Genomic DNA, 62,035 nt, shown 5'->3' with positions numbered 1-62,035 from the left:
AAAAACAGGGATTTTCAAAACATCCAAGGAGTTTCTAGCCCAAAGGAAGGGATTTTCTTGCTCCCCACTGTTAATCTCATAGTTATATTTTTATACAAAATGTAGAAATGCACCGTTTTCACATTATGTTGATATTCCCGTGGAGGCTTCTCAGAGGAGGAAGGGGAGGACCATCCTCTGTGAATTTCATAAAAATAAAAATTGTGATAAAACTATGCTAAATATATTCACGTCACCAAATAATTGATTAAAACACACTGTTTTGAATGTCTACAGTAGCCTCAGCAGCACTCTGTAGGGTAGCGTCACCCTTACAAAAATGTACCATGGTAGTAAAATGAAAAAAATACCATGTTTTTGGGGTCAACTACCATGGCAGGAAAATACCATGGTACTGGTGCAAATACCATGGTATTTTCCTGCCATTGTAGTGACCAAAAAACCATGATAGTACCGTGGTAGTTTTTTCATTGTACTAACATGGCATTTTCCTGCCATGGTAGTGAACAAAAAAACATTTGTTTCATTGTACTAGCTACCATAGTACACAAATCAACTATAAATTGGTGGAAAAAGTACCCAATTGTCATACTTGAGTAAAAGTAAAGATACCTTAATAGAAAATGACTCAAGTAAAAGTGAAAGTCACCCAGTAAAATACTACTTGAGTAAAAGTCTAAAAGTTTTTAGTTTTAAATATACTTAAGTATCAAAACTAAATGTAATTGCTAAAATATACTTAGATATCAAAAGTAAAAGTATAAATGATTTCAAATTCCTTATATAAAGCCAACCAGATGGCATAATTTTCTTGTATTTAAAAAAATGTACGGATAGCCAGGGGCATGTTCCAACAATCAGACATAATTTACGAACAAAGTATCTGTTTAGTGAGTCTGCCAGATAGAGATAACCAGGGATGTTCTCTTGATAAATGTGTGAATTAGGCAATTTTCCTGTCCTGCTAAGCACTCAAAATTCAACGAGTACTTTTAAGTGTAAGGGAAAATGTATGGAGTAAAAAGTACATGATTTTCTTTAGGAATGTAGTGAAGTAAAAGTAAAAGTTCAAAAATATAAATAGTAAATTACAGATACCCAAAAAACACTACTTAAGTAGTACTTTCAAGTATTTTTACTTAAGTACTTTACACCACTGGAACCATGGATTTGCCAAGGGTAGATTTGCCAAGGGATTTGCCAACAATGGTAGTACAATAAAAACAATACCATGGTTTTGTACTAGCAGCATGTAGTGAAACATGAAAGCATGGTAGTTGTTTACCATGCTTTTTGGGGTAGTGACCAAAAACATCTAATTTATGGTACTCACATAATGCAACATTGACTTCTCGCTCTGCAATGGCAAAGCATAGGCTAGTACCCTCTTATACCCCTTTAGCTTATAGTGAAAAACCACAACACACATGGTCTAGTAGTGTAGTGTACCCTCTTAAACCTTGGGACCTGGATAGCGTATGGTGAGAAGAATGAAGGGAGTCTGAAACCTTGAAGATTTAAAATAGCTAGATATTTTATCTGGTGCATCTCTTCAAAACTGTTTTCAGTTGGCTCTCACGCATTCAACAGACTTGGCTACTCTTACAGTACAATTCTAAATAGCCAACACACTAAACCACATATGTCAGAGTCAAGGCCCGCGGGCCACATCCGGCCCGCGAGAAGGTTTTTTACGGCCCCTGGGATGATCTTGATTTATTATTAGAACCGGCCCGCAGACCGCAGCAAGCCGGCAGCCCGCAGATCTTTTACACGCACCAATACTACATTTCCCACAATGCAACGGTGACGCACCGAGCAGTAGGCTGCTTCATTTCAATATTTATTGGCACAGCAGTCGTCAGCATCACAGTAAAATTAACTTTCAGATACCCATCAAAAATGGCAAAACGGAAGGTGGACACTGAGAACCGGGGGTTTCAAACAAGGTGGGAGTCGGAGTATATGTTCACGGAGTAGCTGGAAAACCTGTGTGTCTTCTGTGTGGAGAAAGTGTGGCGGTACTGAAAGAGTATAATCTGAGACGACATTATGAACGAGAACACGCGGACAAAAAACAAGAATATGGACATGGAACAAAGGCTCAAAAGGCGAGAGGAATTAAAACGAGGCCTCAAATCTCGACAGGCTCGTTCAAAAAAAGCCAAATCACAAGGCCAGGCTGCTGTCAAGGCCAGTTTATTTGGCAGAAGAAAGATCGCTAAATCAGCCCGGCCATTTACGGAGGGGGATTCTCAAAAAACTGCATGATAAAGTTGTGACGAAGTTGCCAGAAAAAGCAACTCTTTTTAAATGTGAGTCTGAGCAGAAACACCATTGCCGAGAGAGTAGACCAGTTGTCCATCAATCTAAAAGAGCAGCTTGTGAAAAAGGAAAAGATTTCATTGCATATTCCTGGCTGTGGATGAGAGCACCGACATTTCTGACTTGCCCAGTTGTCAATTTCATCCCGCGAGTGGACTCCAGCCTAAGCGTGACAGAGGAGTTTTTGGCTTTACGTCTATAGCATGGCACAACTACGGGGCATGATTTTGTATGAAGAGGTGTCAAGATGTTGTAAATGAGATGGAGCTGCCTTGGGAAAAACTCGTGGTTTGACAACGACGGAGCACCTTGGCGATGTGTGGACACAGGAGCGGACTGGTGGCGAAGATACGGGAAAAGATGCAAGAGGAAAACGCGACAGGTGAGCTGACAGCTTATCATTGTATCATACACCAGGAAGCGTTGTTCGGTAAAGCCTTGAAATGGAGCATGTAATGAGCATCATCACGCGCACAGTTAACTTATCAGAGCCAAAGGTTTGAATCACCGCCAGTTCAAGGCATTTCTGACGGAGTTAGAAACGGAGCATGGTGATTTGCCTATCACACAGAGGTGCGATGGCTAAGCCAGGAAAGGTGCTTTCAAAGATGTTTCGAGCTTCGTGAGGAGATTTGTCTGTTCTTGGACAGCAAAGGAAAGACACAAACACCAACTCCGAGACGAAATGTTTCTGTGTGAAAAATGGCTTTTCTGTGTGACATTACGAGTCATCTGAATGCAATGAACTTGCAGCTGCAGGTCGGGATCATGTCATCTCTGATAATTACAGTTACAGTGAAGCATTAAAACCAAACTGACTCTGTGGGAGACGCAGATGCGGAAAGAAAATTTGAGCCACTTTCCCAGCTGCCAGACCATGAAAGAGAAGCTCTCTACCAGTGCGTTCCCGAGCGCACAGTTGGCTGATAAAATATGTATGCTTGCCGCTGACTTTCGACGCCGATTTGCTGACTTGAAGCACAAAAAAGCAGGTGGACTGCTCGGTAACCCATTTGCTGTGACGTGGAAAGCTCACCACCAAACCTCCAAATGGAGTGATTAGACCTCCAATGCAATGATGCGCACTGAGGGCAAAATATGCGGCAGTGGGTGCTGCGGAGTTCGCCCGTTTCCTCCCCGACACAATGCCCCAGCTTGCGCATCCAGGTCTGCTCAAACGTTGTCTATGTTTGGCAGCACATACCTTGTGAAAACTGTTTTCTTTTATGAACCTGAACAAAACATCACACAGAAGTCGACTTACTGCTGAACACCTCCACTCAATTCTGGATTTCCTCAGCTCAGAGCCTTTACCCCGAAACATTGATGACTTGTGAAAAGATGGGAACACCACCAAGTATCACCTCAACCTCAAACAAGTGAACATTACTGTGCAATCACATATTTAGAGATTTACTCAGTTCAAGTTTTAAAGTTAAAGTTTAATATTTGTTTTCACTGCATGTTACTTCTCCTTAAACAAAGTGTTGTTTTGATTAATAGATTTTGCACTTTATTTATTGTATTTCAATCCAATTTACTATTTTAAAAATATTTCAGTTGAGTGGATGATAGGAGAATGCTATTATTGTTTTTTTCTTTTGAAGTAAATTTAGCCCACTTTTGCTAAATAGAAAAATATAGGCTACTGATGGTGCCTTGAATACCGGTTTCTTTCATTTAATGTTCATGTTATGGGGATTTTTATATAAAGGAAATTTGTCTTTGTGTCTGTTGAAAATTAAAGATTACTGACAGAGCCATAAGAAAATATTGCTTTATTTATCTGATCATATTGGAATATATTTGTTAGGTTTTCAGTAGGTTCAATTAGGTTCACTAGACTATATGCGTCATTTAAAAAATTTTCAATGAACATTCGAACAGTCCGGCCCTCGGCTTGTAGCTAAATTTTTTATTTGGCCCTCCGTCCATTTGACTTTGACACCCCTGCACTAAACAAACAATTTATAAAATGGTATTAATTAGCATCTTATCTCATAGATACATTTTCATCATGTAATTCTAAACATATCCTTAAAAACAGCAAGTTACCTTTTTTTAAGAATGTGTGAACGTTCATTGGTCCTGTCGCCATGACTACGACAGGCTAGCTTGACTGGAGCTAACTTTAGTCTTCTATGCTAACAGACTTTTAATAATTAAACTATCAAAACATTATCATTATGACAACAATTATATCATTACACTCCACTTAACTTGGTGTTTCATATTCTATGCTTTATAACTCGCCCACCGTGATGAAAACGTTTCAAATATTTTGTTTATCTGGTGCTTCTCTCTTATGGTCCACTTAGGAGCCGACAACAAGTCACAGTAAAACATGAACATTTTTAACCATAACATTTTTTTAAATTTTTTGTATACAATTTACATTAACAATCTAAATGGACCAAAAAGAGACAATGGAAAAAACTGTCAATGTCAATGTGAGAAAATTATGGTAACTAGTCTGGCCCTAATTCATAAAAAAATAAATAAAATAAAATAAATGTAAGCCAGAGCGGGATCAGCCAGCCATGCGCGATTCATTTGCAGTCTGGACGCGGAGGGGTGAACATCTCCTGCTCTGATTGCAGCTGGGAGGGACTGCTGCGTGAGGACTGGGCCGCCTGTGAGTGCTTTGGGACAGGGTGGGGCCCATGGCAGCACCCGCTGCTCGTTGAGAAGAGTAAGAACGATACGTGCTTTCACGTCAGTCTCCAAAAGTATCCAATAACGCCAGAAAAAGTTGCTAGATTTGTCACTAGTCGCTTTTTTGAAAATGTGTCGCTAGAAGGGTCTGAATACTCGCTAAATATAGCGACAAAGTCACTAAGTTGGCAACACTGCCGACAAGGCAGGCTAGCGCGAGAGACACTAGAGTGAGAGCGTGTGAAGCAACCACTAGAGGCTCCGTCTGCGGGCCGAAATAAGCACAACACCCTTTAACTATAAATACTGTAAATGATTACAACATGCCAAAGATTAGGCTACAATACATTATATATACACAAGTATGTGGACACCCTTCAAATTAGTGAATTTAGCTATTTCAGTCACACCCGTTGCTGACAGGTGTATACAATTGAGCACACAGCCATGCAATCTCCATAGACAAACAGTGGCAGTGGAATGGCCTTACTGAAGAGATCAGTGACTTTCAAGGTTGCACCGTCATAGCATGCCACCTTTCCAACAAGTCAGTTTTTCACATTTCTGCCCTGCAAGAGTTGCCCCAGTCAACTGTAAGTGCTGTTATTGTGAAGTGGAAATGTCTAGGCCACACAAGCTCACAGAATGGGACCGCTGAGTGCTGAAGCTCGTAGCGCGTAAAAATCGTCTGTCCTCAGTTGCAATACTCACCACCGAGTTCCAAACTGCCTCTGGAAGCAACATCAGCACAAGAACTGTTAGTTGGGAGCTTCATGAAATGGGTTTCCATGGCCAAGCAGCCGCACACAAGCCTAAGATCACCATGCGCAATGCCAAGCGTCGGCTAGAGTGGTGTAAAGCTTGCCGCCATTGGACCATCTCTGGCAGTCTGACGGACGAATCTGGGTTTGGTGGATGCCAGGAGAACGCTTCCTGCCCGAATGCATAGTGCCAACTGTAAAGTTTGGTGGAGGAGGAATATTGGTTTGGGCTAGGTCCCTTAGTTCCAATATTCTAGATGATTCTGTGCTTCCAACTTTGTATAAACAGTTTGGGGAAGGCCCTTTCATGCCTCTGTGCATAATGCGAGGTCCATACATACAGAAATGCTTTGTCAAGATCGGTGTGGAAGAACTTGACTGGCCTGCACAGAGCCCTGATCTCAACTCCATCTAACTCCTTTGGGATGAATTGGAACACCGACTGCGAGCTAGGCCTAATCGCCTAACATCGGTGCCCGACCTCACTAATGCTCTTGTGGCTGAATGGAATCAAGTCCTTGAAGCAATGTTCCTGCCTATAGTGGAACGCCTTCCCAGAAGAGTGGAAGTTGTTACAGCAGCAAAGGGGGGACAAACGCTACATTAATGCCCATGATTTTAGAATGAGATGTTTGACAAACAAGTGTCTACATACTTTTGGTCATGAAGTGTATATCTCACATTCTCCCACATTTCAAGTTGGCAACACAGGGAACCCAAGTATGAGCAAAAAGCAATACTATTAATACAGAAAGTATTACCAATTTTTCATAGCAACTATTTCAATTTTTTTGATGTTACGGACAAACTAGGACCAACAATTGTAGCCTGCCTCTGACTTTATCAGAAACTTGCCCATACTGGTATATAATTTCATCAATATAATACCAACCAACCTCTTTTGAGGTTATTTATTATGCATTGTACTGTCATTGTACTATGGTAACTCACAATTAATAAATTATTTTTTGGTACCATTTATCATAATTGTGCGTTACGATGGTAGAATGTATAATGCAGGTTAAAACTGTGGTATTTCCATGATCCACATCTATACCATGGTAAAAATTAGACAATAGCATGGTATTATTTAAGTGCATGGCACTACCATCATACTTCAAAGCTAAAACCATGGTACATTTCCATGATTCAGATCTATACCATGGTATAAATGATGCCATACCATGGTAATATTTAGGTACAATGGCAGTACCATGGTATTACCATCATACTTCAAGGCTAAAACCATGGTACATTTCCATGATTCAGACTATACCATGTGTAACGGATGTGAAATGGCTAGCTAGTTAGCGGTGGTGCGCGCTAATAGCCTTTCAGTCGGTGACGTCACTTGCTCTGAGACCTTGAAGTAGTGGTTCCCCTTGCTCTGCAAGGGCCGCGGCCTTTGTGGAGCGATGGGTAATGATGCTTCGTGGGTGTCTATTGTTGAAGTGTGCAGAGGGTCCCTGGTTCGCGCCCGGGGCGAGGGGACGGACTAAAGTTGTACTGTTACATTAAGGGACGGACGTAAAGTTAAACTGTTACATTGGTGCCGTGACCCGGATCACTGGTTGCTGCAGAAAAGGAGGAGGAAATGGCTAGCTAGTTAGCGGTGGTGCGCGCTAATAGCCTTTCAGTTGGTGACATCACTTGCTCTGAGACCTTGAAGTAGTGGTTCCCCTTGCTCTGCAAGAGCCGCAGCTTTTGTGGAGCGATGGGTAACGATGCTTCGTGGGTGACTGTTGTTGATGTGTGCAGAGGACGCCCGGGTCGGGGCGAGGGGACGGACGTAAAGTTAAACTGTTACACGTGGTATAAGTGAAACTACCATAGTAGTACCATGGTATGAATGAAAGTACCATGGTACATTTTTGTAAGGGCATGGTGTAGCCGGAGAATATCTAGCTTCTGTCCTCCTCTGGGAACATTGACTTCAATACAAAACCTAGGAGGCTCATGGTTCTCACTCCCTTCCACAGACTTCCACAGTAATTATTACAACTACCAGAGGACATCCTCCAACCTATCAGAGCTCTTGCAGCATGAACTGACATTTGTCCACCCAATCAAAGGATCAGATAATGAGTCTAGTATTGACAGCATATGCTAAAGCTAGCTAGCACTGCATTGCATAACATGTGGTGAGTAGTTCACTCAAAGAGAAAGACAATAGTTGAACAGTTTTGAACAAATTAATTTCTTCCAAAATTAAGGAGAAGCAAGAGAGAGAGACAGAGAGAGCTAGCTATATTTTGTACTATGTATATATATATATATATATATTAGACTTTCACTTACTTAGCAAGCGAATGCAGCTAACTAGTTTAGCCTACTCAAACACCTGGTTCAAACAGATAAGGATGCTATGTTATGGCTATGGCTATCCAACACTGGAACTCTTCCAAGTCAAGGTAAGCGTTTGGTTTTATTAATTTATTGCCACCGGGGCCCGCCGGTGTAACTGCTAAACTGCTTGCTGTACACTGTACTGCATGATTGTAGCGGGTTTACTAACGCGTTAGTTCTAGTAGCTATGTTGACTATGACGTTAATATGGTGAAAACGATGTAAGCTGTGTATAGAGGTTAGCGGTTATGGTACGAAAGTTTGCTTGGAATGTTTTTTTTGCCTGGTCACAGACAGCTGTTGTATTCTAAACTGAAGTCCACAAGCGAAGGGAAAAGGTGAGAGGAAAAGAGAGCGTAGACGCAAGAAGGAATTATATATGCAACAAGCAAAGTGATCATGCGGTTTATATGTGGCGGCTAGTTCTGTGTTTGCGTGTGATCAGGGGTGTATTCATTTCGCCGATTCTGTTGAAAAACGTTTCTTAAATGGAAGCAAACAGAACGCAACAGGGATAAATATACCTGAATTTGTCCAATAGAAACTCTCGTTTGCAACTGGATCAGATTACAACCTAGATCAGCTAGATGCAGGCAAGAGTGTGCAAGGCGGTATTGAATATGTCACTGTCTGTCACCTTGATTACTCTAATTTCTCTCGACCTGTGCACCTTTGTTGTAAACTTTCATTCTTGGCTAGGTTGTAGCAACCTCATGATGGGTGTAGGGAAAATATGAGTATCATGTAGTAGCCTAAACCTATTGATGGTACATTGAGCTGGGTAAATGGAATATGAATGACATTCATCCAATATGCTGTAATAGAAATAAGACCATGCTCATAAAACACAAAAAAATGTAAAGGGCAGTGGCCATGCTGACAGTGTTCCCCAACTCACCCCCTCCCGTTTTTCAACTGGTCGTTCAGTACAGCACCGTTTCTGTTCAATTGAACGTTCCAGAACGTAAAAACTTACTGAACGCAGCCATGATGCCCAAAATGGATAACGTACAGTATGTAGTGCAGCAAGAGTTGAGTGGGGATGAATGGATTTAGTTTAATGAGCCTTCCCCAACTAGTTAGTTTATGCTTGTGGCTAGAAACTTCAGCAAGAATTTGATACTTGTCTGCTGAAGTTGGGACTTGTGAGTGTTCAGAATCATTCCTTTTTTATCGGAATACAAAGGCAATACATTTGCTTTAGCTGTCACCCTGGCCTGATATAGCTACACTATCTCGCTACTTCCCTCTAAGCGAAGGACACACCCAGTTCGGGAACCTAGGATGTCACCCTACACCCTAACCCTACTACTCCGTTCCGCCATCTCTGGTCTCTTGGCCCTCCGACCCCTACGCTCAGCCCAGTCAAAGCTCTTCTCTGTCCTGGCACCCCAATGGTGGAACCAGCTTCCCCCTGAAGCTAGGACAGCAGAGTCCCTGCCCATCTTCCGAAAACATCTGAAACCCTACCTCTTCAAAGAGTGCTTTAAATAATCCCTGTATAAATCTGTATTTGACGTAGGCTGCACAACTCAGGATGTAGTCATCTAGCTAGCTACCAAAGGTGAGTGATGTAAAGTACTTAAGTAAAAATACTTCAAAGTACTATTTAAGTACTTTTTGGGGGTATCTGTACTTTTTATATTTTTGACAACTTTTACTTTTACTCCACTACATTCCTCCTTTTTAATTTCATACATTTCCTCTGACTCCCAAAAGTGGGCTAACACATTCTTGTGACATGCAGGAGACCTGATTCGAACCCAGTCAGTCACAAAAGCAAGATTAAATAGGGAGTGGAAAGTCTATCCTTAGAAGGGTTGTGACAAGCCATTTCAACTATATAACGTGGCTTGTGATCATCATAGAGGGGAACAGAAGGTGCGTCCATGGTCCAGAGAGTCTTAGCTTTCAGGATTGCGTTCACAAGAGCTCATAGCCAAAGTGGTTCAACGCTAGAGATAAATTCATAGGAAGGAAATAAATTCAACAAGCCACATTGGCTTTAGAAACCGCCAGACGTTAATGTTAACAAGAGTGAGTGTTTGATTCTGTCACAGATTTCCCGGTACTGCTGCTCATTCCATGCACCAGCTCCAGAGGTCTACGTCACCGGCCTCTAGGCGTCACTGAACTGTTTCATTAAGCACACCTGGTTCCCATTCCCCCTGATTAGTAATTGTATATATGTGCTCTCTGTTCACAATTGTCTTGTCGGTTATTGTTCCCATGTCCGTTGGTCTTGTGCGTACCAGTGCTTTGTTGTTTCAGCTTTCGTGCTGTGTGTATTGTGTACTCGTTATTACGGGTCTCGTCCCGTGTATTGTTGTGCACTTGTTATGACGGGTCCCGTGTATTGTTATTACAGGTCTCGTCCCGTGTATTTATTCAAGGTTTTACCTCGCTCTTTTTTGGGGGTTACATCCCTGTGTTTTTGTATACGTGTTTGTTTTGGGCTTCGTCCCCGTGCCTTTTCATGGCATGTTGTATTTTTGGGTGGAGTATTAAAACCCCCTATTACGTATTCCTGCGCCTGTCTCCAATTATTTATACAACGTGACAGATTCTATCTACTCCTCTACATTTCCTGGCTGGCAAAGTGCCAGGATGTTGTCTCTGGTTTTGAATCTGAATTTAGAGAACTGAATTTAACTGATTCTGAATGCATCTGACAAGTTTAATATATGAAACTTTGATTAACTTGAAATCATGGTTTGTAAACTTGCAATGAATGCAATAACTACCAATATTGAAACTGAATATATTAAATTGACTTAATTTCAAAACTGAATGCAATATTCAGTTTCAAATCATGAAATACAAGTTCAATTAATGAATTCAATTAAGTGATATTTTCGAATTTGTAATGCACAATCAAATTCAATATCCTAATACAAATTGAAAAGTCTGGAATTCAAATACAATTTATGTATTTAATGTAAGAAATGGCAGTGGAAATGCTTTATGGCATATTGCTATAGTAACCATCATCTTGGAGTCACGTGATATGGTGTGTGGTCCTCCCACTACAAATCATGCCGTTTTATTAGGCTACGGATTAAATAAATTAGATTAATTTCACAGGGTTGTAAAAGTGCATGGTGATGAGCTTTTATGCTCCTTTCCAATAAATCGAAGGTCTTCTGGTGACATGAAGGCTGCCAACAAATCAAAATAATCTTTCTCTTTTGTCCATAATAAACTCATTTAGTAGGCTATACCCACACTATCTGTGAGCTGTTGGCTAGAGCGCATATGCCAAGACCAGAATGGGCACAATCGCTATATAACACATTTTTTTCAGTTGAGTTGAAAATGTGCAGGAAACCCATTTAAATTGTATTTTTATTTGGTACATGGGAATTTAACCTAAGAAGTCATCACACACAGCCTTTTATCCGAAACTAGTCAATTTGATGGAAACACATCTCTGGTGGGAAAATGCGCTTATTGTTTTTATGCTGATTTTTAAACTATTTGCATCAATCTGTCGCCAACTGGATGGAAATTGATAGGCTCAAATCTAGGTTGTGCCTTTAGATTTTGAGAAAATGAAAAACTAATGATAACATTTTTCACTTCTGCACCTCTGTTTAGAAACGCTGTACTAAAACAAATACTATCGCCATCTTCTGGACGGTTTATATATAGCAATCACAAAATGGTCCCTCACTAAAACCAATACTATCACCATCTACTGGCCGGTTTATGTAAAGCCAAACTAACGTGTTTTTTTCATCATGAAAAAACAGAAGTCAGACACATTTAGTAATGCATTTATTACAACTTTAAACTGACATTCCACTACTCCTTCTGCGTCTCTATGTTCAAATTAAATGATTGAACTTTGATAAATAGTGGCCCGGGGACTTTAATGCAGGCAAATTGAAATATTTAGCATGCATGAGAGCACCAACTATTCCGTACAACTGTCATCACGCTCTCCATAGCCATTGTGAGCAAGACATTTAAACATTCACAAAGCCACGGGGCCAGACGGATTACCAGGACGTGTACTCAGAGCATGCTGACTGTCAAGTGTCTTCACTGACATTTTCAACCTCTCCCTGACAGTCTGTAATACCTACATGTTTCAAGCAGACCACCATAGTCCCTGTGCCCAAGAACACCAAGGTAACCAGCCTAAACGACTACCGCCCAGTAACACTCACCTCTGTAGCCATGAAGGCTAGTCATGGCTCACATTAACACCATCATCCCGGAAACCCTAGACCCAATCCAATTCGCATACCGCTCCAACAGATCCACAGATGACGCAATCTCTATTGCACTCCACTCTGCCCTTTCCCACCTGGACAAAAGGAACACCTATGTGAGAATGCTATTCATTAACTACTTCTCAGCGTTCAACACCATAGTGCCCACAAAGCTCAACACTAAGCTAAGAACCCTGGGACTAAACACCTCCCTCTGCAACTGAATCCTGGACTTCCTGATGGGCCGCCTCCAGGTGGTAAGGGTAGGCAACAACATCTGCCACGCTGATCCTCAACACGAGAGCCCCTCAGGGGTGCATGCTTAGTCCCTTCTTGTACTCCCTGTTCGCCCAAGACTGCGTGGACAAGCACGACTCCAACACCATTAAGTTTGCTGACGACACAACGGTGGTAGGCTTGATAACCGACAACGATGAGACAGCCTATAGGGAAGGTCAGAGACCTGTCAGTGTGGTGTCAGGGTAACAACCTCTCCCTCAGCAAGAGCCTATTGTGGACTACAGGAAAAGAAGGGCAGAGCACACCCCATTAACATCGACAGGGCTGTAGTGGAGCGGGTCGAGAGCTTCAAGTTCCACATCACCAAGAAACACAGCAAAACAGTCGTGAAGAGAGCACTACAACGCCTATTCCCCCTCAGGAGACTGAAAAGATTTGGCATGGGTCCCCAGATCCTCAAAAAGTTCTACAGCTGCACCATCGAGAGCATCCTGACCGGTTGGCCTCTGACCGTAAGGCACTACAGAAGCACTACAGAAGCCAGTACATTACTGGGGCCATGCTTCCTGCCATCCAGGACCTCTATACAAGGCGGTGTCAGAGGAAGGCCCAAAAAATGGTCAAAGACTCCAGCTACCCAAGTCATAGACTACTCTCTGCTACTGCACGGCAAGCGGTACCGGAGCACCAAGTCTAGGACCAAAAGTCTCCTTAACAGCTTCTACCCCCAAGCCATAAGACCGCTGAACAATTAATCAAATGGCTACCTGGACTATTTGCATTGACCCCCCCCCTTTTTTTCCATTCTTTTTTTCTTTCTTTTTATGCTGCTGCTGTTTATTATCTAGCCATAGTCACTTTACCCCCTAATTGCATGTACAGTACCAGTCAAACGTTTGGACACACCTACTCATTCAAGGTTTTTTTGTTAATATTTTCTATGTTGTAGAATAATAGTGAAGACATCAAAACTATGAAATTACACACATGGAATCATGTATTAATCAAAAGTGTTAAACAAATCAAAATATATTTTATATTTGTGATTCTTCAAAGTAGCCTCCCTTTGCCTTCATGACAGCTTTGCACACTCTTGGCATTCTCTCAACCAGCTTCATGAGGAATCCTTTTCCAACAGTCTTGAGGGAGTAGATGGAATACAGGCATCTTATGTCAAATTGACGTCAAAATAAAATTTGTTGTTGCATTTTAGCTAACCCTAACCTAATTTTCTTACCTGCCACGAAGTCACTTTTGACAAACTGTATACTATATCTAGACAAAACCCTTGAGGGTGAACTTTAGAGATCGACTACATTGCAGTTAGGTTGCTCAGACACCCACACTCATAGCTAGTACTTAGTCTTTTTTACTTTGGGGAGTGTAGTAATACGCTGTTTGACATGGTGGATTGTTGAATCAAACTTTGTGGTTGAATCTGTGCAGGATTCAAATAACATAATAGAGTGGGCGTTCTACATAAACATTTTCTTAACGTTACGCAATGGTTTGGCCTGCTGAACATACGATTAGTTTCCCCTTTATTATGCTGCATTCATAAACAAGTTGAAAGTGGTATTTACCACATACGACTGGGAAAAATCCACTTGAACGCCACTCCAACTCGTAATTACTAGTTGGAAACTATCATCCCTGAGCACCAACTTCTCCCAAATGCTGACCTCTGACTTCACCTATTAAGGACCTTGATAATAGAATTTATCAGTTTAAATATATCAAAACATGATTTATAAAAACATATTTGGTTTTCATTTACAACCATGATAGCGGTACTTTCAGTTTATGGTTGACACAGCTTGTTTGCCATTAGCCAATCGACATTTCTCAACAAGCTCAAAGCACATGAATGCATCCAACTGTTATTTACGAATTCACAACAGGTAATTACCACTTCCCCACTTGGTTATGATCGCAGCATTTAGTTATGTAGCTACTGGTAAATACGGCATCATAATCGAGTTGATACTTTAGGATGATTTGGAAATGAACTGCAAAAATGCTAATATAGTTACCATTGACTAGCATTTGTGCGACAAATGCTAAAAAACAATGGTCAGGTAAACAAAACATGTATTGATGTCATTCCTTGCCCATAGACTGCTTACAGGGTAAGGAAACCAATGTCATTTTATAATGGCTTACTGGTATGTCAATAGTTGCTTTAGAGTAATTTGATTGAAATAACATTTAAAACCAGCAAATTTTATACATGAGGAAGAGAAAAATGAATACATCCGCTGAAGCTAAAAACAGAGTTAACCGTAACATAATCAAGTCAACTGTGAAGGCAAGAATTTTTGCTGATAACAGAGCACAAACACAGCACTGACACCAAATGTAAAGAATCTAGAGTTTTAGTTTAAAAGCCAGCATCTAATGATTAAATCCCGTATGGGCCCAAAAATGTCCAAACGACAACACCAGTGTTCAAATGTACAGCAATAGCAATTTATTAGGCGTAAATGAACAGTGATTTATCATTGTACACATACAGAGAGTAAATGTATAGCTCAATGCACGGATAGTTAGTGAAGGTAAGACCCTGGATGAAGTATAAAATCTGCTTAAGAATCAAGACGTATAATTTGCCTCTTTCCCCTCGCATGGATTTATCATCGACTCAGTCTTCCAAACACCGTAGGACTAACAAAACACATGTTAAGTACAAATACAAAAGGGGGTTTGGTCTCTTAAATAAATTCATAGCGGGGGGGGTTCTCAGTCATCTAAGAAGTCGTCATCCAGGTCAATGTCTGTGGGATCCAGGTTAACGTCTGTGGTATCCAGGTTAACATCTGTGGTATCCAGGTTAATGTCTGTGGTATCGATGTCGTCCAGCTCCATGTTGTCCAGGTCATCTTCAAGTTCGTCCAGGGCCTGGGGGAAATAACACAGCGTGAAATAACACAGCTAACGGTACTGAATATTGCAACGGGTTACATTCATACATCTCCCGTTCTTCTCGCCGGGTACAGTGCATTACTTGTCCAGAGCCTGCCGTACTGTCTTTCTAGGGAGACCGTTGCCTACATTGTTCTTCAGTGCCTCAGATGAACTGGGGCTCTCCTCCTCTTCCTCTTCAGGTGCAGCCTCAGCAGGAGCAGCCTCAGGCTCTGGCTCCGAGGGGATCGCGGGGGCCGTCAACACGGACGCCAGCACTCCAGCAGCCAACGTGGTCTCCTCCTCCCTGCGGTCTTCACCCTGTTGACAGACACACAGGCATGAGCAGGACTCTGTTTCCAGTGTCTCAGCTGTCTCGGGCTTGCCCATCAATCCAGCAAACACATGAGGCCATTTCTAGATGTGAAACTCTACTCTTCCAGGCCTATAATGGAAAAAACACCTAATCTGTGTAGATCTAAATAAAAGGCCTTTGACCAAGTTGGCAATTACTTTAACTGTATAGTGAAGGTCTCAGAAGCAGACTTACCGGTACCAGTGTGGCAAGTGAGAGGGGAACTCCTTTGGGCTCGTAGCCCGTGGCATCTTCTAGTATATTACGTTCTTCATTGGGCTGGAGAAAAGAGGCAAGATATGGATAATGTGAGTAAATAAGTAGAAAGACCGCAATGGGAGCGATAGGAATTACTACGTATTCAAGTTGGACTCCTCCTGTGCAGCAAATACACATCCGTAGCTAGCTTTCAGTTTAGAGATTTGCAGGACAGATATTTCCATTTCATTTCTACAGTCCCACATCGAACCACCACCACTCACTGTGACCAGAGGGTAGTCGGTGGCTGGCCGGGAGTTGCCCAGGCAGGTCTCCCGGAGGAACTGCTCAGCCACAAACGACTCCTTCAGACCGGGGAACAGGTTCTCATACTCGGTGGGGTCGGCCAGCGACTCGGCCGCCTTCTGGTTGACCTTGGCCAGGCTCTCCCTCCACAGCTTGACCACCCTGGACACCTGGCTGGGCAGGTAGGTGCGGGCCAGGAAGGCCGCCTCGGGCAGCCGGTTGGTCCGGATCAGCAGCTCCAGACAGTGGTCCAGTCTGGGGGGAAAACAGACAGGAGACTGAGACCAGTACCAGAGAGAGGTCCAAATCACTGCTACTGATCACGTGCTCCCACCAAAGATCAAACATACAGGAGTAGTGTTGAGTAGGATTCCCTATACCTTATTGTAACTTATTAAAACGCTACTGTATTTAGGAAAGCTGGATATGTAACTGAGCTAGATATGACATCGTCGTGGACCCCCTCTACCCTCCCTTGTACTCACTTCCCCTGCAGGAAATAAGTCATGAAGGCCACGTTGTTCTTGCCGTCCCGCTCAGCGCCCTCGGCCAGCTTGCCCACCATGGCGGCGTTGCCCGAGGCCGTGGCGAGCAGCAGCAGGCCGCCGTAGTCCTGGGCATGGTGGAGGCACTCCTGGGCCAGGCTAAACTGGCACTTACTGATGGCCAGCTCTGCCAGCTGCTTCCACTTCTGCTCCGACTGCCACCAGAGAAAAAGGAAACGGTTCTAATGTTATATACATGTTATACAGTACTGTCAGTTAGACTAATATTGTATGGAGTTGGATCCAAGCTAAAACAATCACATAGTTCAGCACTGTTTAGTGCAGGGCTGCCTAGCTGAAGGACGGTTAATGCATTTAACGATATGATTGAGTACACAATCGATTCAGATCTAAATGAGATGTTGACTGAATAGATTTAAACCGAGCAGATTTCAGAATTGAATAACTCATTGGTGAACGACTGACATGTATGATGGCGCTATGCACGTATTACACGATCGGTTGGCAACTTCGGGCAAGTCTAAAGGAGGAGGGGTGGTTTTTTCATAAATAACTGATGTGCTGCTTCCAGTGTGAAGGAAATCTCAAGATTTTGCTCACCTGATATAGCACTAGGGCTGTGATAGTCAGAAAACGTTGTCAGCCGGTGATTGTCAAGCAAATAACTGCCGGTCTCACGGTAATTGACCCGTTAATTAACACATTTAACATCTCCTGGCTTCCTACAAGCCACTGATGCAGACCTTTGGAACATCTACATTTTAAAAAGTCCAATAAATCCATGTAATATAGCCTACACCATCACAATAAATCTGATATATTTTAGACAGGTCTAAAGAAACATGATAGGAAAAAAATGTAGTATAATTCAGAAGAACAGAATCGCATACACAGATGTCCTGATGTTAGGTCCTGATCTGGTTATGCCATATGGCTGTGGGCTACACTAGTTCAATTAGCAGACAAGATTCTCTTAGAATTCCGTGGCATCATTTTATAGTATGAAGACAACTGACCAAAGCTGAATAAAATAGAAAAGCATATTTTCTCCAAACGATGGAGTGCACACATGCAGCTATTCTGTGTTGAGCGGTTAAATAAGTCCTCCTATATGCTTCATTTAGAGTTATTAATGTAACTTTAGTTGTTCTACAAACGTCGGGCTATGTTCTGATTTTTAATACATTGTAAGGTTGCATGATGCAACTCTAATAATGATTAGGAAAAAAGTCACAATGCCTCAACTTTCCCGGGGAATCCCCTTTGTGTGGCCGTAATGCACTCTGAAAATATCCACGTCTTCTGCGGACAGTGGCTGTTGTGCCCTTGGGCTAAATATAATAATTATAACAACCCAAAAGCATGTAATGCTTTTATTATAAAAAGGTGCATTTTTATGGTGAAAATGACCTTCCCCAAACTTGAAACTCACACACTGCTTATGTGTGCCAGTTAGGCTCTGCACCCCTTGTGAAGCGCATTAATGTGCTTCATTTTAAGAAGTTATTTGGCCACTTTAGTTGTGATACAAACCTTATCAAAACATATAGGCCTATGGGCTAGGCTACATGAGGTGTGCGACTATGATTAAAATACGTTTTGTTTTTTTAAAGGCATTGTTTTTTTATGCTGGGCATCATTCACAAGTGATAATGTATAATTCACAAGTGGTAGGATAATATTGTCACCCATCAGACTATTCTTGATTTAATCTTGTCTTTACATATACTAGATAATGTGTGTGAAATTTGTTTGAAATTAGAATGGACCATTATCATGCATCTGTCTCAAAACGGGCAGGGGGAAAAATACATGGCATCTATGCACTTAAAGCGAATGGAGGACGCTTTTCCCGTGGTTCATTTTCATGCCAGCCAGGTAGGCTATAATCCTGTTGTAAAGAGAAGCAACGTGCTTAATATTAGGAATGTTGAGAAATAAATACAGTAGGCCTAGCCTATAGAAAGCTGACCATTTTAAGAGGCCATCACTCCGTTTTATCACAATTGCATAACCTATAGAAATGTTGCGCAACATGAGCTCTCATGAAGTGTTTGATTAGATTTTCCATCACATTGGCATTGACGTCAGAGTGATTAGAGGGACAATAGAGTGCTGAGTACCAGGCAGTTAGCAAGTTTGGTAGCCTACTAATGACCATCAGCAGCATAAGAGCTTGGAGAAGCCTAATTACCGTGACTAAACGGTCACGTGGAATTTGACTGCCTTCGTGAATCGTGACCGCCGGTAATAGTCTCCTCAACAGCCCTATATAGATTACCTCATAGTAAGCTGCAGACCTTTATCTACCAAGAGAGTTCTCATGCATAATCATCACAGCTGTCTACATCCCTCTACTAGTGTAGATGAAGGAGACAGGTTATTGAGTGTGTGCCATTCAGAGGGTGAATGGGCAAGACAAAAGATTTAAGTGCCTTTGAGCGGGGTATGGTAGTAGGTGCCAGGCGCACCAGTTTGTGTCAAGAACTGCAACGCTGCTGGGGTTTTCACACTTAACAGCTTCCCGTGTGTATCAAGAATGTTCGACCACCCAAATGACATCTAGCCAATTTGACACAACTGAAGCATTGGAGTCAACATGGGCCAGCATCCCTGTGGAACGCTTTCAACACCTTGTAGAGTCCATGCCCCGACAAATTGAGGCTGTTCTGGAGGACAAAAGGGGGGGTGCAACTCAATATTAAGGTGTTCTTAAGATTTTGTACACGAAGTGTATACAAACCATATACACACACACAACCACTCATCATTTTCTGCCGCTACTCTGTTCTTTATTTTAATCTTATTATTATCTATACTGATGACTAGTCACTTTTACCCTGCCTTCATGTACATATCTACCTCAAATACCTCGTCCCTCTGCACATTGACCTGGTGCTGGTACTCCCTGTATATAGCTCCACATTGACCTGGTACTACCTGTATATAGCTCCACATTGACCTGGTGCTGGTACTCCCTGTATATACTCCCAATATAAAATTGGATTTGATTTACAGTCTTTGAACTCTTGTAGTGTGTGTGAAGTGGTCTCTCCAAAGTCTAGTGTACTGTAGGTCTCACCTCTGCCTCCACAGCCAGCTGATAGGCGATCTTCAACTCCCCAAGCTGCAGGGCCAGCTCAAACCTGTGCTCCGAGTCTGACGACACGGCCAGAGCCTGCTGCTTGAAGCCCTGGACGACCAAAAACAACATCAGTAAACATAACATTTCACACAAACAGTCAGTTCTCACAACATTAAAACAGCAGCCACACAAAACGCAGCTTGACTCGTGTTGAAGATGAAGAGCTCACAATTAATTATATAATCGTCAAAAATAATATCCCGATATGTAACTGTATAAATGTTTCTCCCAATTACTAATCATTGACATTATATCCAAAAAGTCAGATTTAGTAACCCAATACATCCCATAATAAGCACCGAGCTCTTGACGTAGCGGTGCAGGTTTATCGTAACAACTTGTGAAGATTTTACATTTTGTGGTAGTCGTCTTCAAAGTTGTTTCAGTGGATCGCAAAAAAGCTAAAATTAGCATAACAAGCTGAACCAAATGTAAAAGGCTTTGAGAATAAAAAGCCTGGTATACAGTCAGTGCTTCAGGGATACGCTTGTTTATGCAAGAAACCTTCTAAAAAGTCCAGGAATTTCAGATTAATATGAGAAACGTATACTAAAATATAGATATTTTTAAATACTACATGTCATGTCTCAAAATTGATATCCATCTTACCTCTATATTGTTTTATGTCCTGCAGATTTGAGAAGAAAGATGACGAGTTCAACGGGAAAGTGAGCCGTGCACAGAATCCAGTCTAGCTGATGCAATGTAATTGTCCTGATTTCATTACTCCCCCCCCCCCCCCCCCCCTGGCCTCCATCAATTTAGTCACCCTAACTCTGGCCATCCTACAAGAATAAAAACTCATGACATGAGGTTTGGACCATTGGTTTTCTTAGAGGGTTATATACACAATTAACATTATTTTACTCTTTGGTCAAAAGATCCATTTTGAATTGGACACCCTATAACATTCCATAGTCAAGCTAGAATCTACTCACTCCCCCCAGCTCCACCATAGAGTTAAAGTACCCCATTCTACACGCCTCACTTCATTAACAGGAAGTTCCTGGTTCTGACCTGTTTCTCCAGGAAATGGGCCACACGGGTCCTCTGTTCCTTGGGGATGGTGGGCAACACTTTGTCGGCCATGCCAAAGTCCCTGCGCATCACAGCTGTCTGGTACTCCAGCACAGACACCAGCAGGGAGTAGCTGACGATGTTCAGCTCTTTGTCGCCCAGGTACAGGCGGTCGTCCTTGGGGATGTAACCCAGCAGGTACATTGTCCTACGGATGGAGTAGATCGATAATGTGTTATAGGAATTAAAAAGGAAACACACTTTTGAGATTGAGTTTTAGGGATGGTTTCCCAGACACAGATGAAGCCTAGTTCTAAACTAAAAAGCATGTTCAATGGAGGAAGATATTTTCATAGGAAGATCTTTTTAGTATAGTACTAGGCTTAATCTTTGTCCGGAAAACTACCTCAATGTATTTTTTGTGAAGTTAGGCAGGCTGTATGTAGGGGGAGGTTTAGCCCCCCCATCCCCTCCCCCATTTTAATTTGTTGAATAGTCTTGTTGTAGGATGAATGCGATGTCAATGTAGCCTAAGCACATCGGCTGTCCTATAGAAGACACTCTAGTGGGGATTTTGGGCTTAACATTAAGATAATATTGGCTGACTTAAACAGTTAGTCTAATCCTTCTCCAAAAAGCAACGTTTGAATATTCAGAGATTATTGTTTCTGGTCTTACACCCCCAACGTTGGTGCTTACACCCCAAAAAAACAGGGTCGGACCCAAAGCAACAGTAGTATTGAGCTTCACTTATTCCAGTCTCTTAATCCTGGGTAGTATTCACTAGGAACCAAATGAAAACAAATGGGCCAAAACGGGTAGGACCTACCCGATTTTGGCCAATAAACGCTTGTTTTCGTTTTCCGTTGCAAAATATATTGCTACGCTGTGCACTAATAAATAAACAACCCTGGTACGCAGTACCTGTCCAGGTGAGCGATGGTGACAATCTCTCCCCCCACAAAGTAGTTGAGTCTGTTGACAGAGCTGGTGTAGATGAAGCAGTCTCCCACCCATAGGCCTGTCTTCACCACCTCCTGGATCTCCCCCTGGACCTGGAGGATCAAGACACAAAATGGCAGACAGATTGGGGAGGGAGGGCAGATGTGTAGCACACAAACACTAACATGTAGTTGTTGTTCACTGGTGCCCTGTTGTCTAGGGCCCTCTACTGGATGGCTATAGGCATTGTGCTTTGTCTTCAGTAGAAACCATAAGCCTCGGTTGTAGAGTTGCAGAGTCTACCTGCTGGGTCAGTACAGGTACAAGGTAATATCGAGTATTAGCCTGTCACACACACCTCAAAGGCGTCTTCGATGCCGTCCTCCGTCACTCCCTCATTGTTCTCTTGGGAGGCAGCTACTTTCTCGGACAGGTAGCGCAGGATGAAGAAGGAATCCTCTGTGGCTATACACACCAACTCCCCTGAGTCTGACCAGAAGATCTACAAACCCGAGAGAGAGAGAGAGAGAGGGAGATAAAGTGTTCTCATGCTTCACTTACAGTCCTGATTTCATGACGATAATGCAAATTGTGTCATATGACCATTTCTACCAATACGGTACTGGGAGGAAAAACAAACATTGACCAAAACAAACATTTGTACATGCTAGGACACTCTCGCACCCATCTATATTCTGATCAAGATGCCCTTTTCTCTACAGCAGTACTTACATGTTTGGGCTGGATCTCAATGCGGCGGACCAGCTCTGTGTTCTCCCAGTCATAGAAGGCCAGACCGTTCACTGACCTGACGCCCAGCAAGAAGCCTCCATAGATACCTGCACGCACGCACACACAGTTAGTCCCTCAGTTAAGCTATCTGGACATGTCCAATAACATTTTTGTTTTCTGTTGCAAAACATTTTCTGTTGCCTGCCAGGTTCCATCAAAACTGCCATCATTTTTTTATGCAGTATATATTTTTTTCACACTACAAACTACCTGCAGTTGATCTCTTCCACTTACCTTCAGCCCCAAAGTCTGGCTTGAAAGACTTCTTCTCTTTGAAGTTCTTGAAGATTTTGACCACACTGTTGCTTTCTCTGATGGCATACCTGCGACAAGGCAGACCACGCACATTAACAACTGACAGACAGTAACCATCCATAGCAAAGAATGTGTGTGTGTGTGTGTGTGTGTGTGTGTGTGTGTGTGTGTTGGACTCACTCTGAGGAGTCGTGTGCCCAGACAAACTCCTGGGCTGAGCCGAAGCTCTTGTTCCTCAGTGCCATGGCAGTGTAGATGATGTACTCTCCGTCTCCACACACCACAACAAACCTGACAACACATTTGGATTAAAGACAGGCTCCATAAAATGTCCAGATTTTCAACAGATGAAGTGTTTGGATAAATATGAATATCATACTTCTCCAAACATTTCAAAACAACTTACTTGCCTTTAAAATGTGTAGCACACAAACACTAACATGTAGTTGTTGTGCAAGGCGTTTAATTGGGTTCACTGAATAGCTGACGTCGGACTTACCTTCCGTTGGGGTTGTGCTGAATGGTCTGGGGGTAGATCTCACAGCTGCCCATGTCTTTGACGGCCAGCGGCAGCCTCTCTCCGTCCTTGATCTCCGTGTCGCCCATGGCCTTCAGGTTGGCCTGCTGCACCTCTGAGTGCTTGGCCCAGATGATCTTCCCATTGGTGTCCATGGACATGGCTGGCTCCTCACGCCCCAGCTACGCACGCAGGAGAGGTGGAGGAGAGGATGGACTGAGTAAAGTACCGGGGCTTTCAGAGATGTCACCAAATAGTTGTTTCAACATAGAAGGGTACTTTGAAAAAGAGCATGTGCGCAATGTGTACAAACTGAAATTCCATCAAACTCTGTATTGTGAAATATCTGTGGGTTCTTCAGTTTTGAATCTTATGCACAAATACACATATATACATATATATATACACACAAAAGTATGTGGATGCCCCTTCAAATTAGTGGATTCAGGTGTATAAAAATCAAGCACACAGCCATGCAATCTCCTTAGACAAACATTGGCAGTAGAATGGCCCGTACTGAGGAGCTCAGTGACTTTCAATGTGGCACCGTCATAGGATGCCAACAAGTCAGTTCATCAAATTTCTGCCCTGCTAGAGCTTCCCCGGTCAACTGGAAGTGCTATTATTGTGAATTGGAAATGTCTAGGAGCAACAATGACTCAGCCGCGAAGTGGTAGGCCACACAAGCTCACAGAACGGAACCACCGAGTGCAGAAGCGTGTAGTGCGTACAAATCGTCTGTCCTCGGTTGCAACACTCAATACCTACTTCCAAACTGTCTCTGGAAACAACGTCAGCGCAAGACCCATTTGTCGGGAGCTTCATGAAATGGGTTTCCATTGTCAAGCAGCCTAAGACCATCATGCGGAATGTCAAGCGTCGGCTGGAGTGGTGTAATGCTTGCAGCCATTGGACTCAGTGGAAACTATGAATCACGCTTCACCATCTGGCAGTCCGAAGGACGAAGCTGGGTATGACGGATGCCAAGAGAACACTACATGCCCGAATGCATAGTGCAAACTGTAAAGTTTGGTGGAGGAGGGATAATGGTCTGGGGCTGATTTTCATGGTTCGAGCTAGGCCCCTTAGTTCCAGTGAAGGGAAATCTTAACTTTACAGCATACAATGACATTCTAGACGATTCTGTGCTTCCAACTTTGTGGCAACAGTTTGGGGAAGGCCCTTTCCCGATTCAGTATGACAATGTCACAATGCACAAAGCGAGTTCCATACTGAAATGGTTTGTTGAGATCGGTATGGAAGAACTTGACTGGTCTGCACAGAGCCCGGATCTCAACCCCATCGAACACCTTTGGGATTAATTGGAAGGCCGACTGCTAGTGGAGGCCGTTATAGCAGCAAAGGGGGGGGGGGGACCAACTCCATATTATTGCCCATGATTTTGGAATGAGATGTTCAACTAGCAGGTCCACATACTTTTGGTCATGTAGTGTATATGGCCATATTCCACACCTTGATGATGATGCTGCCTTCATCGTAACCCAGGGCCACGTTGTTGGAGCCTCGCAGGCCACACACACACCACACGCGCTCCATGCCGTAGTTCAGCGTGCTCTCCAGACGGTACGTACTCGAGTGCCAGATGCGCACAGTGCCTATGGAACCAGAGAAACGATTGGTTTCTTTCAGAACTGTGATTGTGTGCGCACTTTTTTTTTTTATATGTAAAAACACGCGCACATTGTGTAGAGTTAATACATAGCCGTGCGTCTGCTCACCACGAACAGAACAAGTATCTACAAAGGATCAGAATCTAATAAGAGTGTATAAGGTATTTACTCACCGTCCTCTGAGCCTGTGATGATGATGGGCAGCTCTGGGTGAAAGCTGACACACGACACATTCTGGGCGTGTCCCTCCAGGGTCTGCACACATGTCTTGTTCTGAAGAGACACAGGACAGGAGTGTGAGACATTTGCCTGGACCGATACAGTATCATCAAAGACCAGAAAACCCATCTGCTGAACAGGTTACCGGCTTTCTCAGGCTAAAAGTGTTTGTTTCATTCCTCAGCTGTCTTACCTGGTAGTCCCAGATCTTGACCAGGCGGTCATCAGCTCCTGATATAAGGTAGGGCTTGTCCCCTCCACTGTAGTAGTCAATGCAGTTGACACCTTTCTCATGGCCCTCAAGGGTGAAGTTAGGAGCAGAGGAGCCTAGCTGCCAAACCTGGGACAGGGCAGAGGATGAGTTAGTCAAATACATAAACTCACACTACTCACAAACATCTACACCAGGTTGTTGTGAGCACATGCATGACTTGTGTGGTAAAGTCAACACACACACACACACACACAGTGTCTGGTGTTACCTTGATGGTTCTGTCCAGAGAAGCGCTGGCAAATTGGTTGTTGTCTTTAGGGTTGATGACAATCTGCATGACGTAGTGGGTGTGGCCCTCGAACACCTGGCTGCAAGACCACTTCTTCTCCCAGTCCCACAGCTTAATCAGCATGTCGTCTGGACACACACACACACACACACACACACACACACACACACACACGATAGAACAATTAGTTAATATAATACTTGTGTGATAGATAATCAGTTTTGGTATTTGACCCACGTATAAAATGATGCAAGTCATAAAAGATAAGTTACTGATTGTGTACCACTGCTTGTGAGGATGTAGGGCTGGGTGGGATGCACGGCAATACAACGGATGTAGTCAGAGTGGGCCTCAAACATGTGAACCCTCTCCAGGGTGTTGTAGTTGAACACACGGATCTGCATGTCATCCTACAGAGAGAAGGGAGGAAAGACATATGACCCTGCAAATACAGTAAGCGTGTAGTCTCCATGGAAGATAAACCATCAAAAGTTCTCATTAGCTAGATGCTTGTCCTGAATTTAAAGCATCACTCACGGCTCCTGTTATGACCCAGTTCTTCCTGGCTACAAACTTTGATGCTCTTACTGGAAGGTCACACACTTCAAAGGTCTTCACCAAGGTCTGAAAAGGATATATTGACAAATTGTACATTCTCATTCATTGCATACAAGTTTAGCTTAGAGCTGTTTATCTCCATTGTGCAAATATTCAACATCAAACTGTTTGTGTGTGTACCTGTGTTTCATGGTTCCAGACGCAGACACTACCATTGTACAGGCTGGCCAGCATCCACGGCTCGGTCGGGTGGAGGTCCACACTCTTCACCCGGTCTGACCGGGCTGTCAGCTTCCGCTTGATGTCCAGCCTGAGAGGCTTTGAGACAGATGTCAAGTCAATCCAAATAAACAGACAGGGCAGTGCACAACGTACTCATCTGATTGCAGAGAGCTAGCTAGCTTGCCAGCTAACGTTTGCTAAAAGTGATAACGTTAGCTTATAAAACACGACCAATTCATAATCCTTCATGACCACATCCAAAAAACCGTCAACACTGACAGCACAATATCTATCAATGTACCGTACCATCTAAATAAAACGATTTTACACTTAAAACGTAGAAATAACTAGTTAGCTAACTACTCACGCTTAATAAAGATGTGACATGGAGCTAGTTAGCTAAGACGAGCATCCTTGCCACGGATAGACGTAGCTAGCACAACTAACGTTAGCTAGTTAGCATTATCCTTGCTAAATAATCTAGCTAGCTGACGAGTGCTTAGCTTTTATCATCCCAATAAATAATAATGAATCGGACTAGCTAGGTCGGTAAATGGTGAGATACATAATGTTAGCTAGCTACAGAGGACTAGCTTGTTTTCTAGTTACCTAACATGGCTGGCCTGTCACAATCGACACCGGCTTTACTGAAATAAACTGGTTACAAGTAATTCAGACTACAAATCTTTCAACAACGAATGTACACTTGTCTCACCATGTTTAATCAGTGGGTTGTCTCTTTTTATGTGAATTAATTATGAATAGTCCCAGTCGGTGTTGCTTTTTCTGTGGACGGACTATCGAGTGACGTGGAACTTCCTGAACCGGCGTGCGATGGGAAACGATGACGTGCCATTTTGGAGAATCAATTTGGGTCGTGGCACTTTTCTCCCATTTTTCCATGGTGTCCTGAGCTGCACTGCTGTCTGTAGTTTAGTTATAACTTTGTTAAAATTATTATTTCAAACATAGCATATACTGTGCAAATTGTGCATATTAAGAACTGCAGTTTACAAGCATGTTCAGACAGTGTTATTTTCAGGGCAAAATGAATCACTATGATGGCCCAAATTGTTAATTCATCTTTGTAAAACTGGTGTAGTCCAGGGCCTACTACCTACCGGTTTATGTTCCTATGGTTTGGGAGGCGTCTCTGTGTATCATCACCTAATGGCCATAGGCGATTGTCATTGCTGACGTAGTCGTTTCTCAAAGTTATTTTATGCCAGCTGGGACCAGCAAGCTATGGTCCCTCTTGTGTCAGGGACCAGCAAGTTATGGCTTTTCCTCCGTGGGGGACACTCACATTAAAATAGCACTGTAAAACTGACTCAATTAGTGTAAATTAACTATCTCAGCGACAGGAAAGTCACATCCCACGGACTGGTGCCGGTCAACGAACCAGAGGTTGAGAAACACTGGACTATACAACTGAGTGTCTAAATAATGATCAGCTGGAGGGAAATTGAGCAGTAATGTGGGTTCCCATGGTCAACGTTGAGAAGTTATAGGCTAACATATGACTATTTCATTTGTATGAAAAGACTAACAACGTATTAGTTATGGAAGATTTGCCCAACAAAAATAAAATACAGTACCAATAGGCTTAGAAGAGTGAACAATATACAATGCTTTATTCCGATTTGCTTGTGAGTTTGAAACCGTATGACAAGTTTAAATGGTAACAGCAGGAGTTTACTATATTGACACAAGGTATGAAAAAGTGGATGAATCCAGCAACTGATATCCAGATATTGTCTTTCTATTCTTTTCTCTTAAACACCTGCCTGCAGACTTTGTCCTCACACGTCAGTTCCTGTGAATTCAGAGAGAACAAATCTGAAGTCAGATCTCAGTCTGAGGTCAGATATCAAGTTTGGGATTAGGAGCTTGGGGTTCCATATTCCTCGCCTTATCTCATTCCCTTTGAAGAAACAGGTTAGTCCTGGTCAGATCAGTGCAAATTAAGGAAAGGACCATTGATATGCTACCAGAGATGATAGAGAAAGTGAGACATTTCATAGGCTCCTTTTTTCTTGTTGGTGTATGGAGAATGAACTAAGTAGACCTGTTATCGCATTGGTGCATATGGAGGAGCCACCCATTAAGTAGACTGGAACTGTAAACAAACAAACAAAAAAATAAAGTTTCTTGTTAAAAGGCCTTTTTGGGTCATTTTTATAATCCGCCGTCTTTGATGCTACCTAGGAATGGCATTCTCCTGTCTGTAAAATAAGTTTCACATTTATATTCTGCAGGTGGTGATATCTCTATGCTGTTCATCAGCTCATGAGGAAGGTGCAACGTTTAAAGAACATTGAGATACAGTAGAAGTATAGAACTGTCTGATGTGCAGCACTAACATGTTCTCTGTCTTGCAAAGTAAGGAATCATTCATATTTCTACCTGCAATGTTAAGGATGGAGATACTATACAGCTATTTCTTTATTACGACACTATAACTTATCATCAACATGATCAATTAAGTAAATAATGTTAACCCACCAGGTGCAGTTTGTCTCCTTCGATCCAGTGCTTCCACCCACGGTTGTCCTTTTCCCCCTTCTGGCTACCCACTAGTTTTTCCCCATCCCACACCACGAGAGCCTGTTAAGATACAGTCAAATTTGATATGAATTGTCAATGTCTGGCTATAAAGGAAACCATATTTGTGATACAAAAGTGAAAATGCTATTATCCAAGATCTAAGGACAGAAAAAAAGAAGCAAACAGTAAAGTAGAAAAATATCAAACAGAGGAGGAAGATGAAGATGAGATGAACTGATCTGTCCAAATAGTTTCAAGCTACATCCTTCCCTTCTTCCTTATTTGAAGTAATCGTTCATGTGACTGGACTTTTTATTGTAATAAATCATTGCTTACACCTAGCTAATCATGTGATCAGCAGTGATTACATGTACATCCCAAAAAGAGAGCAAGAAGGATGCGTTGTAAAAGTATTCGAACACAGCCCACGTGTCCAACCTTGACCACCCTGTTGTCCAGTCCTTTGGTGTGCTCCACAAACTCCACCCCCACAGTGAACATCAGCTCATAGTTCCTGAAGGTGCTCAGCGTCTTGACTTCAAACTTGTCTCCATCCTGGATGATCACTTTGGTCTGGGCCAGCTGCACTGCAATTTTGCGTGTGGCAAAGTCGATGTCTGTAGTAAAAAAAAAAAAAGTAAAATTTGGAAAAGCATGAAAAAAGTCGGAAGGATCAAATCACACGTAACATTTGAGTAATAGAGATGTAACTGAAAATAATAACACATGTTTATAACATCAAAGCTGTCTAAAAGGACAATAGCAATACTTGAGTTGAACCTTTTAGCTCTATGTAAAATATATAATCAAAGCAGAATACCGGTATGCAATGTTGCACCACTATACATGTTACATATTGCACCTCAGAATACGGTGGTCCCTATGTGAATCACTCAGTTAACACTGCTGAAAGTACTATCTAAATCTAATGTACAATAGACCTGCATATTGGCACATTATACAGTTACAATATATTGGCAGTGGTAGTGCGCCCTGCACAGGCACTTGTACATCCCCTTGTCTTGTCATCCTTCTCTACAGATGGATGGAAAAATATGATATATTCCATTGTGGTAATCCATAGAGATAATGAAGAAAGATCTTACTCAGTGCTTTCATGTAATCCTCAAAGTTCTCACTGCTCTCCAACTCCCATTTGCCATTGAAGTCTGCAGGCATGTTGGTTCTGTGGGCTGGTGAACTTTGGGCTGAATCAGAATGGGAAGGTACACGGTGTCCCAGTCTCTTTATATAACAGCCAAGGCCGAGGGCAGAGTACTATTGATAAAGTAGTTGAGTGCTATGGCTGTAGGGGGGACAGGAGGGGTGATGGGATGGGAAGAGCGGTCATAGAAGAGGCCTATCGGGAAATACAGTAAGTAGTGCCAATTCACACACACACACTCACAGAGCGAGATAGACCGACAGACAGATAGGCAGAATGAGACTCATCGACTGAGACGGCACAGTTTAAAGTTAGATTATTATTTTTGGTGTCTTGTATTTATTCTGCTCAAAAGACTATTTAACTTTGAGCATGCAGGTTGAGTAAGTTCAAAATGTGCAAATTCAGTATCTGCTAATAGAAAACAGAAGGGGGCCGTACTTGCGAACATAAGCAAGCATTTAAAGTTAAACAGGTTCTCACGCACAAAATGCGTATCAGCCAATTAAAATGTTTGATTTACTTGCACGTACTGTAAATTGTAGCTGGTCCCATCAGATGAAGTGATTACATATTGGCACAACTTTTGCAGCCAATTAAAATTGTAGATGTAGTCCTTAATTAACATACCTGTCACACAGCACTTTCTGATCATCAAAGCAACTAGACCAGGGATCATCAACTAGATTCAGCCACAGGTCGATTTTCTTCTTGAGAGGATAGTAAGGGGGCCAGAACATAATTACAAAAAAATTGTAGACTGAAAATTAACAGCAAGAAGCTCAAACGCATATGTTTGACTCAAATATAATTTCAAACCTTGCTTACATTTATATATGATCACATCTCTTTATTATGCGTGGGAATAGTTTGGAACAGATTTAAAAATTCACTTGGAGCTGATATGCTGGTGTTTTTACTGTGTTTTTTTTAATGTCCAACCATAAAATTTAAATAAAATAACGTAATTTTGTTTGTGCTCAGAAAACTTGGGGACAAATAAAATAACCCGCGGGAAAATTCGGACAGCGGACCACCAGTTGGGTTATCACGTGTATTTGACTGACCGGTCAAATTGCTTTCTGTGTAAAGTGCCTAGTTAATGTAATTGTCACAGACTGTGGCAAGGGTTAAGTTTTTCCCGCCTATGAAATGTTGATTTACATGTAGTGTATCGTGTTAGTGTGTTGAAAAGGGACGTAGTCTACTGCCAACAGCTTGAAATGAGAAAGGAATTGAATTTCAGCCTTGCACACACACTTCTATTGCCTAATAATCATATTGCATAGGCTATATTACATGGATGTGTAAAACCTTTTATATAGATTTTTATAATCATTCGTCACATACTGTGTTATTTCACTCAAGGAGGATGATCCAAAGTGAACAGTAGAAATGGTTTGCATTCACGTTATCCTGCAGATGGCAGTATTGCAGATTGAAAATACAATGAGGAAGACACTTGGCTGTCATTAGTATATTCTTATGTAGGTAACACTTACATGCAGGCCTATAATGTTTTAGAGTTTATGCGTTATAATAAACATGCGTTTTGAATCCTCAACATAACAGCACGATAAGAGGTGGGCTCGGGAACCACGGTTAAAAAGCACTATCGATAACGAGTCCACCACTTTAGCAGTTTGTGATGAGGATAATAGCCTAAATGACTGCTATTGGACAACTTCTCAAGAGTCTATTAACGTTACTGTGTGTCAATCTAAATAACATTAACTGGCTGATTTTGATGGGGATTATTTTTAAATCAAAAGTTTGGACACCTACTCATTCATTCAAGGGTTTCTTTATTTTTATTTTCTACATTACAGAATAATAGTGAGGACATCAAAACTGAAATAAGACATGAAATCATGTAACCAAAAAAGTATTAAATCAAAATATATTTTATATTTGAGATTCTTCAATGTAGCCACCCTTCACCTTGATGACAGCTTTGCACGCTCTTGACTGAGTAAATTTGTAGCACAAGGGGATGTGTGAAATGTACTCCTAATCCTGAAGTGCCCCACTTGCATCTTCTCATTAGCTAGCTTTTGAGGTGGTGCAATCGGCTAAAAACGCTCGAGGGAGGGCGATTACGTGCGCTAGTAAGGCAGAGGTCCCTTGTTCGTGCCAGGTATGGGCTGAATCGGGATGAAGTGGTACTCACTAAGCAAGCAGCGTGACCAGTGTTGCCAACTAATTGTCAGGGTAAATTGCTAGAGGCAGGGTGATTTTTTGCTAAATGACGTTGGGACATTACGTAAAATAAACAATAACGTTACTCAAATTGACTGGCCATCTCGGCCAAAAATATGATTTGACATTTGTTCAGGTACTAACTCCCTCTTTTCTGTACAATTTTGATTGAGACACGTTGATCGATGCTGTAAGTTCTGTTCAGGATCAAACATTCGTGACCAACTATATTCATTGGGTTTGGCTCGTCGAACCCGTACTACTGCTGCAGCCAACAATGATTTGCAATTTACTGAAATTGCTGCTTGCCTACTGCTGCCTGGGCACGAGCTGAGCGCCTGCTGCTGACGTCACTCACAATGCACTTTTGCAGCCAGGCACGTGTTTTGTGACTGACAGCAAATCGTTTGTGTCATTGAGGGAAAATGCGTGCATTTTAGCGTTTGAGTCACTTCAAAAGTTGCTAAAAGTGCCAAATACATTTTTAAAAGTAGCTAAATTTGTTGCTAGGTGCTGTTTGAAAAAAATTAAAGTTGCCAGGGTAGTCTGAAAAGTTGCTAAACCTAGCAACATAATTGCTATGTTGACATCACTGAGCGTGAAGTTCTTTACACTAGTACGCGATGAATACATCAATCTTGTGGCTGTCCGAACTTGTTGGATGCATTTGCTGTTTGTGTTGCAGATAATTTTTTGCCCAATAGAAATAAATGGTAAATAATGTAGTGGTCACTTGAGTCACAACGTGGAGATAAGGAATGACAAAATATATTTATTAACTCAAGTAAACTAAACACAATTAACAATGGTGTGTGTGTGTAGTCAGTAATCAGTAGCGTGAGTGGTTGTGTGCATAGATGTGATAATAAGGTGTGTTGAAAGGTGCCAAAATAAAACAGCCACAAAAATGCCAGTGTCTGCACAGAGAGAGTCTCCTCAATGAATGGGGAAGAGGTGTATAAATCCCAGCACACACCCAGTCCAGGTGTGTCCCATTTCAATGACACCCTCCTGGCTCCGCCCACCTATTAAGGAAAACAAGAGCAAAGAGAACAAATTCAGCAGTGGGAGGAGGAGGGCCCCCCCCCATAAAACCAGGGATCAAGGAACACCATACCAGTCAAACAAATTTGACCCAACCTGCGTTCTAAATTGATACTGGGGGTACATGGTCACACTTCCACTTGCCCCAGCCAACCTCGTCCTTCCCAGACCTCAGCAACCTTTACACACAGGAAGCAGCATTTAAGACAAAAGACCAGAAAGGGACAAACAGGAGCGATAGAACAGGACAATACCAAACAAGACAGGTCAGTCACGTGGACATTCAGGAACAGGGTGCACGAGACAGCGTATCAGCAACAAGCTCCAAGAAAAAGAACGTCTCAGGGTCCTCATTAAATTGACAACAACCGTAAGTTCCCAACAATATCAAATGTGTCCGAGGCATGATCGAAAGAGGAGCGACCTAGGTAAATCTGGGTCACCTTCCCAGAGCAAACTCTCCCCTGAGAGCTTTCCTTCCCTAACCAACTCTAATCGCTCTTGTTGCAGTTTGATTTTAGCACACTCCAAATCCTGTTTAAATGCCAGTTCTTTTTCATACTTTACACGATCATGCTCCAGCTGTAACAGCACCAGTTATTTCTGCTGATCAAAAAGAAGATTAAGGCTAACAGATGGAGCAGCCATTGTAACGAACCAGGGAGACCGAGTCCTCGGCAGAGGCTGCCCCATTGCTAATTTCAAGAACACCTCTCCATCAGATTGCCTTTCAATATCAACCTAACAGAATTTAGAAGTTTATCACTAATTTCAACCTTGTAGTGTTTAGAGACCTTCAACAGCTGTTCTTTAGTACATAATTCTAACAGTTCCTCTGATGTTAAGTGAATGAACTTTTCTACGTAAGACACCATAGTCACAAGTAAATAAACAAATTCTTGCTCTTCCCCTCTGCTGAGTACACCAGACCACCAGAGAAATGACAATCACACTGGGAACCACAAGAGAGATGAGATATATATTTGGAGCTTCCCCAAAACCTACAATAACTCAACCCTAGTCTTCGTGCGGATTTGAAGTGGAAAACCCCCCCCCAAAAAACAGCATGCTGGCAGATTCCCCCAAGCCACGGATGTGCTCCTGAGACAACTGCTCAGTCCAGACACCACAGAAATAACCATGCCCAACATATTCCAAAGTGAAACACGTCACTAAGCCTAACAGGGGAAAAAGAAAACGCTATAGCTCCAGATAGCAAGTGTCACTACCCTACCCAAATCTCCCACTGAGGTACACAGCCAATTGTACTCACCTCAGACCAATGTCCCAAAAGCGAGTAGAGCAAGAGTTTCCAGCCTGGAAACTAACCAATGTACTCTCCAACGCAGCACACAAACTATCCACCGCAGCAATCAACACTGACCCTACCAAACATTACAACTCAAAAGCTGTAACAAAAGTTACAATGCACCTACAGAGTTCTCAAACATTAACTCCACATTCCCCCCCCCCCAAACACATACTAGTAAGCCCAACAACACTAGTATTATTCCTTCATAATGCAACAGAGTGCTATATGCCAAAATGTCTAGGAACCAACCTCATGATCCCAGACACGAACCTGCTTGAAGTTCATAAAAAGTTAGAAAACGTGGAGATAAGGAATAACAAAATATATTTATTAACTGAAGTAAACTAAATACAATTAACAATGGTGTGTGTAGGCAGTAATGTAAGTGAGTGTGCATAAAATGTGATAACGAGGGGTGTTGAAAGGTGCCAAAGTAAACAAACAAAACGGCCACAAAAAAAAATCTACCAGTGTCTGCACGGAGAGAGTCTCCTCAGTGAATGGGGAAGAGGTGCATTTATCCCGGGACACACGAGCCCAGGTGTGTCCCATTTCACTGATGACCCTCCCAGCTCCGCCCACCGACATTCTATTATGGAAAACAAGAGCAATGAGAAAGAATCCGGCAGACAGAGTGGGAGGGTCGTCACATATTGTAAATCAATTATTTATTGTATTTATTTTTTTCCTGGTTACATGATCACAGCATCTTTTTATATTTATTTATATTATTTTACTTACAGATTTTTTTATATTTAAAAAATATTGTGTTTGAATGAATTTTGCTGCTTCTCTCATGGCCCAAATATTAGTTGACTTTACATTGGTGAAAGAAACACATGCGAGACAAGCATTTCTGTTTGCTTTCTCACTTTTAAAGACAAAAACTCTCACAGACAGACCACATTGTTGAGATTCATTTATTGAGTGTTTTTTTCCTATCAAGGGGACACTCCCAAATGAATTGAGGAAAAATACAGACAAAGTCTGCTGTTATTTCCTGAACACGTTAGTACTTGTAAAGGTTTCTACTAAGACGGCGATGATGACTCAGCTGCACGGGCCCGGTAGCTATCTGTCACATCTTCTGCTGCCTCCATTTCATTTTCATTCTTTACCTCTCTCACCCTCATTTTATTTTTCCCTCTACTGAAACCCTCCTTCCTACTGGTCAAGTTCACCCCCAGTTGTAAACTCAGGGCACCATTAGAGATTGAGGCATTAATCACAAAGCCTACTACACGTACTACAGTGTTAATGTATCCACACACTTATAACATGTCAATCAAAGGAGCTCTCACCCTGTGACAGAGTTACAGTACAAGTGATCGACAGATACATCACCCCTGTCGTGTATAGTTTGAATGATGGAATGAAATGTGAAAGGATTGATGGAAGGAAGGATGGGTGGGTGGGTGGNTGGGTGGGTGGGTGGATGGAAGGATGGGTGGGTGGGTGGGTGGGTGGATGGATGGATGAGTGTATTAGAGGGTTCTTTGTCACAGGGTTGGTTTGTGTCTGTGTCTCTCTTGAGCTCTCAGGTAGGGGGCGCCATTCTGTGATTCCAGTGCTGGTTTAGGTTTTCTTGAAGACCTGCTTGCACACAGCTCCACAAGCTCTCAGCTCCTGCAGAGTGAACAGAAGGTAAAATTATGTTCCATCGAGTGATTAAACAGGATTTTTAATAAATCCCATTGATTAATTCATTATTTGTTTTTTTATACCCCCCAATCATCATTAATTGAGGTAAACAGCTGTGAAGATGTCAAAAATGTTCACAGTAATCAATCTCGTCTATGGAAAAAACCACAGGCAAAGCACATGTACTTGCAGTTATACTTTTAACCAGCAGAGGCAGCTGCTGTTCAGTGTTCCTGGGCTTAGTGACTCCAGGGAGCCACTCTGCTAATGAATAATTTCATGGCTACTAATTGCGAACATCTGTTAGAATCACTTTGACTAAATTATTTGGCAGTCAGTTGCCTTTTACTCAGCTTTGATGACAATAATCATAGCAATGAAAATCCGTAATGACAAGGTAATGAAAGTGGTCATACGGTAGTCATTGTCGAGGTCAGTAGATTTACTAATGTTTATGTATGGGTACACTAGAGGTGCACTACAAAGATACTATTTTATTGAGGGTCCCTAAACTCCAATTCTATCCACAAAGTGTAGGATTTTTGTCATGGAGTATTTGCCCTGGTGGTCCACACTTAGTTAAAATCTTGTTTGTGAGGTTACCAAAGCCAGAAACCAGCTATATTTTCACAAAAGCTTTGAATAAATGTTTTTTATCTCTGCTATTTATTGTTCGATCTGAGATCTGTTGTGACAAAAAGTGAAATCAGGAACTGAGGAAGAAGACTTGCATTCAAATGCCATGAATGAATGTGTTCTCTTACCAGATGAAGCTCATCCCCCTCCACCCAATGGGTCCAGCCTCTTCCTTCTTTCTCTCCCTTCTGCACACACACCAGATTGTCTCCCTCCCATGAGATAGTGGTCTACACACACACACACACACACACACACACACACACACACACACACACACACACACACACACACACACACACACACACACACACACACACACACACACACAGTAGTGTGCAGGAATATATAACAACTTACAGACTTACAGACAGACGCAACACAAACACTTTTCTTTTCTCAGCAAAGCAAAATAGTGTTCTAATTTGTTTAGTTTATGATGGAGAAAACAATATGCTAGAGGACTTGAATGAGATCTTCTTCCCATGTTGTTGAAGTCACCAGCTACTCTACAGAGAGTAATCCAATTGTATTTTTATTTATTTTTATTTCACCTTTAATTGAGAACAAGTTCTCATTTGCAACTGCGATCTGGCCAAGATAAAGCATAGCAATTCGACACATACAACAACACAGTTACACATGGAATAAACAAAACATACAGTCAATAATACAGTAGAACAAAAGAAAACAAAAAGTCTATATACAGTGAGTGCAAATGAGGTAAGATAAGAGATGAACTACTCTACCCATCAGCATCTTCAACACACGACCTAATGTGTAACTTTCAAAAAACAGAAATCATCTCCGTTATGATGCATTTTGCATCATATGATGCTATGTTTTGCATCATGCAGAATGCATCAGTGTATGATTTCTGTATTTTGAAAGTTACATATCTTGAAAACATTTTGGGACTATGTCAACAATGGACTAATGAAACAAATACCAAAATATAGTTTTTGGGTCCAGTTTTCCTTTAAGTAATAATGACTATACAGTATATATTCAATAATTCCCATATATTATACACACCAGCTCATTCATGACATAAACAAGTTAGGATTCAACTGTATAAATAGTCATAAAGGTGTGGTATAGGTATAGCAAGGTCTCACAAATGGGAAGTTACAACAATACAGAATATAGTTGGCCCAGTGGCCAATAACGGACTTTCATTCCCTGATGGTACTTGCAGCCGCCCACAAGGTAATGGTTTATGGGCTTGGAAAGAAATCAGCCTACAGGCTTACAAGGGCTGTTCTTTTTGGGGGGGAGAAAAATATGCAGATCCTAATCAGGTCCCAGGAAAAAAATAATCTTATCAGAAGAAAAATTGTATCATACAAGTTTTTCTCAGATCTCCTGACTAACCTTCTCACCTTGTCCTCTATTGCCCGATTCACACTACAGGGCAGAGCCAAATTGTACTGTGATAGCTTGGATATTTAGTTTTCACATTGTCCTTTTCAGCAGTTCCAGCAACTACGGTGGATGCCCAACTAGGCCAGCTCAGTGCAGCTAGGTTTAGCTCTGCTCTGTTCGGCTCAGTAGTGGGAAAAGCCCTTATATGTTTTCAAGGACACCAGTGTCTTCTCTAATGCAGCAATCTACTGCTTCCCCCTTAGTCTCAACTCAAGGCCCCTTGTGTTCGCAGTGGTACCTCAATCAAATATTGATGAGCACACATAAGGACTGCCATTTGGGATCTCACACTAGAGGGAATATGACAAACCACTACTGAAACATCAAAATGAATCCTTGTTCCATATCTCTAGTCTCCAGAAATACGTTTTGATAGCCTTTTAAAAAACAACAACTGAATGTGTGATGGAAATGTTTTTGTCAACTCACCATGCATTTTCTGTCATCCACCCCTGACAGATCCTCTTCAAACTCCTTGCCAACATGGAAATCCATGTTGTAGTTCTTAAAGGTACTGAGGGTCTTGATGACCACGTGGTCGCCATCATGACTGATGTCTTTGTCGGGCTTCAACAAGGTGGCAATTTTCCTAATGGCAACATTTACATCTGTGTGATGGGTCTCCAAAGAAGGAAAGAGAGAGAGAGAGAGAGATTAACACTGAGGAGCAGGAAGGCTACAGTCATCTATAGCCTAACATCACTTTCATAACCTCTGTTTCTGTATAGGCCATAACTGGATCTAATACCAGGAATCTCGCTATTTTTTGGGATACTTTGTAAATATGCAGCACTTTCAAAACCATTATTTTAGATGCCACAAGCAATATGTCAGTATCTACACCTGTGCTCCAATAAACACACATTTGAACTATACTAAATTCCATAACGTTAGCTAGATATATTAATGCCTAGAGCTCAATATTGACCGCAGGGCGCAGTGGTCCTGATGCAACGGAACTCGACGTATGGAGCAGGAGTATCCTTGCGCATCATCCATTTGACTGAAGTTTGGAGTCCCCCTTAAACTAATCATCCCCAAAAAATGCTGTAACAACTCACCGAGGGCCTTTAAGTACTCCTCGAAGTTGTCATTTGAGATCATTTTCCAATACCCATTCAGATCAACTGGCATATTGGCTGTGTTTCTAGTTTCCTTACTTCCAGTGAAATGGGCAAAAGAGATCCGATATCGCTGTTTACTTGCGACGGAATGCATGACTGCTGTCCAGACCTCATATTTGAACCAGAACCCCTTTAATCCGATTACTTAATAGCTTCTTTTTTTTTTTTTTACAAGAATTGGAAACTCCCTCCCTCCCACCACCGCTGATCCGCGCAAACTGCGCATTTGGAACGAGCCATACATCAATTAGTCCCAGCCTAGACTCAAGAGAACAGGCTGGGGACGAGATTATACATATGGGACAGGTGGGTAAATTGAGCCATAGGGGTAAATTTAACCACCTTTGAAACAATACACAAAATGTATCATTTGACCAAATATTTATGAATAGGTCATCATTTCATGGAGTCCTTGAAGGAAGAAACTACATGGAAAAAGTGGTAAGCAAATTAGGTAAAAAAAAACGGATTATATTTATCACCAACACCAATTCATTTATTGTGTTAGAGGTTTCATGATGCTTGCATCTTAAACCAAAGTAGATCATTTAAAGATGGTTATGTGCATCAGTTGGGGTCTCCATAAGCTTCAATATGAGGTCCTAACCCTAGCATGAAAGTGCAGCCATGTAGCTGTGTGGGCTAATATAGTAAAAATGTTTGAACATTGAGTAAATTGAGCCAATGGCCATGGGGTAAATTAAGCCAATGGCCATGGGGTAAATTAAGCCAATGGCAAGTTGAACAAATGTAAGCGTTTTCTTCCTAGGAATGATGCAAGGCATTATCGCTGGAACATGAGGTAACAACAGGGCCTGGCAAATGTTAAAAGTGTTTTAAAAGTACAACTTGTTTGTTAGATGTTAATGTTAAGCCTGTGTTCAAATATGCTTAACATGATTACAAGACAATAAAGCGATTGTGATTGTGTTGAATTGTGTTTGGGAAATAAATATATATCTATCAAAATAAAAAAGAATGAGTCACACTCTACATATAAACTCCTAGTAATTTATTGGGTAAATCACCAACGTTTCGTCATTACTGTGTCTTCTTTTTATAGCTTGTAGTTTATTCGCCGTTAGTCAGCCCCTCTACATAAAATACTTTTCTCTGGGTGTGCGCCAGCTCATGTTTTTTATTCGGGATATAAAGATAGACGTGTTTTTTTTTTTTTATGTGGTAATATTTCATTCAGTACAGAAATTTGTAGGTGGCTTAATTTACCCTGTCCCTATGCTCAATTTAAGTTATGTTATACCAAGAGACACTTCTTTTGGACAAACTATGTTTTCAAAACCGTAAGGTTGACATGATTATTTACAGGGATACTCAACATCTTGAAATATATGTTGATATCTTTGTTAGAAATAACTGCATGGGTGTTTCTTAATATGCATACTGCCGTGCTCCGCACTTTCATGCTCCGAGTGCATTCTCTGACCACGTTCTCTTGAGTACGTTCTTGTGAGGACGAGAGTGTGGAGAATGCATAAAGCAATACGTTTGAGAAGCACTCGGACCCACGTACTGTATTACCTCACGCTTCCACTGAACCTTCTTCCAGCCAGGACAATGGCAACAATAGACAAAACAAGATATGCACAAAGAAAACGTTTTACTTCATAATTATCAGCTAGATATGTGAATTGTAATAATCTAACATAATTATCTAGCCAGCCAGCTAGTAAAACAGGCAAAATGACCTTAAACTAATGTTAAGCAAGGTACATTTTTCGCTGGTAGCTATAGTACCAATTATTCGTGATAGCCCTATTGACGTACTATGGATTTACCCATTCCCTGAACCGTCTTCCAGACAGGACAACAATGGAAAGAGATGAAACAAGATATACACAAACCAACCGTTTTACTTTATAACCTTCAGCTAGCTATATGTGAAGCAAAATAATGTAGCTAATCAGATAGTTGAAAAGGCAAACGGAGTACACATTCGAGAAGTGCCCTCCGTGCTCCGTTTCGCATACTTTGATTTGGACTCATTCTTTGACCCTCCCGTGCTCCAATTTCCGTAGTTCGCAGCACAGTAGTATGTATTTTGAGAAACACCCCATATTCCCTTGACGGAGCTATGCTGAATGTAAAAAATGGCTAAATTTACCTCACTTTCCTCTGCATTAAGGCATGTGCTATATATTTAAAAGTGCTTAATAAGATCAGCTAGGAGTAGGTTAAGAGGATTTCTCTTATCAATTCGGCCTAGTTTGGATGAAAAACAACATTTTCAGTGTCATTTTATGATACATGTTTTCATGGTATGACCAAAAAAGATAGGCTACTATCTTATTCAAACCACATAACTATTGAAAACACATTTAAAAAATGCAGCGCAATGCGCATAACTTCCGACGCTCTGTTTAGCACAATGTTCTTGAAGGCGACCATATACGACTGGTCTGGCACATCATTTGTAATGAAGTAATTTAGCTAATTCGATTATAGCCGTCTTTTGAGCTGACCATGGCAGCCACTATTTTAGTAACACGTGCCAAGTGGATTGGTAACACAGAGACATTTCGCTTGGCATTCTTTTAATTGAGAAAATACCTCTCGTTGTTGCAGGGGACTGTCGGGATTACTGAAATCCTGAGAGAAAAGCTCTGAGTCACCCAGTGTGACATCCGATAGAGGAGTATAGAATGGCTAGGCCTACTCAATGAAGAGCTCAATGTGGTATGCCACAAGCACCTGCTGCTTGCATTGAGAGGAAGAATAGAAATACAAAACCTGTATCCTGCTGACTACACCCCCCCCCCCCCCTCCCAATGGCTTTGGTGCTATTTTCACAAGTATGTGGTGAATTTTCAAAACTCTTAGTACAAAACTAGTAGTAACACTAGTAACGCAGCCAGTCTTATATTCAAAACCTTTTGTTGTACATTCATTTTGGAGACATATTTCACCACACAATCATTGATCCAAAATATACATTTACTGTGAAATATCATGAGAACATTGATTTAATCACAAAAACACTACATAATGATATCTTCTCAATTGAGTTGTTTTAACAACCAGTTCATCCAATAGCAAAAAATGCAAGATACATTTTTCTAAATTGCCCTTTGAATGTAATATGCTACAGTTCTGTACATTGTAGTACATTACACTGCTTTAACATTAGGCATTACACTTGCACTATCCATCAAAATTGACTGAAAATCCCATTTCCATCATTTATATCCCATGTGTGATCAAAGGTGTGATCCTTGAAGACATTTTTCACAATCTTTGATGCAAAAAATACATGTCTTGTTCAGTTATAATTACAACATAGGTGTACTGTAATCAAATGAAACAAATGAAAGAAACAAAAGTTTAGCAGACAATAGTTTGCATCAAGCCTGTCTTGAGCATTTAGCCATAGGTTGTCATCGACATCGCAGTCATAAAATAATGCAATTGTCACAACAGGTCTAAATATATGTGTTATGACAGTGTTATAGCTATATTATAACAGGTTATGACAAGTTATGTCAGCTGTTATGACATTTTATGACATGGTTATGACCATGTCATAATGTGTTATGATGCTGGGTGACACTCCAAACTGTGCTCAGGCGCATCCTTGAGATGTCACAACAACTTGATTGGAGTCCACCTGTGGCCAATTCAATTGTTTGGGCATGATTTGAAAAGAAACACACCTGTCTATATAAGGTACCATAAGCACAGGCACACTACAGTATATGGGACTGTGAAAATCCATTACGCTTTTTTGTTCAACAACTTGTTTTAAAAGTGACAGGACTGGGGATTTGGAGTAATTTGTGCAGATAAACCACGGTAACCTGTATTCATGGAAAGAGTGCTCAATTCCATGTGTGGTATATGTAGTTCCAACTAAGACCAAAAGCTGCTCATGACTACCTAAACTTCTAGAGCTCAGACTCCATTTTGACATGGTTCTACATCACCTTCAGAAGGTATTCATACCCCTTGACTCATTCCACATTTTGTTGTTTTACAGCCTGAAGTCAACAATTTTAAATATATTTTTTTCTCACCCATCTACACACAATACCCTATCATTTCTTATTTAATTTTCAATACATTTGCTAACATTTCTAAAAACATGTTTACACTTTGAACATTATGGGGGATTGTGTGTAGATGGGTGAGAAAAAAAGTATATTTAATAGATGTTGAATTCAGGATATAACACAACAAAATGTGGAATAAGTCAAGGGGTATGAATATTTTCTGAATGCACTGTAACTACCAAGTTTAAGAAGAGTTTGTCCTCTTCAACATTTACTTTTTTTTGAGAGGGGAAGATTAGGCATTGGTTTACCAATTCGCCATATGCATAAAAAGCATATTTCTCTCAAATGTTGTGCACAAATTTGTTTACATCCCTGTTAGTGAGCATTTGGCAGTTGGCAGAGCATTTGGCAGAGACCTCTGGCAGTCTCTATGGGGTGCCACAGGGTTCAATTCTCGGGCCGACTCTTTTCTCTGTATATATCACTTATGTCGCTCTTGCTGTGTCAGGTTTTGGCCAGGACTGTTCAGGTTTTGTTCACTAGATGTCCCCCTTGCACCTTTTTTGTACCTTTTGTTTTTCTTGCCCTAATTATTGTTTGCACCTGTAAGTCATTCCCTTGTTAGTATTTAAACCCTGTGTGTTCCTCAGTTCCTTGCTCAGTGTTTGTATGTTAGCACCCAGCCCCAGCCTTTGTGATCCTTTTTCTCTTGTTGGATTTTCCAGAGGTTCTCTGGTTTTGTTCTCGTGTATTTTTTGGATTGGTCTTTTGAGGTTTGTTTTTTCCCTTGCTGTTTTTACCACTTTGTGGATTTTCTTTGTATTTTGGAAGATATCTATTTTTTATTAAACCACCATCTCTAGTACTGCTGTGTCTGCCTCATCTTCTGGGTTCTGCCCATTATTAGTGACTGTTTCTCGCACCGGGTCCTGACATGCTGCTGGTGATTCTCTGATCCACCTCTACGCAGACGACACCATTCTGTATACATCTGGCCCTTCTTTGGACACTGTGCTAACAAACCTCCAAACGAGCATCAACAGCATACAACACTCCTTCCGTGGCCTCCAACTGGTTTTAAATGCTAGTAAAACTAAGTGCATGCTCTTCAACCGATTGCTGCCCGCACCCTCCCGCCCGACTAGCATCACTACTCTGGACGGTTCTGACCTAGAATATGTGGACATCTACAAATACCTAGGTGTCTGGTTAGACTGTAAACTCTCCTTCCAGACTCACATTAAGCATCTCCAATCCCAAATTAAATCTAGAATCTGCCTCCTATTTCGCAACAAAGCCTCCTTCACTCATGCCACCAAACATACCCTCGTAAAACTGATTATCCTACCGATCCTTGACATCGGCGATGTCATCTACAAAATAGCCCCCAACACTCTACTCAGCAAACTGGATGTAGTCTATCACAGTGCCATCCATTTTGTCACCAAAGCCCCATATACTACCCACCACTGCGACCTGTATGCTCTCGTTGGCTGGCCCTCACTACATATCCGTCGCCAAACCTACTGGCTCCAGGTCATTTATAAGTCTTTGCTAGGTAAAGCCCTGCCTTGTCTCAACTCACTGGTCACCATAGCAACACCCACCCGTAGCACGCGCTCCAGCAGGTATATTGCACTGGTCATCGCCAAAGCCAACACTTCCTTTGGCCTCCTTTCCTTCCAGTTCTCTGCTGCCAATGACTGGAACGAATTGCAACGAATTGCATCTCCGTCTCTAACTTTAAGCATCTGCTGTCAGAGCAGCTAACCGATCACTGTACCTGTACACAGCCAATCTGTAAATAGCACACCCAACTACCTCATCCCCATATTATTACTTACCCTCTTGCTCTTTTGCACCCCAGTATCTCTACTTGCACATCATCATCAGCACATCTATCACTCCAGTATTAATGCCAAATTTGAATTATTTCGCCTCTATGGCCTATTTATTGCCTCACTCCATACTCTTCTACATTTGCACACACTGTACATAGATTTTTATATTTTTCTTTTCTATTGTCTTATTGACTGTACGTTTGTTTATGTGTAACTCTGTGTTGTTGTTTTTGTCGCACTGCTATGCTTTATCTTGCCAGGTCGCAGTTGTAAATGAGAACTTGTTCTCAACTGGCCTACCTGATTAAATAAAGGTGAAAATAAAATAAAATAAATTCTCCTTTGCCAAGATAATCCACCCACCTGACAGGTGTGGCATATCAAGAAGCTGATTAAACAACATGATCATAGGTACACAGGTGCACCTTGTGCTGTAGACAATAAACGACCACTAATAGGTGCACTTTTGTCATACAACACAATGCCACGGATGTCTTAAGTTTTGAGGGAGTGTGTAATTGGCATGCTGACTGCAGGAATGTCCACCAGAGCTGTTGCCAGAGAATTTAATGTTAATTTCTTTACCATAAGTTGCCTCCGACGTCGTTTTAGGTAATTTAGGTAAACGTCCAACCGGCCTCAACTGCAGACCGACCACGTGTAACCACGCCAGCCCAGGACCTCCACATCTGGGTTCTTCACCTGCGAGATTGTCTGTGACCAGCCACAAACTTTCAGAAAACGGCTCAGGGAAGCTCATCTGTGTGCTCGTCATCTTCAACAGGGTCTTGACCTGACTGCAGTTTGGCGTTGGAACCGACTTCAGTGGGTAACTGCACACCTGCAATGACCACTGGCACGCTAGAGAAGTGTGCTCTTCAAGGATGAATCCCGGTTTCAACTGTACCAGGCAGATGGCAGACAGCGTGTATGGCGTCCTGTTGGCGAGCGGTTTGCTGATGTCAACCTTGTGAACAGAGTGCCCAATGGTGGCGGTGGTGTTATGGTATGTGCAGGCATAAGCTACAGACAACGAACAGAATTGCATTTTATCGATGGCAATTTGAATGCACAGAGATACCGTGACGAGATCCTGAGGCCCATTGTTGTGCCATTCATCTGCCGCCATCACCTCATGTTTCAGCATGATAATGCAGGGCCCCATGTTGCAAGGATCTGTACACAATTCCTGGATGCTGAAAATGTCCCAGTTCTTTCATGGCCTGTATACTCACCAGACATGTCACCATTTGAGCATGTTTTTGATGCTCTGGATCGACGTGTACGACAGCGTGTTCCAGTTCCTGCCAATATCCAACATCTTCGCACAGCCACTGAAGAGGAGTGGGACAACATTCCACAGCCTGATCAACTCTATGTGAAGGAGATGTTGCGCTGCATGAGGCAAATGGTACCGACTGGTTTTATGATCCACGTCCCTACCCCACAGGTATCTGTAACCACCAGTTGCATATCTGTATTCCCAGTCATGTGACATCCATAGATTAGGGGCTAATTTTACTTAAATTTGTGTGTATTAGGTAGTTGTTGTGGAATTGTTAGATCACATGTAAGATATTGCTGCACTGTCGGAACTAGAAGCACAAGCATTTTGCTACACTCACAGTAACATCTGCTAACCATGTGTATGTGACCAATACAATTTGATAATTTATTTTTTCAATTGACTGATTTCCTTATATAAACTGTAACTCAGTAAAATCTTTGAAATTGTTGCTTTTATGTTATTTTTGTTCAGTGTGGATAATGTCTCCCCAAAGGAATTTCTGATAAGAGTTCTTTCTGACAGATATCCACCAGACTTGGCTAGGAATGGTGTGTGTCTATTAGTGTGTTTGGCTCAATTTCCACTTGTATCTTCCCTGGCCAATACTGAAACTCAATGCAACCACCCCCCCCCCCCCCCCCCAAAAATCATTAGCTGTAATGAGCAAGCTGCTCCCATAAAGCTGCTTCCATAGAGAAGCATGCGTAAGGGGGGATAAAGGATGACTTAGTTGGCTTCAGAATATGAAAAAACAGACCCTATACATATTTCAACCTAAATAAGATTCAAACTAGGCAATTAAACAGTGAGGAAAGGAGGCCGGTACCAATTTAGAGGCTTATAAGTAATGGAGGATGGTTGCAGCTCAGTTGGTGCCAAGAGAGAAAGAGGCCCAGTTCCATTTTAGTCCATTTCGCATAAAAAAATTGTGTTGAAAGGAAGGCCAATTTAAATTGTTGTAAAATACTTCTCATGCAGTTGTTTAAGTGTGAGTATAGCAAATTTGATTTGTTAATTCAACTACTTGTATAGTTGATTACTTAAAAATACTCATTATAGAATTGCCATTGGAACCACAAAGGGGCAGGTAAAGAGCCTCATGCGGATCTAGAGCCACACGTTGCAGACCACTGACCAATCCAATCCTTTTAGATCTTTGAACATATAAAGGAGAAGGGGCTAGGGGCTGGAATGGGACTGAGCTCGAGAGTGCAATGTAAAGGAGGGTCTTAATTGTGGGGGGGGTTGGCAGTTAGTGGTGGGACCACTGTCCTTCCTTGTGCTCTCTTGGTACTGCTTAAGTATCCGACCATAATGGTACCTCAAATCCAAATTAAATTGTATTTGTCACATGCTTCGTAAACGACCGGTGTAGACTAACAGTGAAATGCGTACTTACGGGTCCTTCCCAACAATGCAGAGAGAGGAAAGATATAAAAGTAATAACACTGATAATAATAATTGCAGACCAAAGTAAAGGGAGAAACTAACATGACAAACGCAAAGAAAACCAATGAAGGAATCTACTGTTGAGAGCAAAGCCTCTTACAGATGTTTCAGAAGATCTCTGTAGGGGTTGGGTTACGTAATATCACAGGTTCCCACAGCCCTGCTCCAATGTGGCCACATCATGGGTTTAATCTGCTCCCTTGTTGTGCAAACACTGCTTAGAGCGCCGACAACTTGCACAACAAGATTTGTCAGAGCAGGGGGACAAGGAGAGAGTTGTATAATGCATCACAAGTGGAATCAGCACTTTGGCTGTGTGTGCATTTGTGTGTGTGTGTGTGTGTGTTTACATTCGCATGGGTGCACATACGCTCCCTTACGCAATTATTTGGACAGTGAAGCTAAAACTTTTAATTTAGCTCTTGGCATATACTCCAGCAAATGTTTAAGTATTAGGTACCAGTGCAGAATTTCACCTTTTATTTTAGGGTATTTTCATACGTATCTCTTTTACCGTTTAGAAATTAAAGCACTATGTATCTAGTCCCCCCATTTGAAGGTGTCTTAAGTATTAAAGTAGTCAAAAGTTTAGTATTTTATCACATATTCCTAGCATGCAATGACTACATCGGGGATGGGCAACTAGCAGTCTGTCTTGTTGTTGCTAGGTAGAATAGCAGAATACTACACAAGGTGCAATTTTAAAATTTGGTTGTGCATCAGTTTTTCTCTTATGTCAATCACTGATAGTCAGTCAATTAGCCCATGTCAGCTAACATTATTTACATTGGTAAGTTAGTGTAGCGGCCAGCAATCTAAACTTGTTATCATGGTCGAACTACCGGCTGAGGGGCCCCCATTCATTCTGTTAGTCAGTCTCACTCAGATATTGTAACGCTCGTCTTCCTCCTCTTCTGAGGAGGAATAGTAGGAAGGATCGGAGGACCAATGCGCAGCGTGGTAAGTGTCCATATTTTAATAAAGAAATAGAACACTGAACAAAAACAACAAAGTGAAAGAACGAAAACGAAACAGTCCCGTATGGTGACAACACAGACACAGGAACACAATCACCCACAACCCACAATGACAAAACAGGCTACCTAAATATGGCTCCCAATCAGAGACAACCACTGACACCTGCCTCTGATTGAGAACCATATCAGGCCAAACACATAGAAACAGACAAACTAGAGATACAACATAGAATGCCCACTCACATCACACCCTGACCAAACAAAACATAGAAACATACAAAGCAAACTATGGTCAGGGCGTGACAGATATCGTATTAAAAACTGCCAACATTTCTCCCCACCCTACTGCAAAATGTGTAGAATTGCAGAAAAGGAGCTGTAAAACAGCTCATTTTCCTTTCCGCCCCATGGTAAAATGAGTAGAATTGTATAAAATCTGTTAGAAAAATGCAAAATCTTTTCTCTGCCCCATGACAAAATGAGTAGAATTGTATAAAATCTGTTAGAAAATTGCAAATTCTTTTCTCAACCCCATGACAAAATGTGTAGAATTGCAGCAAACGTGCTTTAAAAACTGCAACATTTGCTCTACACCCCATGGCAAAATGTCTAGATTTGCACAAAATTTACTCTAAAACGTAAAACAATTATCTACACTGTAAAGAGGGGGGCCAAAAAGATGTTTTGCTCGCAATGTTTCCGATTTTTTGTGGCCCCCACCCCTATCAAAGTTGCCCATCCCTGGCCTATGTCAAGCTTGTGACTCTACAAACTTGTTGGATGCATTTGCAGTTCGTTTTGGTTGTGTTTCGGAATATATGTTGTGCCCAACAGAAATGAATGGTAAATCATGTATCATTTTGGAGTCACTTTTATTGTAAATATGAATAGAATACGTTTCTGAACACTTCTACATTAATGTGGATGCTACCATGATTATGGATATTAATGAATGAATCATGAATAATGCTGAGTGATAAAGTTACACAGGCATAAATATCATACCCCCTAAAGATGCTAACCTCCCCTGTTATTGGTAATGGTGAGAGGTTAGCCTGTTTTAAGGGTATGATCTTTGTTTCTCTAACTTTCTCACTCATTATTATTCAGGAATAATTCAGGATTATCCGTAATAATGGTGAAATCCACAATAATGTTGAAGTGTTCAGAAACATATTATATTCTTACTTTCAATTAAAGTGACTCCAAAATGGCACAATAGATTATTCACTATTCAGTTCCTATTGGGCTAAAAAACACAACCAAAACACAACTGCAAATGCATCCAACAACTTTGTAGTCACAAGCTTGATGTAGCCATTACGTGCTAGGAATATGGGACCAAATACTCAACTTTTGACTACTTCTTCACATTACAATACACATGAAGTGTTTTCATTTCTCAACGGTAAAACAGATACGACAATACCCTTAAATAAAAGGTGCTATTCTGTACTGTCGCCTCATATGAAATATTTGATCTCAAATCCAAAATGCTGCAGTAGAGAGTAAAATGTACAAATTTTAATCACTGTCCAAATAAATACAGAGGGACGTGCGGTTGTTTACATTTAACTAAATGTATGTCATGTTTATGTGTAATCATGTGCTGGTCCATTTGTTTGACTTCTAGATCAAATCCCCAGTGACTGCCATTGTGGGAGATTTTAACGTCCCACGCATGTAAAGGCGAGGTAACTTTCTGTATGCATAGCTTCAACTCGTTGATCAGCCGCGCCAAACGCAAGTGTCCCACATCTACTTAATCACAGTGTCAAGTCACAATAGCAAAAAAAACACAGCCAGCAGCGAGGGACCCAGAGCTGACCCCAGTAAAGACCCAGAACTGGCGTGGACCCATGTTGGCGCAATATCCCTAGAACCTCTGGCATCTCAGACTTAAATCTGGGCTGGTTTCTAGCACTGTGGACAGTTGTCAAGGAGCAGCAGACGAGGGGATTTCTACCCAGGGAGTTCTATTGTTTTTCTATTGCAGAGCGGGAAAAAGAGATTATACGGAGAGCTAACGGCTAATGGAGAGCTGAAGGATGGGGGGGCTGTAGAGCACAACATGGAGAGAAACCAAGGCTTCGGACCAGTGTACACCTGGTATTCAAATGTGATTAGACGCTGTCCACATTCAGTAAAATGTTATATTAATAGCCAGGAGCAGAATAGACAGACGCACCTAAAACGTATTGTGATCGGATTTGATTGTCCCCCTCAGCCGGTGGACAGGTAGATGGATGCCTTGTGTAATAGATGAAACGGTCAAAATTAGTGCAGTGTGAAATCATCACTCACAACATGGACAGTTGAGGCATGATGTGACATCATGGTGGGACACATTTTAATACAGGGTGTAGATGAAAGTCCTTAAGGAGATTGTTTAAATCATTTGTGATAGGATTATAAAAGTTATTTTAAATGTCCAGTGTAGACGGGGGTCTGTCTGACTGAAAAGGAGGATGATGCTATGACTGGCAGAATAAAATCAAGCCTCTGCATGCTGAGATGTCCTACTTTGTCTATGCCAAAGGGGATTTGAAATGTTTACATGATATTTCATGTATACAGTGGAGCTGTATTGAAGGATTTCTTAAGTAAACCCCTTGAACAATAGTCCAGAGCGCTCAGAAATCAAACCTGACCAGCATAGTTTGGTTGGGACAATTTTTAACAACTTTACATTTAAGTTATTTAGCAGACGCTATCATGCCTTACTCAAGGGCACATTGATAGATTCTCATCTATTTAGCTCCGGGATATGAAATAGCGACCTTTCAGTTACTGGCCCAACGCTCTAAGCTCTAGGATACCTGCCGCCACTAGTGTTTGAGGTGGAATCCTGACCTATCAGACCTTACGTAAAAGCTCTGAATCCAGTTTTCTGTAACGGAGACGCTGGGAGTCGAGAAGCAGGTGGTGAGTTTAATATTACAATGAACACAGCACGATACAAACCAAGCGTTGTGTCTGGACATGAAACACATAGTCAATACTACCTGGGGAATGAACCTAAGGGATTGACAGATATATGGGAGGTAATCAGTGAAGTAATGGAGTCCAGGTGAGTCTCATAATGAGGCGCAGGTGCGCGTAATGATGGTTGTCAGCGCCAGTGATTAGTAAACCGGCGACGTTGAGCACCGGACACGGGGAGCGGGAGTAGACGTGACATTTGCGTTATTTTGAACAAAAAGACTTCCAGACAAAGTTATGAAGGGATTACAGTCAGCGGCTAACTTGCATAATGGTGAATGTGTGGTGCATATGCCCAGTTACATCGCAAAGCAATGCGGATCCTTTAAAAATCTCAAATCATATACATTTCTGAGTGTACTGTAGTAGTACACTGCTCATCCAAACTGTAATAAATCAATCAATCAAATGTATTTATAGAGCCCTTTTTACATCAGCAGGTGTCACAAAGTGCTTATACAGAAACCCTGCCTAAAACCCCAAACAGCCAGCAATGCAGATGTCAAGGTACGGTGGCTGGGAAGAACTCCCTAGAAAGGCAGGAACCTAAGAAGAAACCTAGAGAGGAACCAGGGTCAGAGGCAGATAATACCAATGGAGAGGCAGAGACAGCAAGTGTGGTTTGTCACTTTCGCCTCATAAAAATGTTCATAATAAAAACTTCTCAAAACGTTTTTTTCAGACAGAAGCCATTTTGGGGATGTGTACTAGTTACTTTAATCAATTAGTTTAAAGGTTGAAACTGAGAAAATGTGTGGCTCCACACCTCATTGTGAACACCGTCTCTGTCCAGTAGGCCTGCTGACCCAGTATGAGCTCTGCAGTGCCAGCCTCGCCATGCCGATGTGGTGCTTGGCCAATACCAGGCCCTGCTTGCCATAACCGTCTCTCATCGTAGACACAATCCCACCCACCACCTGGAACTGACCTGAAAGGAAGGAAATGATTGGTTGATGAGAGTCTTGATCCTCCCCACTCCCTGACATTGTGATATTCTCTGCCTTGTTGCCCCAGAAAGAGGTAAGACCAGTCACACGGCTATGGCATTAAGGGCAATTCTATATCTACTGTATCTAAAAATAAAAAAGTGTTTTCTACAATATGGGAAAATAAAGCTCTTGTAACCATGCCATATAGCTTATACTATACAGCCATTATGTACATGTTTACATTCTCATAGGTCAGCTGATATCTTATGTCCGGGGTCCATTGGAAACTAAGAGCATTATTTAATCCAACTGAAGTGCAGTACTGTTTCTCTGGTTGATATAAGTAGACTGTGTGTACACGCTCATTCCCTCAAACCATGGTCAACTCCATAGAACACTAAAACACAGGATTAGTGACGATTGGGGAAGTGCATTCAATAATACCAGTAATGCAGACATAATGCCTGCATAAATTGAATACTTGATTATCTATCATAGGTACTGAAGGGCTTAAATTCAAATCAAGTTAAATTCAAATCAAGAAGGTTTACCACTGTGGTCAGATGTTGAGGTATTAATCATGGTAACTATGATGGGAGTTAAGTTGTGATTTTGGGGTTTATTGAGGAAGTGTACGGAATCAGAATGCGACATAGCTTCTTAATAACACAAGGACGGACGGTACAACCAGTGACTGTATATGAGTGTAACATAGGTACAGCATACATTTAACTGCCAAAATAAAACTATTTTCCACATCAAGCTAGTCTTTTTTTTCTACATAGCTACCTAGTCCATCATAGTTGGCAGACATGGTAGTTACCAGTGTTTATCAGGTGGCTACAGGTGATTTGATATTGATAGCATGCTAGCTATAATACACACGTCGAATGTCTCATGCCAGGGGTTCCTAAACTTTTTGGCCCACAACCCCATTTTGATATCTGAAAATTCTCTCAAACCCAACCATGTGAAAAAAATATGTAATTAACTGCCAATGTTTACTTTTTTTCTGATTGTCTTCTCAACTCACCATCACAATCTTTCAATGTGGGGCAGTCAACTGGAAATGAGTCTTACATAATGTATCTTATCTCACCACCATGCTTGATGCATGTCGCGCTGGAGATTCTCAAAGGCAGCGAGCCTGGTCGACAGTGCGCACCTCATCTCTGCTGTCACATCTAACCTGGATTAATATTTGGTTTTAAAGCAGACGAGAGCACTGAATCAAGCTTCACATAGATGAGCTGGCGAAGGGTACCATGAGTATTATGGTGCTTTCAAGACAACTGGGAACTCTGAAAAATGCGAGGTCAAATCATGACGTCAGTGATCTACAGGAAAGAGGCCCGAGTTCCCAAGTTGGACTTCCAAGTTGGACGACCGTTCAAAACAATTTTTCCCAGTCGGCGCTCGTTTTTTGCCAAGTTCCCAGTTGTCTTGAACGCACTGAAGTCAGAGATTTCCGAGTTCCCAGTTGTTTTGAACGCTGCAGTAATATTTAGAGGGAGAATCAGAAACCAAAACTCCTCCGTAGCGACCTGTGGATGCGTTGTCTGCAGCATTCTGTCACCACAAGTAGATCAGCTGTTCGATTTCACTTACGGCATGTCAACTGAGTCAGGAATTTGGAAATTCTCCCGTGACCCCTAGTTTGGAAACCTCTGTCTTATGCTGTCTGCTATTTTATGAAAAACATATCATGACACATTCATTAAAATGCATTGCTAGTTTTAACTGTCAACCAGAAATGACAATGATAGCAAGCTACTAGCAAAAATATCATTACCTTTTCCAACCTGTGCGTACTGTTTGGTTTGCATAAGGTTCATGTGCCAGACGTCCCGATATTTTCAAACATGTTTGATTTTATCGGCACAAAATCTGCACTACTATTGTAATGTGAAATCTCAGATGTGAAAGTTTTGAGAACGGTGATCAGGCCAATAAGAAGTCGCCAGTGCAGAAGCCAGTGAAATGATGAAGTTGTTTCGCATCAAATCAAACTTTATTTAATTATTATTATTTTTTGACCAAATAACCTAAAGTAAAAAATAATTAAAAAGTAACACAATAAAATAATAACGAAGCTATATACAGGGGGTACCGGTGTTGTGCCGAAAATCTCCCCCCTGCCAGAATTCTCCCCCCTCCCTTCACGTGAACGCGCATATACTCAATTCTTCATTGCTGCGACTTGCTTGCCAGTTGAGATTTCTGCTCTTCACTACGTTGTCAGTTTAGCCTACATTTCTCTGATCTTAGTAGCAGAAAGCATTTTTTATTTGTGTCCTTCAAGGCAGCTTTCACCGTTACCGAGTCAATATGCGGGGGTAGAGTTTAGTCGAGGTAATTTGTACATGTAGGTAGGGGTGAAGTGACTATGCATAGATAATAAACAGCGAGTAGCAGAAGTGTAAAAAAACAAATGGAGGGTGGGGGTGTCAATGTAAATAATCCGGTGGCCAGAATGTTTAGACTTGTCATTCAAATCAACATGTTGGCTATACATTTCAACTCTGTATGGCAAGCGTGAATGTCTGAATGAAAACGTTTATGAGGCTGCTTTGAGCCACGGCTCGTTGAAGATAATCTAATCACGTCATTGTTTTCGCGACACAGCGTGGTATCGACAATCCTCACGATCAAGTGAAGAATCGTGTAGTGTGTGACACCCAGTCTGTGCCACATCGTTTAGTGTGCTCACCACTACGTTGTCAAGACAAAAAAAAAGACAGTGAGAGGCTCAGCAATGTTAGGATTTTGAAAGTCACTTACACTTTTTGCCTTCCCCAGTTTGGAACAACGTTGCATAAAGGTTCTGTAGTATTATGGCACGATAGAGACAACTAGTGGCAAAAATACAGAACAGACGTTATTTTCTTTTTTTTTATGCAAAAAGAACACAAGTTGTTTGAGATCTGCGTTCTTCACATGAAACTGACATATTTACACACATCAAAGGAGGACGGACACATGTTAGTACAGTGCATTCGGAAAGTATTCAGACCCCTTCCCCTTTTCCAGATTTTGTTACGTTACAGCCTTATTTTGAAAAACAAGTTTTTGCAAGTGTATTAACCATTAAAAACAGAAATACCTTATTTACATAAGTATTCAGACCCTTTGCTATCAGACTCGAAATTGGGCTCAGGTGCATCCTGTTTCCATTGATCATCCTTGACATATTTCTACAACTTGATTGGTGTCCACCTGTAGTAAATTCAACTGATTGCACATGATTTGGAAAGGCACACACCTGTCTATATAAGATCCCACAGTTGACAGTGCATGTTAGAGCAAAAACTAAGCCATGGGGTCGAAGGAATTGTCCGTAGAGTTCCGAGACAGGATTGTGTCGAGGCACAGATCTGGGGAAGGGTACCAAAAAATGTCTGCAGCATTGAAGGTCNCTCACGGCATAACACGGTGCCTGCCCGGTCCACCTCTCTCCACGGTAAGCACGGGGAGTTGGCTCAGGTCTCCTACCTGACTTAGCCACACTCCCCGTGTTTCCCCCCCCCCAATAAATTTTTGGGGCTGCCTCTCGGGCTTCCAACCGCGCTGCCGTGCTGCCTCCTCATACCACCGCCGCTCAGCTTTCACTCCCTCCAGCTCTGCTTTGGGGCGGCGATATTCTCCAGCCTGAGCCCAGGGTCCTTCTCCGTTCAAAATCTCCTCCCATGTCCAGGAGTCTTGAGATTTCGGCCGCTGCTGCTGCTGCCCGTTACCACGCTGCTTGGTCCTTTGGTGGTGGGTGATTCTGTAACGCTCGTCTTCCTCCTCTTCTGAGGAGGAATAGTAGGAAGGATCGGAGGACCAATGCGCAGCGTGGTAAGTGTCCATATTTTAATAAAGAAATAGAACACTGAACAAAAACAACAAAGTGAAAGAACGAAAACGAAACAGTCCCGTATGGTGACAACACAGACACAGGAACACAATCACCCACAACCCACAATGACAAAACAGGCTACCTAAATATGGCTCCCAATCAGAGACAACCACTGACACCTGCCTCTGATTGAGAACCATATCAGGCCAAACACATAGAAACAGACAAACTAGAGATACAACATAGAATGCCCACTCACATCACACCCTGACCAAACAAAACATAGAAACATACAAAGCAAACTATGGTCAGGGCGTGACAGATATCGTATTAAAAACTGCCAACATTTCTCCCCACCCTACTGCAAAATGTGTAGAATTGCAGAAAAGGAGCTGTAAAACAGCTCATTTTCCTTTCCGCCCCATGGTAAAATGAGTAGAATTGTATAAAATCTGTTAGAAAAATGCAAAATCTTTTCTCTGCCCCATGACAAAATGAGTAGAATTGTATAAAATCTGTTAGAAAATTGCAAATTCTTTTCTCAACCCCATGACAAAATGTGTAGAATTGCAGCAAACGTGCTTTAAAAACTGCAACATTTGCTCTACACCCCATGGCAAAATGTCTAGATTTGCACAAAATTTACTCTAAAACGTAAAACAATTATCTACACTGTAAAGAGGGGGGCCAAAAAGATGTTTTGCTCGCAATGTTTCCGATTTTTTGTGGCCCCCACCCCTATCAAAGTTGCCCATCCCTGGCCTATGTCAAGCTTGTGACTCTACAAACTTGTTGGATGCATTTGCAGTTCGTTTTGGTTGTGTTTCGGAATATATGTTGTGCCCAACAGAAATGAATGGTAAATCATGTATCATTTTGGAGTCACTTTTATTGTAAATATGAATAGAATACGTTTCTGAACACTTCTACATTAATGTGGATGCTACCATGATTATGGATATTAATGAATGAATCATGAATAATGCTGAGTGATAAAGTTACACAGGCATAAATATCATACCCCCTAAAGATGCTAACCTCCCCTGTTATTGGTAATGGTGAGAGGTTAGCCTGTTTTAAGGGTATGATCTTTGTTTCTCTAACTTTCTCACTCATTATTATTCAGGAATAATTCAGGATTATCCGTAATAATGGTGAAATCCACAATAATGTTGAAGTGTTCAGAAACATATTATATTCTTACTTTCAATTAAAGTGACTCCAAAATGGCACAATAGATTATTCACTATTCAGTTCCTATTGGGCTAAAAAACACAACCAAAACACAACTGCAAATGCATCCAACAACTTTGTAGTCACAAGCTTGATGTAGCCATTACGTGCTAGGAATATGGGACCAAATACTCAACTTTTGACTACTTCTTCACATTACAATACACATGAAGTGTTTTCATTTCTCAACGGTAAAACAGATACGACAATACCCTTAAATAAAAGGTGCTATTCTGTACTGTCGCCTCATATGAAATATTTGATCTCAAATCCAAAATGCTGCAGTAGAGAGTAAAATGTACAAATTTTAATCACTGTCCAAATAAATACAGAGGGACGTGCGGTTGTTTACATTTAACTAAATGTATGTCATGTTTATGTGTAATCATGTGCTGGTCCATTTGTTTGACTTCTAGATCAAATCCCCAGTGACTGCCATTGTGGGAGATTTTAACGTCCCACGCATGTAAAGGCGAGGTAACTTTCTGTATGCATAGCTTCAACTCGTTGATCAGCCGCGCCAAACGCAAGTGTCCCACATCTACTTAATCACAGTGTCAAGTCACAATAGCAAAAAAAACACAGCCAGCAGCGAGGGACCCAGAGCTGACCCCAGTAAAGACCCAGAACTGGCGTGGACCCATGTTGGCGCAATATCCCTAGAACCTCTGGCATCTCAGACTTAAATCTGGGCTGGTTTCTAGCACTGTGGACAGTTGTCAAGGAGCAGCAGACGAGGGGATTTCTACCCAGGGAGTTCTATTGTTTTTCTATTGCAGAGCGGGAAAAAGAGATTATACGGAGAGCTAACGGCTAATGGAGAGCTGAAGGATGGGGGGGCTGTAGAGCACAACATGGAGAGAAACCAAGGCTTCGGACCAGTGTACACCTGGTATTCAAATGTGATTAGACGCTGTCCACATTCAGTAAAATGTTATATTAATAGCCAGGAGCAGAATAGACAGACGCACCTAAAACGTATTGTGATCGGATTTGATTGTCCCCCTCAGCCGGTGGACAGGTAGATGGATGCCTTGTGTAATAGATGAAACGGTCAAAATTAGTGCAGTGTGAAATCATCACTCACAACATGGACAGTTGAGGCATGATGTGACATCATGGTGGGACACATTTTAATACAGGGTGTAGATGAAAGTCCTTAAGGAGATTGTTTAAATCATTTGTGATAGGATTATAAAAGTTATTTTAAATGTCCAGTGTAGACGGGGGTCTGTCTGACTGAAAAGGAGGATGATGCTATGACTGGCAGAATAAAATCAAGCCTCTGCATGCTGAGATGTCCTACTTTGTCTATGCCAAAGGGGATTTGAAATGTTTACATGATATTTCATGTATACAGTGGAGCTGTATTGAAGGATTTCTTAAGTAAACCCCTTGAACAATAGTCCAGAGCGCTCAGAAATCAAACCTGACCAGCATAGTTTGGTTGGGACAATTTTTAACAACTTTACATTTAAGTTATTTAGCAGACGCTATCATGCCTTACTCAAGGGCACATTGATAGATTCTCATCTATTTAGCTCCGGGATATGAAATAGCGACCTTTCAGTTACTGGCCCAACGCTCTAAGCTCTAGGATACCTGCCGCCACTAGTGTTTGAGGTGGAATCCTGACCTATCAGACCTTACGTAAAAGCTCTGAATCCAGTTTTCTGTAACGGAGACGCTGGGAGTCGAGAAGCAGGTGGTGAGTTTAATATTACAATGAACACAGCACGATACAAACCAAGCGTTGTGTCTGGACATGAAACACATAGTCAATACTACCTGGGGAATGAACCTAAGGGATTGACAGATATATGGGAGGTAATCAGTGAAGTAATGGAGTCCAGGTGAGTCTCATAATGAGGCGCAGGTGCGCGTAATGATGGTTGTCAGCGCCAGTGATTAGTAAACCGGCGACGTTGAGCACCGGACACGGGGAGCGGGAGTAGACGTGACATTTGCGTTATTTTGAACAAAAAGACTTCCAGACAAAGTTATGAAGGGATTACAGTCAGCGGCTAACTTGCATAATGGTGAATGTGTGGTGCATATGCCCAGTTACATCGCAAAGCAATGCGGATCCTTTAAAAATCTCAAATCATATACATTTCTGAGTGTACTGTAGTAGTACACTGCTCATCCAAACTGTAATAAATCAATCAATCAAATGTATTTATAGAGCCCTTTTTACATCAGCAGGTGTCACAAAGTGCTTATACAGAAACCCTGCCTAAAACCCCAAACAGCCAGCAATGCAGATGTCAAGGTACGGTGGCTGGGAAGAACTCCCTAGAAAGGCAGGAACCTAAGAAGAAACCTAGAGAGGAACCAGGGTCAGAGGCAGATAATACCAATGGAGAGGCAGAGACAGCAAGTGTGGTTTGTCACTTTCGCCTCATAAAAATGTTCATAATAAAAACTTCTCAAAACGTTTTTTTCAGACAGAAGCCATTTTGGGGATGTGTACTAGTTACTTTAATCAATTAGTTTAAAGGTTGAAACTGAGAAAATGTGTGGCTCCACACCTCATTGTGAACACCGTCTCTGTCCAGTAGGCCTGCTGACCCAGTATGAGCTCTGCAGTGCCAGCCTCGCCATGCCGATGTGGTGCTTGGCCAATACCAGGCCCTGCTTGCCATAACCGTCTCTCATCGTAGACACAATCCCACCCACCACCTGGAACTGACCTGAAAGGAAGGAAATGATTGGTTGATGAGAGTCTTGATCCTCCCCACTCCCTGACATTGTGATATTCTCTGCCTTGTTGCCCCAGAAAGAGGTAAGACCAGTCACACGGCTATGGCATTAAGGGCAATTCTATATCTACTGTATCTAAAAATAAAAAAGTGTTTTCTACAATATGGGAAAATAAAGCTCTTGTAACCATGCCATATAGCTTATACTATACAGCCATTATGTACATGTTTACATTCTCATAGGTCAGCTGATATCTTATGTCCGGGGTCCATTGGAAACTAAGAGCATTATTTAATCCAACTGAAGTGCAGTACTGTTTCTCTGGTTGATATAAGTAGACTGTGTGTACACGCTCATTCCCTCAAACCATGGTCAACTCCATAGAACACTAAAACACAGGATTAGTGACGATTGGGGAAGTGCATTCAATAATACCAGTAATGCAGACATAATGCCTGCATAAATTGAATACTTGATTATCTATCATAGGTACTGAAGGGCTTAAATTCAAATCAAGTTAAATTCAAATCAAGAAGGTTTACCACTGTGGTCAGATGTTGAGGTATTAATCATGGTAACTATGATGGGAGTTAAGTTGTGATTTTGGGGTTTATTGAGGAAGTGTACGGAATCAGAATGCGACATAGCTTCTTAATAACACAAGGACGGACGGTACAACCAGTGACTGTATATGAGTGTAACATAGGTACAGCATACATTTAACTGCCAAAATAAAACTATTTTCCACATCAAGCTAGTCTTTTTTTTCTACATAGCTACCTAGTCCATCATAGTTGGCAGACATGGTAGTTACCAGTGTTTATCAGGTGGCTACAGGTGATTTGATATTGATAGCATGCTAGCTATAATACACACGTCGAATGTCTCATGCCAGGGGTTCCTAAACTTTTTGGCCCACAACCCCATTTTGATATCTGAAAATTCTCTCAAACCCAACCATGTGAAAAAAATATGTAATTAACTGCCAATGTTTACTTTTTTTCTGATTGTCTTCTCAACTCACCATCACAATCTTTCAATGTGGGGCAGTCAACTGGAAATGAGTCTTACATAATGTATCTTA

General features: G+C 41.7%; 3 protein-coding genes across 7 annotated transcripts; all 3 read right to left on the bottom strand.

Annotated features, from left to right (window-relative positions):
• Positions 1-14,991: 14,991 nt before the first annotated feature.
• On the bottom strand, positions 14,992-27,452 carry LOC111956598 (coatomer subunit beta'). 2 transcript variants are annotated; one of them, XM_070436809.1, is made up of 22 exons: positions 27,327-27,452; positions 26,570-26,707; positions 26,369-26,455; positions 26,115-26,241; positions 25,811-25,959; positions 25,522-25,668; positions 25,283-25,382; positions 24,952-25,094; positions 23,461-23,660; positions 23,142-23,252; positions 22,941-23,029; positions 22,647-22,753; positions 22,273-22,416; positions 21,897-22,027; positions 20,973-21,180; positions 19,893-20,003; positions 16,790-17,004; positions 16,283-16,559; positions 15,996-16,079; positions 15,596-15,766; positions 15,374-15,442; positions 14,992-15,331 (listed from the first exon to the last, which is right to left on the bottom strand). In XM_070436809.1, the coding sequence occupies exons 1-22, from the start codon at positions 27,327-27,329 to the stop codon at positions 15,284-15,286; spliced, it is 2,859 nt and encodes a 952-aa protein (XP_070292910.1). In that variant the 5' UTR covers positions 27,330-27,452; the 3' UTR covers positions 14,992-15,283. The 2 variants fall into 2 exon arrangements, with proteins under 2 accessions (XP_070292910.1, XP_023832866.1); XM_023977098.2 differs by having other exon boundaries at positions 14,992-15,442; positions 27,327-27,451.
• A 765-nt stretch (positions 27,453-28,217) lies between these two features.
• Positions 28,218-30,411, bottom strand: LOC111956599 (retinol-binding protein 2). Of its 2 annotated transcripts, none has more exons than XM_023977100.2 (4): positions 30,265-30,411; positions 29,597-29,775; positions 29,117-29,218; positions 28,218-28,730 (listed from the first exon to the last, which is right to left on the bottom strand). In XM_023977100.2, the coding sequence occupies exons 1-4, from the start codon at positions 30,335-30,337 to the stop codon at positions 28,716-28,718; spliced, it is 369 nt and encodes a 122-aa protein (XP_023832868.1). In that variant the 5' UTR covers positions 30,338-30,411; the 3' UTR covers positions 28,218-28,715. The 2 variants fall into 2 exon arrangements, with proteins under 2 accessions (XP_023832868.1, XP_023832867.1); XM_023977099.2 differs by having other exon boundaries at positions 28,218-28,427.
• A 5,923-nt stretch (positions 30,412-36,334) lies between these two features.
• Positions 36,335-39,883, bottom strand: LOC111956395 (retinol-binding protein 1). Of its 3 annotated transcripts, none has more exons than XM_023976860.2 (4): positions 39,642-39,883; positions 39,010-39,188; positions 37,284-37,343; positions 36,335-36,504 (listed from the first exon to the last, which is right to left on the bottom strand). In XM_023976860.2, the coding sequence occupies exons 1-4, from the start codon at positions 39,796-39,798 to the stop codon at positions 36,454-36,456; spliced, it is 447 nt and encodes a 148-aa protein (XP_023832628.1). In that variant the 5' UTR covers positions 39,799-39,883; the 3' UTR covers positions 36,335-36,453. The 3 variants fall into 3 exon arrangements, with proteins under 3 accessions (XP_023832628.1, XP_023832627.1, XP_023832629.1); XM_023976859.2 differs by having other exon boundaries at positions 37,284-37,385; positions 39,642-39,880; XM_023976861.2 differs by lacking the exon at positions 37,284-37,343 and having other exon boundaries at positions 39,642-39,882.
• Positions 39,884-62,035: the final 22,152 nt, after the last annotated feature.

Source organism: Salvelinus sp. IW2-2015, linkage group LG32 (genome assembly GCF_002910315.2).
Source record: "Salvelinus sp. IW2-2015 linkage group LG32, ASM291031v2, whole genome shotgun sequence".
In the NCBI taxonomy this organism is placed as follows: domain Eukaryota; kingdom Metazoa; phylum Chordata; class Actinopteri; order Salmoniformes; family Salmonidae; genus Salvelinus; species Salvelinus sp. IW2-2015.
This window is presented reverse-complemented; position numbering and strand designations above follow the sequence as displayed.

What these genes read in the sequence shown, in the direction of transcription:
- LOC111956599 (XM_023977099.2), bottom strand. Translation starts at nt 30,337, where the DNA reads ATGCCTGCAGACTTCAATGGCAAATGGGAGTTGGAGAGCAGTGAGAAC. An exon ending in GGATTACATGAAAGCACTGA is followed by an intron (nt 29,776 to 30,264) that starts GTAAGATCTTTC and finishes TTTTTACTACAG; the next exon opens with ACATCGACTTTGCCACACGC. An exon ending in TGGACAACAGGGTGGTCAAG is followed by an intron (nt 29,219 to 29,596) that starts GTTGGACACGTG and finishes GTATCTTAACAG; the next exon opens with GCTCTCGTGGTGTGGGATGG.
- LOC111956395 (XM_023976859.2), bottom strand. Translation starts at nt 39,798, where the DNA reads ATGCATTCCGTCGCAAGTAAACAGCGATATCGGATCTCTTTTGCCCAT. An exon ending in GGAGTACTTAAAGGCCCTCG is followed by an intron (nt 39,189 to 39,641) that starts GTGAGTTGTTAC and finishes CCCATCACACAG; the next exon opens with ATGTAAATGTTGCCATTAGG. An exon ending in AGGGGGATGAGCTTCATCTG is followed by an intron (nt 36,505 to 37,283) that starts GTAAGAGAACAC and finishes TTCACTCTGCAG; the next exon opens with GAGCTGAGAGCTTGTGGAGC.
- LOC111956598 (XM_023977098.2), bottom strand. An exon ending in TCTGGAACCATGAAACACAG is followed by an intron (nt 26,456 to 26,569) that starts GTACACACACAA and finishes TATCCTTTTCAG; the next exon opens with ACCTTGGTGAAGACCTTTGA. An exon ending in TTGAGATCCAGCCCAAACAT is followed by an intron (nt 22,417 to 22,646) that starts GTAAGTACTGCT and finishes TCGGGTTTGTAG; the next exon opens with ATCTTCTGGTCAGACTCAGG.